At 35.1% G+C, this 72089-nt stretch overlaps 1 protein-coding gene and 1 long non-coding RNA gene across 5 annotated transcripts; both read left to right on the top strand.

Annotated features, from left to right (window-relative positions):
- Window positions 1-22234: 22234 nt before the first annotated feature.
- Window positions 22235-26385, top strand: LOC136033581 (uncharacterized). 2 transcript variants are annotated; one of them, XM_065714338.1, is made up of 2 exons: window positions 22235-23424; window positions 26148-26385. In XM_065714338.1, the coding sequence occupies exons 1-2, from the start codon at window positions 22818-22820 to the stop codon at window positions 26324-26326; spliced, it is 786 nt and encodes a 261-aa protein (XP_065570410.1). In that variant the 5' UTR covers window positions 22235-22817; the 3' UTR covers window positions 26327-26385. The 2 variants fall into 2 exon arrangements, with proteins under 2 accessions (XP_065570410.1, XP_065570409.1); XM_065714337.1 differs by having other exon boundaries at window positions 25329-26385.
- Window positions 26386-37407: 11022 nt separating this feature from the next.
- LOC136033583 (uncharacterized) lies at window positions 37408-68453 on the top strand. Of its 3 annotated transcripts, none has more exons than XR_010618958.1 (4): window positions 37408-37454; window positions 52113-52285; window positions 59376-59527; window positions 67465-68453. It is a non-coding gene; the product is annotated as an uncharacterized LOC136033583 (long non-coding RNA). The 3 variants fall into 3 exon arrangements; XR_010618957.1 differs by lacking the exon at window positions 67465-68453 and adding an exon at window positions 66213-67040; XR_010618959.1 differs by lacking the exons at window positions 37408-37454; window positions 67465-68453 and adding exons at window positions 50479-50755; window positions 66213-67046.
- The last annotated feature ends 3636 nt before the right edge of the window (window positions 68454-72089 follow it).

Genomic DNA, 72089 nt, shown 5'->3' with positions numbered 1-72089 from the left:
TTAAATTTGCTTAGTTCTATAAGTAAACCTTAAAAGTATATCATCTGGTAAAACGAAAAAATATGTTTTTTGTAAAAGAAAGGTGATTTTTTATAAATACAATTAGCAATATTGATCCTTTATGTAAACGTGGATTCAATTCCTACTGCATGTAATTTTAACACATTTGTCAATTTAAAGTCTAAACAACACTTTTAATAATGACTTATATGAAATCCACTTGAATGCTAGCTGGCACAGGTAATTTGAAACACGAGGTAGTTAAATTTGAACTAGAGCAGAACGTGGGAAAGTACTTACATTAAAATTAGTCTCATCAGAAGCACGATACGGTACGGACAAGGGGAAACTTAATGAAAAATAATACGTAATGCGATAAAACATGGACTAATCCTTAAATCATAACGTCATTTAATTGTAATAATCTTAAAGATTTGGAATTGGCAGCTCAGGAGGTCGAAAGTATATGTGACACAATACCTTTTGTCATAAAACACCAGAAACTATAATTCAAGAAACTAAAAACAAAAATCCGTAAACCTTCAAGATATCCTTCTCCGAGATTTTATTCAAGAGACCCCTCACCAAAACTCAATCTAAGTCAAAGTCAAGCCCTATCAAGACCAAGACTAGTACATTTCACATCCAATAGTCAATAAAGATCACAAACTAATGATCAACCCATAGGATGTTATGCATGTAACCGCTTGGGTCATATAGAAAGAAACTCTCACAAATAATGGTTACCCCCTCCCAGTTTTAAAGGAATGAACAATCGTTTGTCGAGAGGGACATAGTATAGAGAGCGCGCCAAGAGAGGTTACAGAGGGAACACCGCTTTAACAAGAGGTAACTACCAAAATACAAATTAAAATTTTCAGCACGAGATATCACGGGGAGAACAAATCACCCAATGAGAAGCTGGAATAACAGGGATAACTACGCAAATTGACGAGTAGAAAATAACAGTTCCAGCTGGAATATTAGTTCAACAAACGAAAGCAGAACGAACCAACACTTTACACTTGACAGCTGGGCATCACAAGGAAACAATACCACCCTCCAAAACGGGACGGTACTACTCTTAGAGATATTTCAGAAGGGCATAGACACTCAAAGTTTAGAATTTAACCTGTACTTTCTGTGAGTGATGAAATGGGTGTCCCATTCATCAGCAATTTGCTTCATGAGACTATTAAGCTTTTGTATCATGCACAAGTAAAGGACTCAGTTTTCTTCAAGGCATGAACCTGTGGAGGAATTGGCATTGAGGCTGGGAGTGAGGAATATAAAATCATATCCCTGCATCGTTACCATGCTAATTTTTAAGGAAACTAATAAGGAAACGTTGAAAATATTCTGGAACTGAAGCTGACGTAAATATAATAGGCAAAAATGGTTGTACACCACTTGGAGAATGTGATGCTGCAATGGGCTTTATTTTCAGTGGGCCATTGAAAAGATATGTTATCGATGAAAGTTATTCTTCAGCTATTTATTTAGCTTCTCTAGACCTCGTCGTGCACATTATTAAAATGAAAGCTGCAAATTCATTTATCAGTGCAAAATATTGTTATTACAAGGTATAATAACACCCTCAATTGATTTTTTGATGAGGATTTAAGTGAGCATAAAGAGCAATGTAAGACAGAAAATAAAAATGATGACAAAGAAGTCTCGTGAATCGAATATTTCGCTTTAAGCTGTTTTGACACAGGGGCCAGCTGGTTAACAGTACATATGAGGAATGAAACTATTTCAAAAGCTTCAAAATCGGAAACTTATGGAGTGGTACTTCTTATATGTTGAAGAGTTAGTTCAGAAATGCATGAAAATTAGATTAGATAGTTAGTTTTGATGAGGAAAGTTGTTTGTAATCTAGAAAAATTGAGTGTATGTGTTATTTTGTTCGTTTGCCTTTTATTAAATAAAATAAACTCATAAATTGTGTTTCTTTGATTTTGGATTAATGTTTTAGTTTGCTAATTTTTAATTGGGACCAGATATACAAAAATGGGGATACAACTGATGATACTACTAATGATATACAACCATTTTCTACTAAATGCAACTTCAACGCTATGAAGAACAAAACTTCAAGAAATACATATGAGAGCGTCTTTTTTTGAGGAAACGAAAAAATCAAGTGAAGAATTTGATGATTATTGTATATATATATATATACATATATATATATATATATATATATATATATATATATATATATATATATATATATATATATATATATATATATATATATATATATATATATATAGTTCACTCTTCTGATAAGGACATTTGCAGTCACGTCGCCAAGGGCTCATCGAGGAAAGCGATTTTTGTCTATGATGGAAAGAGAATTTAAGATGAACAAGATCATCTCTACCGCTGGTTTAATGTCTCGGCCTAGTTACCCCTCATATGTTTTTAAATGACTGAATTGAAGACAATTGGACCAGGAGGCCAGAAACCTTTGATAACCAATAAATATAGACAGAAATTAAGTGAAGTTGCCCATTTCTCAGATACAAATGTACAGAAAATGTTCGAAACGGTGATGGATAAAGAGATCACTTGGGAAAATTTGAGCATATATAAAGAGATCACTGTAAATGAGCATATGGAAGCCGTAAAAAACATTGAAAATAAATTACTTCAGGAAAGAAGTAAATATAAAAAATATAGTGGATGATTGAACAAAAAAAAATTCAGTATTGGCTTCCGATATTCAATCAAACTTCGGCTTTAAGAGATGTAGTTGCTTTGACTTGCAGCCATTTAATTTGAGAAGAGGGCTAGAGAAACGAAGATAAAAGGCGTAACTGTTTCAAAAGATAAAAAAAGACACAGGAGATATTTCCTTACGGCAAATTTACAACAACTTAATATTAAAAGAATCTACCAGTATTTTCGTCCAGTCAATTTTAAGACAACCTGTCCGCATATCTAATGAAAAGTGAAATTGCAGACAGGCAAAATCTATTGCAAGCCAAGGAATACTTGTACAATCTAATTGCTAAATTCTCTTTCATTGATCTCTGGCTGGTTTTTTGATTCAGTGTCTTTTCTTCTCTTATCCAATTAACTTCAAAAGGTTACATTCTATTGCTGTTTTTTGCTTCTTTTTTCTTTTTTTTAAGCACTAAGGACGACTTGGCAGAGGTACATGTAAAAATATTTGTTTGATTTTCATCTTCATATTTTAGTACTGGCTGACAAAATCCGCGTTTTCTCACCTATTCGATTTTATATTTCACTTACTACATCCTCTGCTTTCTTGGTTTCCAACATCACGTACAGCCAGTATGGTATTAGAATGGATTTACGTCAAGCTTACAGGGAGCCTTTCAACAATATTGTTTTTCATTTTTAAATTCTGTTAAAAAACACATAAATTTTATTTTTCAGTTAAATTTTTTAAGAAACTTGCAAAAGAAATCGAATTCTTCCTTCTTTACGTTTCAACGTACACTTAGAAACATAATCTGAAGATCCGTTTATCCAGAGAATGGGTTTCAAAACTCTAATCAACATTTTAAAAGACCATAGACTCATGAGATACATCCTTAGTAATAAGACATTTAATTTCGAAAATTTACTACATCAGCTTTTATCTGTTCCAGATTTTCACAAAATTTTATAAATCTCACGTTTTTCATTTAATAAAAACTTTCTGACACGTTTTTCATTTAATAAAAACTTGCTTATTAGAACAATTTTCAAAACTCGAATTTCAACAAACACGGATAATCCTGGCCCTCTTTTGGAAAATCTCTCCTCCAAGATTTTCACATCCAATGAGCTAAGACTTCTATCAAAACAACCTAAATTTGTAACTGTTCAGATACACGTAAATATATCAGAAATTATTACGGGTTTGGAGTCGAGTATTTTTAGCTCTCATGGTGAGGTTGAAAATATAGACCTACTCAGAGGAGAAATAGTAAAGAGTATTCTTGATTATAAGCCGTCATTGTCGCTTTCAAGTCAATCAAAAGAAGAAACTTATTCCTCCAAAATTTGAAATGAGATAAAAATACAGTAATTACAAGAGCGAACAAAGGAAACACAGTTGTGATTATGGATTATGCAGATTATCAAAATAAAATAAATACCCTTCTGATGGATAAAAATAATACAAAGAAATAAAACTGATCCCACAGACAAATACACACAGTAGTGAAGAAAAGACTTATAAATTTTAAAAGGAAATGGAATAATCATACCTCAAATGTACAGAAAATTCTATCTCGAAGGTTGTTCAGCCCCAAAAATTTATGGTCTACCTAAAAACAAGAAGAAGGATACTCCTTTATGTCCTATCGTAGGGTGTATTATTTTTCCAGCAACTGGTGTAGGAAAGTTCTTAGCCACAATTTCCAAGCTTCTTCTAACCAAACAGAAATCTTATATAAGAAATTCAATAGATCTTGTTGACATACTGAAAAATCAAAGTATACAGAAAAGACTGTCTAGTTTTGATGCAGTTCACATATGCACTTCATGCGATATCCGTAAATATCAGCAGGCCCTACAAAATAAATTAATGGAAAATTCGCTATGTAAGAAATCTTGGAAATTGACACAATAATGACACTTGTTCGTCTTTGCATTAAGTTTTCTTTGTATTTTATGTTCCGAGAAAAAATTTACCTTCAGATTAAGGGCAAATTTTCACATGGATTTCATAGAAACCCTCTCTCTCTCTCTGGTTTATGATATTCTTGCTGCTTGCGAAAATGGCCAAGACTCGAAAACACCTTTGTCACATTTGAACTCTTTTACTTCAGATCTTTAATTCACCATAGACCTGGAAGATTTGAGAACGCTCTCTTTCTTGGATTTTTAACTATAAGAAATACTCATTTTCTTGAAGTTTCTATATATAGAAAGCCGATCCACAATGATTGGTATCTACATATCTCGTCAAATCACCCTCCTTCTGTAAAAAGAGGCCTAGTAATTTCTTTCGTCGACAGGATTCTAAGAATATGTTAACGTGACCATATAAAATCTGAATTAAATTACGTTAAAGATATTGTATTATGCAATAGTTGCCTAATTAGCCTCATTGAAAATGTAATAGATAGATGATTAGTAAAGGTAATACAGAAAAATAGAGAAATCCTCCCCCTTTATTCAGTTACGGTGGCATTTGAGGACAAAACCTTCTCTACATTACTAAACGTCTCGAAACTCAGCGACAGACTTGAAAAAAAACATTATCCCTCTGTTTCTTTCGAAACCGAGCACAAAGTAGAACATTTTTTCAACTAGAGAAAGGATCAAACTGACCCTAAACTGGGTAGTGGTGTCTACAGTCCCGTGTTAATGTGAGAAACTATACAATGGTGAGACCCATCAACAGCTAGGAGAACGGTTTTATAAGCACAAGATTTCAATCAGTCCCAGATATTTGAAAATAAAAGTAAAAATGACAAACTAGATTCCGCTCTGGCTCAGCAAATATTCGGGAATCCTAAATATTTAGTTCTTTTGGGAATAGACAACTTTACTATTTACTCTAAATGGCTTACCACAATCTTTTAAGAGACAATTTAAAGACAATCTTTTAAGAGACAATATATATATATATATATATATATATATATATATATATATATATATATATATATATATAAACAGAAACTTGGTTATTGATAGAGAAACAGAGATATATCCGTAAGACTATTGGTTTTCCAGACAAAACTGCCAATGGATTGATCAGTTCTTAGCTAATATTCATTTAGTGAACATCTCTATTTGCACTATACAATTTTCAACCAGATTAAATCTGACAAGTAAATTCTTATATATTTTTTCAATGAATTGGGAGTAGTAGCATCATATTTGTTGGCGAAGTACAAAATTGGTTGTGAATTATCTTGGGCGTTCGTTTATCTATTTTCTTGAAAATTATAAACATTATTGAATATACCTGTGTTTAGGAAAAGTGGGGAACAATCAAGAAAAAGTGATTTAAAGGATTCAAGAGGATCCACAGAATCAACTAATAATATCTCAAAGTGAGATAAAATCCTCGCAAAAGTCAAAGCAACTAAAATTGGTGTTTCAGAAATAAAAATTGAAATTATTGACATTAAATCTTGTTTATAGTCCCTAGAATCTCGCTTGTAAAATCTTGAATTAGCGAAAACGACCCATGAAAATGAATTATCTAGTACCAAGCAGGAAATATCGGCATTACGAGACCAAATTGAAAAGGAGTCTGGTCTATATTAATTAGCATCTGGAGTCCTTGTGGTAAAAAATGAAGGAATGAACCTTACTAAAGGAATGAACCTTACTTTCACAAACTGATTTGAGGTAATTGAGTATACACACCGATTTATGAAAATCCAGCTTCAGGATGATAAGGACAATTTCTGTATGCTTCAGGGAAACAAGAATTTACATGAATACCCACTCGGAAGTGTATCAGGACGTGAATCTCCTTATATCTATATAATAGCTGATGTAACAAAAGAAGTTCGTGACATTCGCAATTCTGTCAGAATTAAACAAAAAGAATTTGGAGAAAAGGGAATTAGTGCTTGCATCCCTTCAGTGGTCCCAACTGTAATATGCTTAATTGATAAAGAAGAAAAAACAAAACTTAAGTAGTATAAAGGCCTGTAAGTGAGATACATGTATGAGAAATAAATTGAAGAAGTCGCTTAGTTTTTTTTTAGTGAATTTATAGCTCATCATAAGTGTTTGTGATTTATTTGTTGAATTTATGACTGTAGTTGGCTTATAATCTAGCTCATGTATCACTGTTGAATTGCGCTCGCCTTCATATGATGATACGAATAATGGCTGAAATAAATAAGAAGCCAAGAAGAGATTATTTTCTTATTTTTTGCTTTTCCTTTTTGCTGTTGTTGTTCTTATTTTTATTTTATTTTTCTTTGTTCTTATTTTAGAAATATTAGTCTTTGTTCTCTTTTTTTACTTTTCTCTCTTCTTATTGTATTTACATCGCCTCACTGAGGTGAGATGCAGAATTATCATTGAATTTGGCTTATCGATGATTTGTATATTCTATTAGTCCCAACTGGTAGGTTTGAGTTACTGGAAAAATATTCTCTTGATATTAAGAAATATTTTCAAAAATCTTTGTCACAAGATCAAGATCCTAATATTGCATCTAAAAATAAATAGTTTTATTTTTCCACCTTTAAATAATCAAATAAAACGAATCTTATTTTTGAACTGTTGAGGACTATCTACAATTGGCCATGACTTTGACTTTTCCCACAACTATTCCCTTTTTTTTAAATTAAAAAATCAACGGATCTCGGTCGAGGACTTCGGCCTCGACTTTGATCCGAAGCTAACAGCCAATGAATACGAACTTCTCACAAAAATGACTGAGAAAGTTGGCTGTGAATGGCAATGCATACTCTGCGAAGTTCGTGATTCAGACAGGTCTGCATCTACCTCAAGTGTTGAGAAGGTGATTCGCTACGTAAGCTACGTGAAGATTCAAAAGTGGACTTAAAATAGTCCATAGCGGAAATCTCTAACTTGGTGAAGGAGATTCAGTCTCAGCTATCCTCAAAATGCAGTACCCAAGATGCGTGTAATATTGTTCATGAAACTATATCAAGTACAAACCCCAATTTTGCCGCAGAAGTGAGGAAGGTAATCAGATCTGAACAGGACAGGGAGAAACGTAGATTGAATATCATAGAATATGGTATTGTTTCATCTGATGATGAAACTGGTGCAATTACCCATATTATTCGATCATCTTATGATTTTGACCCTGGACCAATCACGAACGTCAGAAGGCTAAATACTTCAACCATTAGACCGAGTACCACGTCTCGGCCTGCCACGCTCATTTTCTCGGTTTCTTCGTGGAATATCAAGAAGAAGATTCTTCAGATCTCTAGACAACGAAAGGAGAGTGTCTAGTTTCATAATGATTTTTCTAGAGATGATAGGGATCTTAGAAAAAGACTTGTTGAAAAAGTGGAGCGTAGAAGTGAGGCTAATGAGACTGGTTTGGTTATTCGTGACTTGTCGACCGTTTCAAAAAACGGTGTCCTGGGCGCTCGACGCCCATCCGAGGCTTCCCAAGACATGGAACAATAGCTTCGACCCCAGCCACTTTAAATAGTTCAAAGTCTTCATGTTCTAGTGTTGTTAGTGATGGAAGTTTATCTAGTTATTCATCTTGTGTCTCTCCTCCCAATAGTTGTTTGTTATCTGAATTAAGTTGCTCTTACCACACTGCAGTATCCATGAATGCAGATGCGGCACCACGCTCAGCGGAGCCACTGATTAAAGGAAGTGAAATGCACCCCCAATACGGTGATGCATTAAATAATCCAGGAAGAAATAGATGATTCTTGAGTGATTCATTCAAATCTGGACTGTATTACAAATAAACTGCCAGAGGTAAAGATGCTATTAGCTAATCAGGATATTGATATTTTTTGTGCTACAGAAGTTTGTCCCAAAAATTCTCTAATAATGCTTGAGGATTCCCATATTGCAGTTGATGGTTAGGAAGTGTTTTCTAACTTTTGTTCGAAAGGGTGCAGGAAAGGCACTGTTATTTATGTGAAGAATAATTTTTAAACTAAAATGCTGAGTTTATTCCCTTATGTTGATGCTTACCCATGGGTGGAATTTGAAGCTGTTGAGTGCCAGCTCCTTGAAGAGACATTAACTGTTGGAAATATTTATCGAAGCTTCTGTGCACCTAATGCTAATGACTCACACCAAGTCGTGGCTGATCTTGTGAGTAAAATAGCTTCATCTAGTTCAAATTCTGTTCTCAGCACCGGTGACTTTAATATGCCACATGTGATATGGTTTGACGGCTACGGATTCACAACTCCAAACAGCCATGCCCAAACAACTCTGAATTCTGTAGCGAATCTCGTCCTCACTCAACTGATTGATCAACCAACCCGTTATAGAGATGGTCAAAACCCAACTACACTTGACTTGGTATTTACAAATAACCCTGACACAGTCATGTCTATTAAATATTTACCTGCAATCGGCTCTAGTGACCACAATTGTGTGGTCACTCTAAGGACACCTCAGTGGTCACCTCAACTCTGAGGAGGTATCAACTCCGATTTATGTGATCAAGTCTCCAACCGAGGTCCCGGTTTTGCCCGCAGTTGCGTATTCTAGACTGTCAACAAAGGTGAATCGCGTGGAACAACTACTCAAGGTTGTTGCCACCAAGCTGGATGCTTATGAACTGAATTACCCGCAACTGCCGAAACCTGCAATTCCCGACTCGCATGCTACTATTGTTGTGTCGAACCTTCCATCTACCCTTTCGGACCCAATTAAACGAAAAGATCTGATAGATCAGATCGATGGACACGAATCAATCACTAGCATTCGCCCTGTTCGTGACAAACTGTTTATCAATATAGATAAGTCAGTTGCTGAAGATTTCCGCTTATCGGTGACTATTGCGTTTACTGGCTCTTCTGCGAAAGTTCTAACCAAGAAGTTTTACGGACTCCTGAAGGGAATCCCGCATGATTTTGAACTGTCCCACCTGATATCGTGCCCTGGTGTTTCTTGTGCCTCTAGGCTAGGGAAATCGCTTGCAGTAAAACTTGAATTCTCTGATGCAACATCAAGAGTCGAAGCATTTAGATATGGTCTCAAAGTTGGATACGAAATCCTAAGTGTTTATGAGTTCAAAGCGATTCCCCGGTGCTGTAACAATTGCCGATCCCCTGACCATCTCCAGTCGTCTTGTCCCAGTGTTACACCAAAATGTGCGCGATGTGCCGGTCCTCATGTTTCAGATAGAGACTCGCCTTGCAATTTGTCACCTAAGTGCGCAAACTGTGGAGGTGATCATGTTTCGTTTAGCCTCACTTGCCCTAAATTGAAAGCAATTGTCAGTCGCAAGTTACCGAAAACAAACTAATGTCTGAATCAGTATCACTCGTGTCCTTCAATATTAATGGGACAAAAAACAAGGACCTGACCATTGATGAACTGTACAGTAAGTTTGACATTGTATGCTTTCAGGAACATCTTTTGACCGCAACGAGTGTTAATTTCCTGCGCCGCAGTTCCGCCCACTTTGTTTTCACAACAAATGCTAAATCTACTTTTGGAAGGCCTTCAGGGGGTTTAGCATGTATTATAAAACAAAAGCTCAGCTTTCTGTCCCCGTCATGCTATTTCTCTGATGAACATTTATTGGCTATAAGACTTGGTAAAACCGTATTGATAAACACTTACCTGCCTCACGATGGGAAGAATATGACATCGCTTAATAAATTCTCCAAAGCATGCTCTAGTTTGAAAACTCTCCTTCAAAGTATAAGCAAAAATGGGTACGAATTTATTATTATTGGAGATATGAACACTGATGTAAAACGTGATTCTGCTCGTACTGTGAACCTACTTGATTGTCTCCCTGATTACAGAATAATTGCGAAGGATCTACCCTTCTCGTATGTGCATAATTCCGGCAGCTTATCGGATATTGATCACGTGATTTGTTCCCCGTTCATTACATCTTCAACAGTGCATGTCCACGAAGATGAGCAAGATATTGATCACCTTCCTTTATCGCTATGCTTTTCGATTAGAAAAGATAGTACTGACCAGGCTTGTGCTCCTGCCTCTAAATGGTTTGTGCGGAGTAATTGGAAAAATGTTAATATGCCATTATATATTTCAACCCTGGCCATTCTCCTTGGTTCTTTACGTGTACCTTTTCATCTACACCAGCTGAGTGTTAGTCCTACTAAAAGTAATTACGATCTGGATCATTATTACAACCAAATCGTGTGGTGTTTAAAACGCGCTGAGGAGGTTGCTGTCCCTCAAGAGCGAGTGAGGAAAAGTACAAGGAAACCATTCTGGTCGTGTGACCCTGAGCTGAAAAGTGTGAAAAATAAAGCCAAATTGTGGCTGCGTATATGGGTTGCTAACGGTCGACCATTAGCTGGGAATGTGTTTGAAATAAAACAAAAAACTAAGCGTGAGTTTAAGAAATGTCTGCGATCGAGCCGTTACAAAGGGTTAGAATATCCTACCAATAAGAAAGAATGGGACAAAGTGATTAATTCAGCTAATTTAAATAACTCGGCAAATCCTAATTTCCCCATTACGCCTTCTGCATGGTCTGACCACTATTCAGTTATATTTTCCAAATTGAATTATGCAGTGCACGCGCTTTATTCGAAACTGCTTGATTCGGTTCTCCCGCCTTCCCTGACTCAGGCACAAGTTATTCCCGTTTCAGTTGACGCTGTAATTGCATCTGTTAAGAAATTGAAATCAAGTTCTCTTGATATTGACGGTATCAGTGCTTGTCATCTAAAAATAAATTGCCCGTCTTTGTTTTTCCATTTACAGTTGTTTTTCCAAATGTGCCTTTGTTGTTCCCTCGTTCCTGATAGCTTTTTGTGTGGAACTGTCACTTCTGTACTTAAACGAGGTAAGACTCCTTTGGATTGTTCTTCTTACAGGCCTATCACGGTTGCTTGTAATTTTAGTAAAATCCTTGAACACATCCTACTTCCTTTCATTAGTATGAATGCTAATTTCGGGGAAAATCAGTTTGGTTTTCGGTCTGGCATCGGGTGCCAGCACGCTCACCGTGCTCTTGCTTTCCTTCTTAAAGATGCTTCGGCTAAAGGGTATGGTCTTCATATTTGTGCTCTTGATCTTTCTAAGGCTTTTGATAGTGTTGTACATTGTCAGGCTCTTTACTCTCTTTATAGTCACGGTATTAACCTTTCAGTTATTTTTCTTCTAAAGTTTTGGTATAGTAATTCTTATCTTCGAATTAAAACTAATGGTGCCCTTTCATCTTCTAATGTTCTTGTTCGTCGGGGCGTACGGCAGGGTGGAGTGTTATCTCCTAGTATTTTCAAATTTTGTATCTCTGGCATTCTTGAGAATATTTCTTCTATGTGTTTTGTTGGTTTGAGTGATATTTCTTACCTTGCTTATGCTGATGACATTCTTCTAATTAGCCGGTCTAAACTCAGTCTATCGCAGATGGTTCATAAAGTTTCTTCTTCTTTTACTAAAATCGGTCTTTCGCTTAATGTTGATAAATGTGAGTATCTTTCTTTCAATGTTCCCTCTTCTCCTAGGCCTCTAATTTTTCAAAATTTTTCTATCCCTCATGTAGATTCGATCCGGTGATTGGGTATTACACTTACAAAAAATCTTAAAACTCTTCGGGAGCGTGCTGTCTGGGATGCTAGAGTGAAAATTCAGATTGGTTACTCTAAAATTGTAGCCAATCGAGGGAAATACAATCGTATTGCCCTTGGTAAGCTTTATTCTACTTTTTCCGATCATTCTGTTCTTTACCTTTCTGGGCTTTACCCTATATTTAACAAAAAAGACATTAGCGATATTCGATCCTCTTATTTCCGTTTCTGTAAATTTCTTCTCTATCTTCCTCTGTGGTATAAGAATCGAAAGATAATCAAAAAGTTCCATCTTCCGAACATTACTGAGAAGCTGACTGATCTACACAAAAAGCTCTCAGAAACGGCGTATCGGTGTTTGTCGCCTCACCACGGTCTGATCCGTTTGTATGATTAATGTCTATTGTTGACTCTCGTTTTTTTGTTATTTGTTTTTTTATTTGTTATTTGTTTTCCGTTGTTCTTCAAGTTTTTACTCCACTATTTATCTTTTTGATGTAAGTGGGTTAGAAATAAATATTATTATTATTATTATTACAAGAAATCAAAACAGGAGAATCATCTTGCTGATTTTAAGAAATGCCGTAACAAGCTGAGAAATCTCACGCGTAAAATCATAAGTGATTATGAAGTAAATATAGCCCTTAGTGCAAAAACAAACCCTAAAAAGTTTTGGAAGTATGTTTCCAGCTCTAATCCTAATAGACGTAGAATATACCACAGACATCCACAGACATACCCCCACAGACATCACAAATTGTTAAAATGCCGTATTTGCCACTAATTTCTCTCATTCAGTTTTAGTATCTCCTCCTCCTCCTTTCCCAAAAAGAAACCATGTCCACGAAATGCCATCTGTTGTGATTGATGCGGATGATGTTCTCAAGCACCTGAATAAGTTGGATCCGAACAAGACCCGGGGCCCCGATGGCATTCATCCACGTTTGCAGAAGGAAGCTGCAGCTCTTATTGCCAAGCTACTGGCTGATATTTTTAAGATGTCCATAAGGATGATGATGGTACCAGCTGATTGGAAATCAGCCAATATAGTGTCAACTTTAAAGAAGGGAGATAAAAATAACCCTGAAAATTACCGGCCTATTAGTCTCACATCAGTCATTTCTAAACTGTTCGAAAGTATTTTCAATGACGCTATTATTAACCACCTTGAAATAAATGGCTTACTGTCGAAATCTCAACATGGTTTCAGAAGGAGTCGTTCCATTGAGACGAACCAGATCCACTCTTATGATATAGTCACTAAATTAATTGTGGAAGGTAAAGCCGTTGATGTCCTGTTACTCGACCAAGCCAAGGCCTTCGATAAAGTTGTCCACGAATATCTTTTACATAAGCTCCAGGCATATGGAGTCCATGCTGACACCGTGGAGTGGATAAGATTGTTTCTGATTGGCCGAATCCAGAAGGTCATGGACTTCTGTTAAGAGTACACTGTATAATAAAAATTTTGCCTGCAAGTTACGTGGTAATGTTAATTGTAAAACAACCGATGTAATTTACCTATTAGAATCTAGTAAATGCTGCATTTAATATGTGGGGGAAACAATTAATAATATATATAAAAGATTTTCTGGACACAAGACAACAGTCAATAAAGAAAAAACTAATAACTGTCTAGTTCAACATTGTAATAATGGTACGTGTTCCATATCAGATATAACTGTCACAATTTTAGAAAATTTAGAGTTAGAAAATTTAAATAAAGAAGAGAAGAATAATAGACTACGTAAACAGGAGGATTTCTGGATCCTTACTCTTGGTACAGCTTATGCTTTTGGGCTAAATGATCGTGTAGCACAACATGGCAACATGTCTCATGTTATTGTTAAATGTATTGATGGTTTTAAGGACCATCCTTCTTTTACTTGTCCAACTAAGCGTAAAAAACGATCAAGAGGACATAGGAAAAATAATAAAAAAATGAATTATATTTACCAATGCTTTCTATAGATCTATGCCAGCTACCTGAATCTAGGGATTCATTTCTCTTGAATTTAATCAAACTTTTCTGGATTGTTAAGAATAATACAGCTCTTGAATATAATTTTAAAGTAATATACGATACAATTTGCATTCTAACTAAAACGAAATTTATTTCAAAAAAGAAAAAGATTGGTAATAAGAACAACAGATTATATTTACCTATAAATTTTACTTGTAAGCAGATTGAAGATATTAATTTACCAAAAATTTTAAATCAGCAGGATGTGAAACAGGCCCTTCCTAGTAATTTGAATTACAATTATAGTCCAGTTTTAACTTATAAATTTTCAAAAACTATTGGGCAAATGATTTTTAATTATAATTTAATACTTAAAAGATTAGATAGTGATATAAATTGGAAACCGGTTTGTAACTTTTATCCGGTTTATTTATTTTTTTTTTTTGGGGGGGGTTGTTGTTTTGTTGGTGTTGTATCCTCGATGACGTGAGAATTTTGATTTGTATTTTATTGTCGGGTGATGAGAGGGTTGCTGTTTCGTGGGGACTGCCGGTGAGTTGATTTCTTTTCCTTACATATTTATATTTAGATGTTGGTTAGTATGTTTATGACGAGTTTTATGATTCTTTATTTATTGTATGCCGTTTCCCAAATAATGGGCCACTGAGCCCTTTGGGATATTGTTTTTGTTATTATTTTATGAAAATAAATAGAACTTGAACTGTAAGCAGCTTGGCCCATTTGTAAATCCCACGTACAAATATGTTATAACAGGGGACTTGTCAATAATAAAACAAGATGATCTTCAAATTATAATGAATAAAGGGGCTAATTTCCGTCTTTCTTATCATCTGAAACCATCGAGTGTTCTTGATAGCTTGGAAAATGATTTTGATTTATTGATAAGTGGTGTAAGAAAGAGAATAAAAATAAAGAGACTTTTCAAAGTTGGAAGAATTTAATTATTAGTAAAATATGAAATGAAATATATTCTAACTTAAAAATAGTAACACTAAATCACTATTTTATAATGCTAAGATAAAACAAGCAATTGCTAATCTACAGAATGAATTTGTAATTGTGCCGGTGGATAAAGCTAATAATAATTTTGCCATAATTTGTCAGAAGCTGTATTGTGATATCTTAAAAAGGGAGTTATGCACAACTAATGTTTACGAAAAGAAAATTTAGAGCATGAGAATGAAATTGAAAAGACTGGAGAAATACTTTTTAAAAATTTTAATATTAAAATAAATGACAATGATAAACAGTTCCCTTTCCTCTATTGGACTGTAAAATTTCATAAGAATCCCCCTAAACTATGGTTTATTGCTGGAGCAGCTAAATGTCCAACCGGCATTGCTGCTACTGACCCCTCTTTAATTTTAAAGGAAATTATAAATAAACTTAAAACCTATTGTTCTGGTATTAAATATTTTCGAACTTTAATCCATATTGGAGTATTAATAATTCACTGCAGGTGATAGATTCTTTCACAATGGTTTCAGCTAAAAGAATTGAGTCTTTCGATTTTGCGACAATGTATACTAATTTATCACTTAAAGTAGTATTAGATAATTTAAAAACGGTTATCAAGAAATCTTTCCTCTTATCTAGTAAGAGGTTCTTAAAAATAGACACTTATAATAAAAAAGCTATATGGACAAATTGCTTTAAGACTACAGTTAACTTGAGATGTTACAGCTTGGATATGATTTTTGATTTTTTAGAATTTGTTTTATATAATATTTATATAAGATTTGGTGGTGATTTGTACAAGTAGATCGTGGGAATTCCCATGGGGGGGGGATGCCAGCACATTTATAGCTGACTTGTTTTTAAGTCAACTAGAATATAATTATATGATGGATAAGAATAATCCAAATAATTTCAAACATGTTTTGTCAAATAATAAAAGATATTTAGATGATATTTACTTACTCTTGAACCTAATCATGGCACTGGTCGTGAAGATCATTTCTTAGATTTAAATATTAATATTTCTGATAATAATAAATTAAGTTTTAAAATGTATATTAAAACGGATGATTTCAATTTTGAAGTGATTAGTTTCCCATTCCCTGAAAGTAATATACACTCAAATATCACATATTCGACGCTTTTCTCACAGTTACTTCGATATGCAAGGATTTGTAGTAATTATATTGATTTTAAAATAGATGTAAAATCTTAAGCCAAAAATTGATATTAAGAGGTTTTCCTGCAAACAAATTAACTTGGCAATTTAAAAAATTTAGTTTTCATTATAACAATCTTTTAAATAAATACCAAAAGAATTATCTGGAAATACTTAGAGAAATTTTCGGTTAATTTCGTAGGTTCGCGAAAAGTTGATGCAGTGTCATCTATTTTGTGAATTGTGTATCTAAAAGAGCGGATGTTTCAAAAATAGCCTCATGGTAATGATGAAATCTGTAATTATTTCAGTTCATTCAGGTTTTTTCGCAAAGGGTTATTATTTGTAATTTGGTAAAATTTATCACATTTAGTTTACCTACTGCTGCTAAACAGAGGAATATATTAACAGGATAAGCTTGTTTTGGTGTTACTTGGTTGTTTTACATTTGCTGGTTTGTTTTTTTCATAGGCATATATTTTGGGGGTGATACCTGACACGGGGATACCATGGGTAATCTGTGGTAAGCATAACACTGGACTGGGTAGAGAATTGAAAGTGCCGAAACCCTATAGGCAAGTGTATTCTCCTGATGATCCCTTGTGTTGGGTTGTTGCCTCTGAATTATTTGTCTTTACTGTTTTTATTGTTTGGTAAATGACGACTTATACTTATTGACGACATGACTGCCTGTCCACGGATTATTCTTTATGGTTGATTGTGTATGGCTATGCTGTTTGTCATATGTGATTGTATGGATGAGTAGGGTTAAGGCCTCATTCAAGTGCTGGTCTATATTTTTTTTTAATGTGTTTGTGCTGTTGCATTGGTGATTTCTTTTTTCGTTATATTAATGATTGTCGGGATGTTCTACAAAACCCCATCATTATCTACGCTGATGACAGCAAACTAAGTGGAATTGCCGATGGAAACCTGCAAAATGACTTGAATAGTCTCTCCTTATGGGCTTCCACCTGGATGATGGAGTTCAACCCATCAAAATGCAAAATCCTTCATATGGGTCTCCACAACAATCAAATTTCATATTTTATGCTGGATAAATCTAGCACACGTATCCAAGTTGAGGCTGTTGAGAGTGAACGAGACTTAGGGGTGATTGTTGACAGGAAGTTTAAAATCCATGAGCACACTATGCAACAAGTTGCTAAGGCCAACAGAGCCCTGGGACTAATTCAACGAACCATATCATCACAACATCCTCTGATAATAAGAAAATTATATAATGCTCTTGTAAGACCACATTTGGAGTTTGGCTGCCCCATTACAAATCCTCAATATTAGGGAGATGTGGCAGCCCTAGAGAGCGTACAGAGAAGAGCAACTAAGCTTTGTGACCCACACCAACAGCTTCCCTACCCTGAACGTCAGCATCGCCTGAAGATACCAGCATTGGTTTACCGGCGGCCCAGAGGAGATGTCATTTTTGTCAAGAAAATGTACCAAAGCAACATGGTTAATTCTATTTTTACTCCCTCCCTTACCACTATGACACGAGGCCACTCAATGTAGCTGCAACAGGAGCACTCCGGACGCATAGAGAGGACAAACTTTTTCCCAGTACGTGCTGTCTCAACTTGAAACAGTCTTTCCAATGAGACTATCTCTGGTGAATCGATTAATTCTTACAAAAATGCAGTTGATTTGGCGTGAGTAACGTAGAATGGAAGTACCAGTGGGAGGCCACACCTCATCACACCCACTAATTGTGTCACCTCATCAATTCAACAGCGAGATGTTTTACAGGAGGATGCAGTCCACCTTATCTCGCTGTAAATGCGATTGAAGGTAATTTAAGGTAATGCTATTGACCATAGTTATTTGGCGGCAACTCTATTTTTTACACTAAAACACCTTTTGATACAATAGAGCATGCAATTCTTTTTGATAAGTTGTAAATAATAGGAATTCGTCAAATAGCTCTTGATTTAGTGAGATCTTTTTTATTATAAAGAAGTTTTACCGCCAAAGTTGATGGGAAATAATCTCATATTTTTCCTTTAGAAAATTTAGAGCTCTACAACGGTCTGTATTGGGACCGTTATTTTTTTTATTTACATAAATGTCCTTCCAAACTGCAGGCCTTCGGACGATGAATTACCAAAGTTGTTTGAAAATAACAGAGCAGTTAATTTGAAGTCGAGCAACGAAGAGGACCTACGAGCAGCCCTCAAAACTGTTGCTTTTTATGATAATTCTTGGTTTCATGCTAATCGACTAAAACCTAAGCTAAAGAAGTCAGAATTCGTGATATTTGGGAGAGGTTTGAGAGCAGCAAAGCTTCTGTCATTTAAAAATATTAGTATTGGAACTTCCTCTATATAAAGAGTGGATGTATTTAGATATTAAATAAAAAAAAAACAAGTTTTTTTAACTGAAAGTAAGGAGTGACATTAAAACTTAAAACGACCAGAAATTACTTCGTATATGAAAGAGGCTGCTTCCTCATCAACGCCCCGCTCTTTACGCTAAAGTTTGACTCTTTCTCTCAATTCTTCTTTCTAAAACAGTAAAAAAACTTTAGCGTAAAGAGTGGGGCGTTGATGAGGAAGCAGCCTCTTTCATATACGAAGTAATTTCTGGTCGTTTTAAGTTTTAATGTCACTCCTTACTTTCAGTTAAAAAACTTGTTTTTTTTTATTTAATTTCTGGACGTTTTTGAATCAATGCATGTTTTGATTTTGGCTCTCCGCAGAGGAATAATTAAAACAAAATTTGCATTTTTTTTTGGCTAAATGGCTTTCTCATAATTTTGATCGAATGGTTTTGAGAAAGAAAGAGCGGGGGAGGAAGCCTAGTTGCCCTCCGAGTTTTTGGTTAATTAAAAAGGCAACTAGAATTTTTAATTTTTTACGAATATTTTTATTAGTAAAAGATTTACGTAACTTGTAAATTAGCTTACGTAAAGAACTTTTGTATTCTCATATTTTTATTACATATGTGAGGGGGTTCGCCCCCTTGTCAGATCCTCGCTCTTTACACTAAAGATTACATTTTGTCCCAATTCATTAAGAATGACCTCAGAATCACAAAAGCCGTAGAATAAATAGTTGAAATTTCAAAAAATACTTTAGCGTAAAGAACGAGGTATTAGGAGGAGGTGAGCACCTCAAATGGGTAATAATTTCTGTTTATTTTAAGTTTTAATGCTGCTCCTTACTTCCAGCTGAAAGAAATTTTTCATATTTATTTTTTCATTGTTTTTTTTTTTTAAATAATGCTAGTAAATCCTGCGCTCCCTTCATGGAGATTTTCTTCCCCCATGACAAACTATCGATGGAAAGCTCCCCCAGCATATCCCCCTCTTCTCAACCCCTCCCCCAACCAAAAAAATCCTCCTGAAAACTCCTGTACACTTCCCAATAACCATTACTATATGTAAGCACTGGTCAAAGTTTGTAACTTGTTGCCTCTCCCATGGGGACTGTGGGGGAGTAAGTCGTCCCCAAAGACATAGTTATAAGGTTTTTCGACTACGCTGAATAAAATGGCTATCTCAGAATTTTGATCTGTTGACTTTGGTAAAATAATTAGCGTGGGAGGGGGCCTAGGTGCCCTCCAATTTTTTTGGTCACTTAAAAAGGGCACTAGAACTTTTCATTTCCGTTAGAATGATTCCTCTTGCAATATTCTAGGACAACTCGGTAGATACGATCACCCCTGGGAAAAAAAAAACAAAAAACAAATAAACACGCATCCGTGATCTGCCTTCTGGCAAAAAATACAAAATTCCACATTTTTGTAGATAGGAGCTTGAAACTTCTACAGTAGGGTTCTCTGATACGCTGAATCTGATGGTGTGATTTTGTCAAGATTCTATGACTTCTAGGGGCGTTTCCCCCTATTTTCTAAAATAACGCAAATTTTCTCAGGCTCGTAACTTTTGATGGGTAAGACTAAACTTGATGAAATTTATATATTTAAAATCAGCATTAAAATGCGATTCTTTTGATGTATGTATTGGTATCAAAATTCCATTTTTTAGAGTTTTGGTTACTATTGAGCCGGGTCGCTCCTTACTACAGTTCGTTACCACGAACTGTTTGATTTAGGCATCTAAATTGACTCAACTCTGTCTTTTAAGGCGCATGTTAATAAACTTGAGGTATTAATTTAAACCTTTGATAACCTATCAATATAGACAGAAATTAAATGATTGAAATTAAATGTTTTTAAATGCCTGAATTTAAGACAGTTGGACCAAGAGCCAGAGACAGAGGACAGAAACCTTTAATAACCTATCAATATAGACAGAAATTAAATGAAGTAGGACATTGCTCAGATACAAATGTACAGAAAATGTTTGACACGGTGATGGATGAATATATCACTTGGGAAAGTATGAGCATATCTGAATAGATCACTGTAAATGAGCATATGGAAGCCGTAAAAAACATTGTAAATAAATTAATTAAGGAAATAAGTAAATTTAAAAAAGAAAAAAAAGGGCGTAGTGTGTGACTGAACCAGATAAAAAAAAAATGAAGTATTGGCTTCCGATATCCAATCAAACTTTGGCTTTAAGAGACGTAGTTGCTTTGAGTTGCAACCAATTAATTTGAGAAGAGGGCTGGAGAAACGAAGATAAAAGGAATACATATGAGAGAGCGTCTTTTTTTGAGGAAATGAAAAAAATCAAGGGAAAAAATTTGATGAATATTGTGCCTGTGACTACTCGTGACTGCAACTGTCTCAAATGGCAAATAATTCCAGGGAATATTTTGGGGAATGTTGAACAAAATCAACTGGTTGCGAAAGGGAAAGGGTAGATAAGCATATATATATATATATATATATATATATATATATATATATATATATATATATATATATATATATATAATGTTGAACAAAATCAACTGGTTGCGAAGCCCTTATGTTGGGTGTTGCCTCTGAATTATTTGTCTATATTATTTTTTCTATTGTTCGGTAAATGACGACTTATACTTATTGACGACATGACTGCCTGTCCATGGATTATTCTTTATGGTTGATTGTGTGTGGCTATGCTGTTTGACCTATGTGATTGTATGGATGAGTAGGGTTAAGGCCTCATTCAAGTGCTGGTCTATATTAATCACTAATTTAGGAAAACAGTCTTCCGTTTCTCCTTCTGTCTCTTTTTTTTTTTTTTTTTTTTTTTTTTTTTTTGTGCTGTAGCATTGGTGATTTCTCTTCATGATATATATATATATATATATATATATATATATATATATATATATATATATATATATATATATATATATATATATATATATATATATATTTATATATATATAATGAGAAGAGAAATAACTGGTTAAGGTTAATAGCTAAGGTTAATAAGGTTAAGTTAAGGTTAATAACTGGCTTTGTATTAAATCAGGAGCTGATCAAGGTTTTGTTCTATCACAATTAATACGGATCATTGTAATGGATTGTGTCGTAAGGAATATGTCCTAAGGCGTATAATGTAAGGGTATAGAATCAAACCGGGAATAAAAAATCCCCAAGGGGACTTAAATTATGATGATGATTTAAGCATCCTCGATGCAAATGACGGTAAAATGAGTAAGCAGTAGCCTCTCCGAAAAGTGTGGCTCCAACCCCTCTTCTAGGGTAAACGGAAGGCAGTTCGTCCGCGGTTGAGATGGGAGGATTTTGTAAAAAGATTAAGGGAAAAGGGAACTTCCTGGGAGGTTGTAAAGAGGGCGGCTTTGAATAGATTTGGATCCAGGAGGAGAGTGCGCAGCTGTGTTGGACTCAGGTGGTTTAGTACTGCAGTAGGCTTTTAGTGGTTCTTCAAAAAAGAAGAACCACTTGAAATTAAAGATTGGATTAAAGCGTGACGGTGTATGTCCACTGGACTTGTATGCAAAATTTAGGACTGAATTTCCCTTCAGGATAGCTAATATGCACTTATAAATCTCTGTGTATAATTTAATGAAATATAATTCTACTCCAATAGGAGCGCCTTAGCTTCGCCTCGAGTTAAACTGAGATAGACGGGTGCAATCGCCTCAATTGACTGAACCAAACCAGTTGACGTTTGCATTCGCTTTGATTCAGACCAAATTAAATAATGAGTGACAGTGAAATAGTGATTGGACTGTTGGACAGTTTAGTTGATGAAGATTATGAACGTGGAAGGCAAAATAAAGCTCATTCGCGTCGCAGAATACTCTCAAGTGAGAGTGATAGTGATCATAGAACAAATAGTGGCTCTCGGAGCCTAGAGTTTCAAACTCATGCTCGATATGGCTCTCGGAGCCCTCAAATTAGTTCTAGGAACGACAAATCTAGCTCTCGGAGCCCACAAACAGGTTCTAGAACCATAAGAACTGGCTCTGTGAGCCCCGTAAAAATCCATGACAAAAAGCGGAAGGCTTCTCCGGAAAAGCGAAAAGGTAAAAGATTAAAAGAAAACACGTCAAATGACTCTCTATTCAAAAAGATTTCTGAGGAACGTTCTGGTAACAAAGAGGGTCCCAAGATCCATATAAAACTTGCCAAAGTTGCAAATAGAGCTTTCTCATAGCCTATGGAAATAGGGAAGCTAAAAGATTTATTTGAGCGCCACCCTAGGCCTGCGAATACAGATAAAATTGTTGTTCCCAAGGTGAATAGTGAAATTTGGGCCACTCTCTCAGCACGTGCTAAGCAGAGGGATGCTAAGGCACTTCAAGTGCAGCGGACAATTGTTCACTCAACCTTTTGTGTTTTAGAGGCAGTAAATGATATTCTTGAGCTCGAAAATGAGCATATCAAAGAAAAGGTTGTAAAAAACCTAACAGATGCAGTTCACATGCTTGGCCTCACCAATTATGATTTAAGTCTAAAAAGACGCCATGCGATGAAATTCAAGTTGAGCCCAGATCCCATGGTGGCATCCGCTTTATGCGCTCCCGAAGTCAAAGTCACGGAGTTTCTTTTTGGCAAAGATGTTGCCAAAACAACGTCCAAAGCCAAATCCGTGGCGGATTTGAAAAAATCATTTGGAAGACCAAAAAAACGTGCAAGGGGGGGCCTACCGTTATCGCCGATGGCAGAACGAGGCTCCCCGTCCATTTTATCGAAAAAAGCAGAACCAGGACCGTCAGGAGAGGCCGAAATTCCAGAACTTTCAGAAAAGGGATCGCAAATAGGTGGTATGTACCATTTAACATACCCTGACCTTGAGTTTTATGATTTTGTTGTAAATTTTAATAGGCAGTCAAAACATTTGGTTGATAATTTTAAAGCAGGAAGAATTAGTAAGTTTATCTCAAAATGGCAGTCAATAACAAGTGATTTGAATATTTTGAATATTGTGGCTTCAGGCTATAAGATTGAATTCGAGAAAAGACCACTAAAAGCTTTGGTAACAAAAAACAAAAGTTTTACGCCTGAAGAAATGCATGCTATACGAAAAGAAGTTTATATTTTATTGCATAAAGGAGTTATTATTAAAGTACCCGAGTTCAGAATAAAAGAAATACTTTGAGTTTCTCCCGTTTTTACGGTCCCAAAGAAAGATGGGTCTTCTCGGTTTATTTTGAATCTTAAAAAACTAAACGAAAGTATTAAATATTACCATTTTAAAATGGAAAGTGTTCAGTCTGCGGTTCTTTTAATGACAAAAAATTGTTATATGGCCTCTGTTGACCTTGTTGACTTTTATTATTCATGCCCTGTTGATTTTGAGTATCAAATATAGCTTTGTTTTGAAGTAGATTGTTGTTATGCTTTCAAATGTATGCCAAACGGCTTATCATCTGCCCCAAGGGTTCTCACGAAACTTATGAAACCCGTTTTCTCCCTTCTTCGACGAAAAGGTTATTTGTCAATTGTTTATATAGACGATACCCTTCTTCTGGGAAGGTCAGTTTTAGAATGTCAAAACAATGTCTATGAAACAGTGAAATTACTGTCAGAGCTGGGGTTTGTAATTCACCTGGGGAAGTCAGTTCTCATTCCAAGTTAAAGATTAGAATTTCTGGGTTTTTTACTAGATTCGCGATTAATGCGTATTTCCCTGCCAGAAAGAAAAATTAAAAAGGTTCTAGATTTAGTTTCAAAAGTTCTCCGTCAAGAATCGACTACGATTCAACATTTGGCCGAAACTCTAGGTGTTCTTGTTTCAACCTTCCCAGCAGTGGAATTAGGGCCTTTATATTACCGGAAAGCGGAATCATTGAAAACTCAAGCACTAAAGCACGCGAAGGGTGATTTTGCGGCTAGGCTAACTTTAACATCCGATGTAATTTCCGAATTGCATTGGTGGTTGAACATTGCCAATCATGCTTCTAAAGCAATTGAACCTAGGCCAATTGACAAATATTTGTGTAGTGATACATCCAAATTAGGCTGGGCACTCGTGGATGAATATTCCATGAAAACAGCCACAGGCGAATGGTCCTCAGAAGAGAAGGGATTTGACATCAATGTTTTAGAAACGAAGGCCGTTTATCTGGGATTAAAGTGTTTTGCTCAGGATATTAAGGGCATTCATGTCCGGCTGCGTTCAGATAATATAACCACAGTAGCTTATATAAATAAAATGGGAGGAACAAAATCTCAATTTTGTATCTATTTCGCAAATAGGATCTGGCAGCTAGTATTGCAGGATAAAGGGTGGATATCTGCAGAGCATGTGCCAGGAGTTGCTAATATCGCGGACAAAGCATCTCGAAAATTTGATAATGAAAAAGAATGGAAATTGGATTCTAGAATATTCATTATTTTGAATTTGTTGGTATGTCAGTCGATAGATATTGATCTGTTTGCAACCAGATTAAATTTTCAGATTAAACCATTTGTTTCTTGGAAACCAGGTCCAGAATGTTTTTTCGTAGATGCATTTGCAATGAGTTGGGAGCTTCATTTCTTTTATGCCTTTCCCCCATTTAGCTTACTTCTGAGGACCCTTCAGAAGGTAGAGACAGATCAGGCAACTGGTATTTTGATTTTCCCAAACTGGACCACACAAGTTTGGTATCCCTTACTATTAAAGCTCTTAATAGGAAGTCCTATACTTTTATCAAATGATACTTTTACTTTGTCTCTTCCACAGAAACCGACCTTACACCATCCATTGTCCAAAACGTTACGCCTAGCGGCTTGTGTCGTCTCCGGCAAGGGCTTCACCACCAAGGATATTCTCCTTCCACAGTCGATATTATCATGGATGGATGGCGGGATTCAACTAAGCGTCAGTACAGGGTTTACATTGAAAAATGGATCGACTTTTGTGGAAGAAACACAATCCAGGCCTTGGAGGCAACTGTACCGGAGACTTTGACCTTTCTTACGGAACTATTTCACTCAGGTGTTGAATACAGTGCTATTAATACTGCGAAGAGTGCTTTATCCGCAATTTTACCAAGCCTTCAGTTTGGCAGTAATTACATCACTAAGAAATTCATGAGAGGTGTCTTTAATAGAAGGCCTAGCCTACCCAAGATTTCTAGTATTTGGGATGTAAAATGTGTATTCGATCTATTTAGATTGCCAGTTTGGGATATCGAAAACCTTAAATTAAAGACACTAACACAAAAATTAGCGGTTTTATTGATTCTATCGGCTTGTGAAAGAGTTCAGTTGTTGGCCAGTTTGTCACTTAATAATATGATAAATAATGACGATGGAAGTTTTGATTTTCAAATTAATGTGTTATTAAAAACAACGAAACCGGGAAACCGCAAATCAGTAGTTAAATTTTGACCTTTTCAAGAGCCGTCCCTTTGTCCGGTGACGCACCTAGCTAGGTATATTAAAATGACGTCATACCTGAATAGAGACGACGCACTTTTTCTTACATATCGTAAGCCTTATACTGCTGCGTCCAAGTCATCTATTTCTAGATGGATAAAAGAAGTATTATTTCTTACAGGTATAGATACCAGTGTTTACGGTGCTCATAGCACACGGTCTGCCTCAATGTCCCACCTTAAAGCAAGAAGAGTTGATGTTGACCAAATCATAAGATATGTAGGCTGGACAAATGCTAAAACGTTTGCAAGGTTTTATAATAAACCAATTGAAAGTGGAAAACAGTTATCTGTCTTTTGAAGTCACTCATCGCATTCTGTTATATTTGAATTATTTTACTAAAAATGAAATTTTGTACAGCGGCCTCTTTTTTTTTTTTTTTTTTTTTTTTTTTTTATTGAATAGGGTTATTATTGGTCATTAGTGCTGGTTTAGCTCATGCTGAACTTTAAAATCTCAGTTTAACTCGAGGCGAAGCTAAGGCGCTCCTATTGGAGTAGAATTTATAAATTAAACGAAAACTTACCAAGTTTGAAGTTTGATTGTAATTCTACTCCAAAGAAGGAGCGCCAGCGTAGCTGAGAGTTCAACTGCCCTCCCAATTTCCCTTCCCGTTGAACTCTCAGCGTTTCATCATGAGCTTAACCACCGCATACTACAACGACTTTAAAATACTGGTTTGGTTCAGTCAATTGAGGCGATTGCACCCGTCTATCTCAGTTGAACTCTCAGCTACGCTGGCGCTCCTTCTTTGGAGTAGAATTACAATCAAACTTCAAACTTGGTAAGTTTTCGTTTAATTTATAAAGTAAATCAGTTTATTTAAAAAAATAGAAGAATTTCATTAAATTTTTTCTGCAATAAGAAGGAAGATATAATTCCCCCCCCCCACCTCAACTATTATGGCTGAGTCTTAATGAGAGCAGAGATTAAACGCATTGATCACTTTTTCAGGAAAAGTTTGCTGACATTTGTTTCATTTTGCATGTCAAATTACTTTGTCTTTCTATTTGGAATTTTGCTTCTAAATCAATTAAAAAATAATCCTTGAGAAAATGCATCCTAAAATATTTTCACATGGCCCCATTCGTAACTACTATTCTTTTGAGCCCCCTCCCCCCATCCCTGGAAAATTTCATCTGGGCACCCATTCTGTCAATGTGACTGAGGTTTGAAAGTAAATAAATGTAAAAATTGGCCTGTAATGAATATTTATTGTTCTAGCTTAAGCTACCGTTAACTTGAAAACCAGTTTCACCTTCCTAATCGTGTTTCTCCAATACCTGTTTTTCCAAAATTCCCTTCTGCTAGTTATCATGGTAATGAGAATGCTTCTACTGGGGTTGGTTCTTCCGCTGCACCCTTTGTTCTTTAGTGTCCAAAACCAATTAAGGGTCAAGCTTCCCAAATCGTTTAAAATTTACTAAAATCCTTGTTACTAACCCTGATTGTACAAATTTCTACAAGCTAACTGAATCTGAGGTGAAGCTAGGCATTAAGTTCCATGGCTCCCGATAGCAGAAATGTAAAAAATTCCGAAAGCTACCAACACTTCAGCCGCACAACTTGTTTTTGACAGCTTTGTTTTCAGCAAAAAGTATTTTTACATGTAAGATATATAGAGCAGTAGCAAATGCAACTTAGTATAACTTGCTGTTAGAAACATAAATAGTTTTCTGAATTAACATTAAAACGTAAATTGATTCATTGGCAAGGCATATACTAGCTAAAAATATCATACATAATTTTACATGTACCATTTTATCAGAAGCAAAATAATGTATACCTAAACGCATACTCGATACTCATTGATCATTATAACTATAAAAAGTACCATATTCTCATTAGCTACTTTAACTTTATGAACACCATGATAGCTACCACCCCTTTTTAGATTCTTTCTATATGACGAATAAAACAGTTTTGAGAGCATTTGGCTATTTTCCCAAGACTTGGACAAATATTCTCTTTCAGTTGAAGAGAAGTCAAAAGTAAAACCCAGTTCACAAAAATAACATATAATGACGACTAAAAAGAATAATTTCAGGTAGCGGCATTAAAACTCAATGAACTTTTAGTCCAAATATTTTATTTAAGTAGTAGCATGAGAGCTTCTGTTCTATATTTTGAGTTACTTTTTCCAACCCTACAGCAGTCATTTTAAGTTCCCAAGTATTTCAAACAGAACCTTTCGAACATTTATTTCGGAGACGAGTAGCTTCTTACTTACAATTCATTATCACGAGCAGCTTAATCAATCTTTAAACAGAGAATTCAAGTATCAGGGTACGAAATAAAAATCAACAATTCGTAAAAAATAAGAAATATTTTTTCTTATTTACAAGAAATTTCTTATTTCTTATTACAAGAAATAACATTTCTTGGAAGTTTAAACGCCTATTACCCTCGGTCACTCCTTAGATGTTGCTGATATTGTCTTTTCACAACCAAAAAACACATGCTTTGTTTTAATCGTACTCAACATCCATTTCAACATCTCCTTAAAGTTTTACCTTATTACTCTAAGCTTTTTTTTCCGGATCTAATAAGCCTTCTTATATAAGAGTGAAAAGTTAAATTGGTAATGATTCAGAAAAGCTATTAAAACAAAAAATCGTGAAACTAACTTTCTGAATTTAATGAAGCAACAATTTTATTAGTATGATGTTTGTAGTCAAAAGGAAACAAACATTTTGTAACCTAAGTAGCAACGCATTACCTATTTTGTAACCTCATACTTGAAAAAATATTTTCTAACAATGTTTATTAACGTGTTTTTTATATCTTTTACGCAATTTTAATTCCTTCCTGAGTTATAGTTGAATAAGTTATGATCAAACAAAAATATAAATACTTCAAGATCTATTTATTAACTAGCCATTCCAAAGGAAATACTATCCTCACCTGAATAAAAAGATACAAAAATACATTACAGAGGAAATCTTTCCACCTATATCCCCCTTTAGATTTTAACGAATACCTTTTCCGGAGGTACTTTCTTTAGTCTTTTTTATGGTTCCATTGAAGAAAAAATAAAAAAAAAGACGAATTTTCTGCACAATGTGTTAGTTTATGTTCCTAAAAAGGTCTTATTCAGGCATCAATAAAATAAATAGGGAAAGAGACTGCCCCCCCCCCAGATATTTTGCTCTCTTATATATTGAAAAAAAAACTTTTTGAGGAGAAGGGGTGTTTTGAAGAAAAAATTTAGTCATAATTGGAGATTCTGTGAATATTAGCCTGTTAACCAATGACGATTTAATAAAGTCCCCCAATGAATCTAAACCATAAAGAGTTTACCTTCTCATAATAATGGAAACATACATTGCAAACGAGGTAGTTTTTTTTTTACCAGCACAATTGAGAGTTAGTGAATGAATCAAAAGTGCAAACTATGGTAATTAAATTCAATGGGAAATGACCTTTGATGTAAACTCTGCTAAAACTGCTAATATAGTTTTAGAAAACACGCAGGGGGTATTTTCAGAGGGGCGGCGAAAACACACAGAACCAAAGGAGTCATAACCATATAGTTAGAATCCTTTGTCTGAAAGACTGGGGTTTGGTTCCTGGTGTCACCGGTTACATGATTTTGGGAAAGGGGTCAGTGACTTGTCTCTGTAAGCTCAGCCAGAGTCGACCAAGCTCTGAATGGATACCTGGAGAAATACGGGGAAAATTTGCCCGAAGGGTTTGCAACAGATCAGGATGGCTGACCCCAAATGCGCCCCCCCCCCGTTGCACTTCCTGGCTGAATATTTTATTTGGCAATTATATAGAGAAAGATTTTTGTAAACACTGAATTGACCGAAATTAAGTATTAAGAAGTTAATTATTTAATGATGAAATTTAAAATAATTGTTCATAGATTTTATTTTGAGAATGAATAGTTAATTGTTATTCCTCCACTAACAACGCTGACATTATGCAATTTTTACGGCTTGTTAATTTGTGCAAATTTTGTGAAACGGGATTTATATAATAGAAAGTAAATGTATGAGAAGTGCAAACATTATTAATTTACGTTTTGGATTTTGGTGAGCAAAATGGTGCTCAATTTACTGCCTATTTTCATCAAATTAAAGCTCTACATTATATGACATTTCACCTTCTCTGTCCTCTCTAAAATAAAGGGTAAACTCATTTGAACTTTAATAAAGGTTCGTATAAGTATATGCTTAAAACTAAGTATATAAGTCGAAATGCTCTTTCAAAGGTTGAATATTTAGTTTAAGAAAAATAGATTTTTGAAAAACTGTTTGCAAAAGAAGGCAAAATTTTTTTTTTAATCTAATTAGTATAGATGGGTCTCTAAATTTTCGGTTTGAATCAGTGCAATGGCGTCAATTTTTTTTCTAACATTTACTAATATAATGTAGAAAAAGAGTGGAAACTCACACCACTTGATTTAACTACGGAAACGAAATCATCTGCAATGTTACTTCAGAATTTCTCACCCTCTCAATACCAACCAGTCACAAAATATAGTTATATTTTTGTGTAGGGGTTGCATATATTTGTCCATAATATTGTATAAACTGCTGTATATACCGCTGGGGATTTTTATACTTATGTTGCCACAAAGCTAGGCGACATACTAAAGGGTTTGGCCTATGAAAGTTTTCGCAAAGAGTGTATGACCCCAGAAGATGGTTCAAGACCAATTAATTTTTGACAGCGGAAAGGAAAATTCACTCGCTATAATGGTCAGAAGTGCAAAGGCAAAAAATTATGCAGAAAATATTAAATCTTTTTTTCTATAGACAGTGCACAGCTTTTGATTTTCTTTATGTCGGGATGGTTTTGATATTTTAATATCGATATTTTTATATTATTTTCATTTTATCAGATTGATTAGGACCTCGCCAGGTTTTAGATTAAATTTACCATCAGCTCCACTACCTATGTAGGACACACAATTGTCTAAGTTCCCTTTAAATTGCTGGTTGTTCTTTGTTCGCTAGTTTATCGAAGAAATCTATTATGTTCCCCCCCCCAAAAAAAAAAAAATTCTGGATCCGCCCGGAATGAAAGCTATGAAATTCTTGATAAATACAAAAAAAATTGCGCAAGATCTACCTGCAGTAATTTATGATTACTAACAACGAAAAAACGAACTTATTCTTGATTCCTATTCCCAAGCCTTAATAACTAAAAAATGGCAACACAGCAATTACTTGAGAAACAATTTCAGCTAAAGAGAATAAACATAGCTATTAAAAACAAAAAATTGAAACTGATTGGCTGTATCGAATTTTCTACGCCCAAAAACGGTCCTAAAGTTTTTTTTTTCATTTCTAATAGGCTTGAAACTTACAGAGCGAGATTGTATGAAAGGCTATATGTATATGTGACATTTGGAACTGATCCTAAAGAATTTGTTTTTATGATTGGTTTAAACTTACAGGGTATGCAGACAGAGAAAATGAAGTCAAAAATACAAAAAAAAACTTATTGCATTGATTTGCGACTTCTGAAATGTGCCTAAGTTTGCTTTGTCTGATTGGCTTGTAAGTTGCTGGGTATTTCAATTGGGCAAAATAACTGTAAAACAAGAAAATATTAAAATATAATTAGTTTGTATTGATCCATGGTAACCAACACGGGTTTGTTTTATCAGATTACCATGAAATTGTCAGTTGACTGGATTAAGGGGACTTTAATGGGAACAGCAATCTTGGGAAAAAAAATTCTGGTTGCATTGCTTCATAGTGTGAAAACTTTTATAGCATTTCGCTGGTCCGCTTAAAAATTTTAGGGTATGTTGACAGGGTCTAGAAAACTTTCATTAACACAAAAATGAAGAGAAAAAGTCTGGCTACATTGGTTTCAGGCATTTTTATTTATTTATTTTTTCAATTTGTGACTCCTTCTTTTCAAGGCAATAAATCATAACTCTAACTTTTAAATACCCTTGACAGGTATTTATTTAAAAATAAAGAAAGTCATAGCAAAATCGAACACCTAAAAAATATTTAATTAAAGTAATAGATTCATATACGATTATATTCAAAGGTTTCTACTGGATAGTGGATAAGATTACTTTAGGCCTATAGAAGCGAAAATAGTGTAGATTCTCAATCCACATAAATAAAGATCCTCCTCCTTATCCACCTAGAATTTGGGGTGGATCGGCTTCTTGTGGATAAAAAATAATTCATCCACATGTTGGGTGTATTTTAACACTTTTTCATCAGTTATGATAAAAGGTGGAAGTTTGAGAAATGCCAATTTTCCCGAGATCCATCTAGTGCAGTATATGTTTCCTCAGCAATTTTCAGAAACCTTTCATGAACTTTTGAAATGACAAGGCTAAAATAATCAATCAAGGTCATCATTATTATGATCTTTATTAATGGTGATAATAACATGATCTTTTCACAGCATAGGGTACTCAACACTTTTGATTATTGAATGAAAGTAACAGCTAAGAAGGTTCATGATTGGATAAATAAAAGAATGTTTGCAGAGTCCCCATCTTAGAAACATGAAAACACATCATTGGTGAAAACATATAGTATTGTTTGCAGCTAATGGGATAAATGAATATAAAAAAAAGTTTAATTACTTAAATCAAGTCCGATCCGTCCATAGAAGTCTTTTTGGTGCCTCTTTTTTCACCATTCTATTGGTGCAACTCCCACGTGCACTTCTGTCAAAAAATGCACTTCTGTTGGTCGGAGAAGAAAAAGTAGGCTAAGCGGTGAGGAGTTGTTCATCCATCTCTTTGGGAGGCACCCTTTAGGTTGAGAACCATGTACTCAGCCTTCAAAGGCTTTCTTCGGGAGACGACTACTATCTATACGTTTTATGTCCCCTAGCTATCTAAACTGCTGCGGTTTTATTCTGTCGAGGATAGTTAGTTTGACCTCGAGCTTACGGGAAAACTTGATGTTGGATTACGATCTATCGTGATAAGTGATACTGGCAATACGTCACAATGATTTTGTTTCGAAGGCAGTAAGACGATACCTATCATCTGTTCTTAGCGTCCAGGGCTGACAAGCATAAATGGCAATAGGAATGATAACCGAGTTAAATAGCCTCACTTTAAGCGTTGTTGAATAATTCTTGTTCCTCTAGATGGATATAAGACTTTTAAAGTTGGAATTAGCAAGTACCAGAGATCTCTTAATGTCTTTGGAGTGATATCAGAGGTGAGTAAGCTACCAAGGTAAATAAATTATTTGACCTACTATATGCTATAATATTCAAGTTGGAGGCAGGAGTTTACCTGAAAATCAAGTTGACGTAAGCAGTGCATGGTCATCGTTTTCGAAGTGTTGATGGTAATCTCCAAAGGGCTGGTCGTCATCTAGACAATTTCATTCCAGGACTGAAGATCACGGAGAGGCTCAAAACTAGAGCTATTTCGTCACCATAAGTAATTTTGTGTATTATTACCACTCATATGAGGGTACCAGATGGGATATCAGTTACTCGAAGTACTGCAGTTAAAAATAGATTGAAGAACTCCGGTAACAGCAAGAAACTTTATAGAACGCCAATTGACGTTGTAAAACTTTTGGTAAGGCCTTCTCCAGTCATGACACTACTTCTGAACTTTGTGTACATGTCCTTTATGAAGAAGACTAAATTATGTGGAATTCTAAAGTGAAGAAGATAGTCCCATAGCCCTTCTCTCCAAACGAGGTCTTTTTAAAATCTATGAAGAGCTGGTAGATACTGTGGTGTCGTTCAAGATATTTTTCCACGGCCTGACGGACTGTGAAAATCTGATCGAGCGTTGACTTATTTGGTTTAAACCCACTTGGTATTCTGGGATGACGGCTGAACCTATTACTCAGATTCGCCCTAGCATGACATTTATTATTATTTTAGCAGCATGACTAGTCAGTCTGATGTGTTGGTAGTTGTAGCAGACTGACTACCGTGGTTTCACACCATAGTTTAGGGTAGTGACTGACTTCCCAGGAAGCTATGGCGATTTTATGATACAGATCAAATTCATAATTCACTTTCAGACATTAAGGCTGTATTCTATCACGGTCAGCAGCTTTTTTGATCTTCATATCTCTGATAGTTTCTTAAATTTCATAGTGAAGGGAGAGGGGGCTTGGGTCAGTAGCGATAACGGGGAAACGGGATAGCATAGATAGGTCAGGGGTAATGGTTGAATTTAGTTTTTTTTCAAACTACTCTTTCCATCTAGATTAGATTCTATTTTAAATTATATATTCCTTGAAGGGCTAGCTCCTTAAAGGAGGGAGCAAGCACTATGGTCCTTCTTTTTAGCCAGTTCCCATACTCTTCTGTTCATTAAGTGTGGGTCTTCATTCTTAAAAGCCGTTTCATGCTGCTCACATTTTTCTATAACAAAGACACGGCGAGCACTGTGTATTGCTTTCTCTATAGTTCTTTTTAGTTGCTTGTATCGCTCTTTGTTTTCTTTTTCAAGCTTGTTGGTGTTGTTGACGTTAGTTTGTTGTTGGTGCTGGTGGCTTTTCGTCACAGAGGTGAATGATCTCTTCTGTGATCCAAGGCTTCTGGTTATCTTTCTGGACACTTAGCGTGGAGATAGTGACATCACGGACCATTTGCGTGATGCTAGTTACCAGGTTTTCAATGTCACTCTTATGCAGAGGTAGCAGGGAGTTTGAATTGAGATCCGAGATCTTTTCCGATAGAGCAGCTATGTAGGCTCTTTGAGTTGCATTGTCATTCAGGAGATCTAATCAAAATTTGGGGAACTTCCTAGACAGTTTTCAGGCTGTTTTAGTGTCATTCTGAAGTGGGACATTGCAAGAGTGTGGTTACTGTCAAAGTCAAAGCCAGTATATTATAGTATCTTTGAGCCCTAGTGCTGTAAAAATTCAATGTTTTACTGTCCTGTATCATTTTTTAGGTCTACAAAGTATAAAATTGCTTTAATAGGGTTTTTGGAAATACAATTTAATAAAAACTTTGCAATGTAACTTGATGCTATTATCCCGTGAAAATCTAGATGGAAGTGGATTTTTTTTTAAATAGGATCCACTTATGTTCCGTGTTATTTTATATTAGAGAGCTCTTCAATACCAAAATAGTTTATTGTAACCTTTGTTCTTCAAGACTATGTTGATGACGTGGACAAAAAGAAAGCAGACTTTTTAAAGTATAAAAACAAGATTTTTGCACCATACGTTATTTTTAACATTACCAATTTCTTTCAGCGGCTGTAGTTATAACGGACAAACACACTACCAGATTTATCATGTGTTCTGTGATGGTGCAGAGGGTTTAGGGGCGGATCCAGGATTTTGTTTATGGGGGGGAGGGTGCATAACAGGTTGATTTGATAAACTTTGCGAACAAAGAAATACCCGTAATTTAAAGGGAACCTCGATAATTATGTGTTGTAGGTAGGTAGTGGAAATGGTCGTAAATTTAATATAAAATCTGGCAAGGGTTAAGTTTTAATAAATCCGTTGAAATTAAAATATTATACAAACATTGATAAAAAAATAGTAATTTATAAAAACCACCCCGCCGTAAAAAAAATAAAAAGTGGTTCACCATCTATGAAAAAAATATAAAGTTTAATATTTTCTGCATAATTTTTTGCCTTTGCATTTTTGACCACTATAGCGAGTGAGTTAAGCTTTTTATTGTTCTTGTTACATACAGCTGTGGTATATATAGCAGTTTAGACAATTTTATGGATAAATATATGCAACCTCTATACAAAAACATAACTATATTTTGTGACTGGTTGGTCTTGGGAAGGTGAAAAATTCTCAATTAAAATTGCAGTTGCATTCTGTTTCCGTGGTTAACTCAAGTTGTGTGAATTTCCCCTTATCATGATTTATTTTTATTTTTAAATGTTTGAAAAAAATCAATGCCATTCCACTGATTCAAACTGAGAATTTGCCTTCTCTTATAAACAATTTTTTGAAAATCTATTCTTCTTAAATGATTAATCCATCCTTTGAAGGAGATTTTGCCTCATATACTAAGTTTTAAGTATACACTCATACGAGCCTTTATTAAAATTTAAAGAGTATGGCCTTTATTTTAATGTTTCAGGATCAACAGAGGAGATTTGTCATATAATATACAGCTATATTTAGATAAAAATAAGCAGTAAAGTGGCCACCATTTTCTCATCAAAATCCAAAATTTAAATTGATAATTCTTGCACTTCTCATGCATTTACTTCCTATTATACAAATCCCCTAAAAAAACGAAGTTGTAAAAACCATCCTGCTTCGCAAAAAAGCAAACCCAAAAAACCAAAACAGACAGCCAAACTAAGAAATGATATCAACTTTTTTCCCTCAGTGCTATAGCAAGACTCGAAAACAAATGTTTGGTAGTGAAGAGAATTAAATATTTTGCTTTTCAGCCCAGTTATTACAGCACAATCCTGAAATATCATTTTGACAGTCAAAAGAAGTTAGGATTTTAAATTTTCCCTCTTTGTTATTAAGAAATGATGAAAATTTTTGCCTTCCAGTTGGCTTTTGTGGTAAAACGGACAGATTCCCTTGATAAACTTAAATTTAAGAGTATGTATCACTAGTAAAATCTAACAGAGACCACACAAAGTAGCTAAAAAAATTTTTCAAACTTGTCTGCGAAAAGAAACAGTCTTAATAATTAAAAACTTATTAAAAACTAACCCATTCAAAACCAAATACAAAAAAACTAAGTTTCTTCCAAACCTAAACCAGAGTAAACTGACCCAACCGAAATTCCACCACTACGTCAGGGGGGCTCCCCCCTTCCCCTCTGGATCCTCCACTGAGTGGGTTTAACTTTAGACTGGTAATATGGGACCCAGAGATCGCATACGACTCTAACAACTACGAGGTCGACACAGAGAATTCATTTGTCAAGAAACGTTGTTATACCAATTACATGCTTACTGAGATCTATAGCGACTTTGTCATTTACATAAAAGAACTATTAGTTTAATATAACCTGTGAGGAACCTGAAATCATTTCAACAGTGCTTTCCACTATGGCTCTAAAGTCAGAAGGGAAACTTGACTTGTTTTTTTTTCTTCAAAACTGCTCTTTAACCGGTACAACACAAGGTGGGGGCTGAATGGCTTGGCTTGGCACTCAACTGGGCTGTTGATTATTATGCTGGTTATGCTCCCGGAATAAACTCCAGAAAGATGGGCAATAATTTTGCCCAATTGGGGCCTTTGATTAAAAAAGCCAAATATTTTGATTCATCAAGATAAAGAAGATGAACTGAAACATAATAACTCATTGGAAATCTAAAGCAAGCTGTTCCGGATTGATATTATTTAGCCTACTTTTTTTCTGATCTTAATCCTTGGTTGGCTATACTTTCGTGCCAAATTTCGGCGTATTCGAAACATTACTACCTATCATTTTATGTTTTTAGGTGGCAGCAAAAGCTTCGAGTTTTACTTCAAATTAATGAAACACGGGTCTGAAGGAAGGAACCAAAGTAAAAATTTAATATAGTCCTTGCATTATTGTGGGTTATACATTGACTTTTGGGTATCTAAGAATTTGTTCACTACTTTTATAAAAAATTGGTTCTGGTTTTCTCGGACTATAGGCAATGTAGTTCTTGGGATTGCAAGTAGATTCTTGGCAAAGATTGTAATTCCATTTAAAATTTTCTTTCCGATTTCTAAGGCTTAGAAAATTGTCCTGTCTATAAAATAAGTTTGATTCTGCTTTTATTTGATTTTAAGTTTACAAAATTTGTTTTACTGGTTTGATTAGGAGTTCCAGGAAAATTAGGGTAAAATTCTAGTTTAGCTACTTTTTGTTATCTTGGAAAGGGTTTTGTTTTTAGAAAAGGAACCCTACAAGAATGAATCTATGGCAAAAAATAGGCCTACTCTGGGAAGGTATTGCTAAGCTTCCATGTTAGCCCTCTTCTGATTTCTAAGTAACCTATTAGAAAGTTGCCTACTTGACATGTCTATATCTATTGAAATTTTGACAAAACAACATTTTACTTTAACTTTTGGTTATCAATTTCTTTTTCTCTGGTTTTAGCCTTGTTCGGAAGATACAATGCCTATTATTTGAGTAGAATTTTAAGGTGTAGCATTAGTTTTTTTTTCAAAATTTAGGAAATGTATTTGCAGGTCTTTGAAACCCTGTAAATTGGGATTGAGCAAAGTTCTGAAGGTGAAAACAGTTTTTTTATACTTCATTTAAGCAGAAGATCTGTTTTGAAAGGTTTATTTTTATAAAACAAGGATTTATATAGGTGATAAAAGGTCACTGTCCTCTAAAGGACAGGAATTTTTTATCCTTTACTATTTTTTTCCATAATATGTTTAATCTATTATACTAATCTGACTTGTAGACAAAGACCAGACTACACTTTTCTTCCACTATAGGATAACTTTAACAGTGTTTGACTTACCCCAACACACAAATTTTATAAATAATGTAATCTCAGTGCATAAACCATTGGATGTAAATGATCGGCTATATTGAAATAACCAGAGCTAAGAGCTCTAGCAAAATTCTAAGAATCAACAGATTGATTTAAAAGGAAAATCAGAGGCCTAATGCTGGTTGGGATTTAAAATTAGAGCTCTTAGACACAAGGTCCTTCTAAATATCAAAATTTGTTAAGATCTGATCACCCACTTGTAAGTTAAAAATGCAAATTTTTTTCTAATTTTTCCTCTCTTTTCACCCCCTAGATGGTTGATTGTGGAAAACAACTTTATCAAGTCAATTTGTGCAGGTCCCTAACACACCTACCAATTTTCATTGTCCTAGCATATCCAGAAGCACCAAATTCACCAAAACACTGGACCCTCCCCCCCCCATAACTCCCCCAAAGAGAGCAGATCCAGTCTGGTTATGACAATCATGTATCTACAACATTTGCTTATTCTAACCACCAAGTTTCATTCCAATCTCCACTCTAAACAATTTCCAAGATTTCCAGCTTTCCCCTCCAACTCCCTCCCCCCAATGTCACCATGTTTGGTCAGGATTCAAAATAAGAGCTCTTAGATATGAGCTCCTTCTAAATATCCAGTCACCCATTCTTAAGTTAAAAATACCTCAATTTTTCCAAATTAACACCACCGCCCCCCCTCAACTCCCAGCTTCAGTCTGGTTGTGCTAATTATTTATCTTGTGCATGCTTGTGCTTATTTTTCTCACCAAGTTTTATCCCAATCTCTCCACTCTAAGCATTTTCCAAAATTTCATGTTTCCCCCTCCAACTCCCCCAATATCACTGGATACAGTTGGAATTTAAAATAAGAGCTCTGAGACACAAGGTCCTTCTAAATATCAAATAGCTTTAAGATACAATCACCCATTTGTAAGTTGACAAGGCTCAGGCAATGAAGAACATAGGCTTAACCTTTCCTTGTCTTTAAAATCTAGATGCCTTCCTATGTACCAACCCTTTTTGTCAGGTCACTCAAATCTCTATTTGCTCTTATTGTGAGGAATAATTTTGTTCAATTTTGCTTTGGAACTTTTTTTCTCCTTTGCAGAGGAATTATTTTGCTTCTTTTGTGGGAATGTATTTTTCAATATCTAAGGAGGGGTGGTCATGGCAAATTTATTCTTTGTTAGTTTTTCAATGAAAATAAAAAGGCATTTTTCAATGAAGATACCCAAATCATGTGTTTCTAAAATGTAGGTGTGCACAGGTCCCTTCAGCCCTATTAAATTGATGCCAATGTCCCTTTGTGTTTTTCTTTCAATATTTTCTTCCATCTCCAGCAATTTCCTTTCAATATTATCACTTCTTCCTCTTTTGCATTTTCTTTCAATTTTTTTTTATTCCTGAAGCTGATAGCAGACCAGCTTACATGATTAATTCAAGAAGAACCACTTTGGAAAATTTTGATTGGTTGTCAAATAACACCTACTATTTAAAACATTTACATATAAAAAAAATAGACAGAAGAAGAGTGTGACTGGAATGTAGACATCCATGTGGTATGACAACATGAAACATATGATCAAGCTGAAGAAAAGGAGTTTCAAGATAAGTTTGAGGGATGTGTTCTTCAGCTTAAATAGGTTGTTTAGATTCCTGGCAGTTTTAACTTTTAGCGTATTAATGTTCAATTGTTAAGAAAAATTCTCATCAAGAGGAATTCCAAGGAATCATAAATAACCTCTTTCAGGCCAAAGAGAGAATCCCATGTGACAAATATACCACACAAAAACCTACAAGAGCTGTAGAAATTCTTAAAAAAAAAAAACAAAAAAAACACAAACTCTCTGAAGTAAAAAAAAAAATTTCTTTAGTGAAACTTGATCAAATGCTACCATAGATAATGTACTGTTGTCATCTAATATAACTAAGTCATCATTGGATTTTGACTTGAACCTGGGTTTACCAACCAAAGTGGGGTACAAAAACAATAGCATAATTTTGGAAGGGTTCTTGCCAATAAAAATCCTTATTTTCAAGGATACAAATGGAACTAAGAGTTGATAATCGCTGATAATCCAAGATGGAAAAGATTTCCTAGAATGATGTCATATATATTAAGGACTCAAAATGTATGCTCAATCATGTGACCAACACAAAACACAAACTAGAATTCATGAAGGAACTGTTGTGCATCAAGTTAGTTTTGAGTCTTTATAGTATGGCCTTTTCAAAATCTCCATGAGTACTGGCAGGGGAGGGGTCAGCCTACAAATTGAAGGTTTGCTTCTGGAGCCACCTTTCAAAGAACTGTTACCCTTGTACTTTTAGGAGTTTCCAAAAAATTCCAAGATCAAAAGAAGCACAAAGAAGCTCAGTTAAGAGTAAAAGAATTGCACTGAATCGTAAAACAAATTAAAACATGTGTTAAAATCTGACGCAGAGTCAATCAAATCCTGCACTTATTCAGTCAAAGGCAATTCTAACTGTAGCAGATTCGTTTTAGAAAAATGATAAGAAGTCTTCTTTTGCCATGGAGTTCTTCCTGAAAAAGGTTCAAAAAAGGCTATTTCCAAAAAAATTGGATAGTGATTTGAAATTTCACTTAGCAGATGCTTAGTAAAGAAGACAGAATATTGTAAATTAGAGTGTCTGTTCTCCTAATTACTCTAGAAGCTTTAAACATCACTGACAGCATAACATAAAGAAGCATTACAGCAAGAAATCTATTAACAAAAAAAAATTACCCAAAAGATTTAAATTGCCATTACCAATGACAACCATGTCACATGGCTAGTTTTTGACCAAGTCCATTATTTTGCTGAGATTATTTAAGAAATTGGAAATAGAACTAAGCATGGCAAACTTCTCCAATAGCCTAACTAACTTCTGTCCTGGGATTAAAGTTTCAATATACAGTGACTCAAAAACTCCTTCCACATCCCACAAAATGACTCCACAAATGGAATATAGAAAATTTTCAGACACCTTAAAAGCAAGATTTCCCTTTCATATTTGAGCCTAGTATGTTCTATATAACCAGACATTTACAGATTTTAAGGTACTTATATTGAGAAAGCTCAAAAGTTATATAAAAGGCGTTATTTTAGCATAAGCAGTACCATTTTTAGGCCAAAATATGGCCCTGAAGTATGAATAGATTCACAGACCCTGAAAAATGTCAAAATGACACCAAAAGTACTATTCTGGCGGCTCTTTGCTGTCTGTTGAAGACCAGGTATTTAGGATATTTTTCTTTTACTGACCTTTTATAAGTCTGACCTTTATAATATCCTTTTATAAGGATGACCTTTAATAAGTCTGTCTTATAAAAGTGAAATCTTTGCAAAATGGATCTTTTTCTCAAATGATGTACAACAAAATTTTTTTCAGCTTCATATCTTTGATCAATCCCAATTTATGAGGTTTTAAAGATATGCAGACATTTCCTAAATTTAGAAAAAAAAATAGTTGATATGGATTATAATACTAGGCTAGCCTACTAGAGTATCAGGAATTGCATTTTCAAAACTAAAGCCAGAGAAAAAGAAACTGAAGATCTAGGAAAATGTTTTGTCAATATTTCAATAGGTATAGACCTGTCATGTTGGCAAATTTCAGGACCCTGTAGAGGGAGAAGGAGTGGTGGTAGGCACTTTAAGCTACCTTGCTGCAACATACTTCAATACTTCTTACACATGAGAAATTGTATTGCAAACAATAGAAAAGAAACTGCAGTAAAATTCTTGTTTAGTGACTTCTTGATATCTCAGAAAGGGGTTAGGTTAGGAAAATGAAACTTTCAGGGATGGGTCTACAGGCTAAAGTATGGCCTAGTAAGGTATTTTGAGGTACCCACCTCCACTCCCTCTAGAGGGTCCTGACCTGTGATGACCTTTAAGAATATGTGTAATATAAAAGTGAAACCTTGCAAAATAGATCTTCTGCTTGTATGAAGCAGGCTACAACAAAATTGTTTTTAGCTTCACAACTTGGCTCAATCCCAGATTATAAGGTTTTAGAGATACACAAATACATTTTCTAAATTTAAGAAAAAAAAACATTGAAATGGCTCAGAATGCTACTCAAATCCCAGGAATTGCATTTTCAGAACTGAAGGCAGAGAAAAAGCAACATAACTGAAAAATTAGGTAAAATTATGTTTTGTCTAAATTTCAATAGGTATAGACATGTCATGTTGGAAAAGTTCTGGGCCCTCTAGAGGGAGAAGGAGTGGAGGTGGGTACTTTAAAATACTTTCCAGGGATATACTTTAGCCTGTAGACCCATCACTCAAAATTTCACATAACCTAACACTTTTCAAAGATAGCAAGAAGTCCGTAAACTAGAATTTTACTGAAACAGCTATAACAACCTCTTGATACCAGACAATTAGCTTTGGCTTGTTTGGAAAATATATTTTAGCTATATTTTATTTATATATTTAGTTGGTATTTTGGTTAAGTTGGTTAGAATAGTTTTTTTTAGGTTATGTATTTGATATATGCTATGCTTTACCCCTCCCCCCTTTAATGTGCAAATTTATTGCAAAAATTAGTTTCTAAACTATTATATTTTTTTCATGCTTAGGTATATTTCGTTATGATTAACCTAATTTCAATTCTCAAGTTTGTTCTAGCTACCAAGGAAGTTTCCATAATTTAGCCCATAGATCCATCCCTGAAGCTTCATTTTCCTTACCCAACCCCTTCCCATGATAGCCATAGTAGCTTAAGTAGAAACTAAATTCTTCCAAATAGCCTACCCTATCAATTATTTAGCCTACAAAATTTTCTAACATTATCAAAAGTCAATTAAAGCTCAAGAGCAAAAGTAGCCTTAGTTTTAAATAGTTCAGGGTTGTAATATCGTTGATGTAATCAACCAAGCAGAGTGATTTGTAATATTCTAATTTAGTCACCTTTTGCTTTCTTGGAAAGGGATTAGATTAGGAAAATGAAACTCTCAGTAATGAATCTAGGGCCCAAAACATAATCTGAGAAGGTAATACCAAGCTTCCATGTTAACCCTCTTCTGATTTCAAAGTCTAAGAAATTTGCCTGCTTGATAGAAATTTTGAACTATTAAAATTTTGACAAAACAACAAACTACCTTAATTTTTAGTTTTCAGCTCCTTTGTTTTATGTTTCAGTTCTGAAAATGTAATTCCTGTAATTTGAGTAGAATTTTAAGCCATATCTATGTTTTTTTCTAAATTAAAGAAATGTAACCTATTTGCACATCTTTGAAACCTTATCAATTAGAATTTTGCAAAGATGTGAAGCTGAAAACAGTTCCTGTATCTCATTTGTTACTGGTCTTATAACAACATTATTGAAATATCTAGCTCATATTCATAACAGGCCATAGATGATCATTTGTTAAACTACATATATATGAAACAAATGGCATTTGGCTGTAATCATACCACATATTGACATGCAAACAAGCTTGTTTCTGACATGCCTTTCTCATACAGCTCCAGCAAGGCTTTTTATCAAAAAGTATAAAATAATTTTGGGTCCATTGACAAACTGTTTTGTTTTGGGCATCAGCCCCTTAACTTGGAAAAATCTAATTGCCTCTTCTTCAGCCTCTGACAAAGACAAAGTTTTCATTTTAACATCTGTGGTCAGACACTATTCTAATGCAGACTGCAAAGAAAAAAAAATTATACATGGTAAAAAAAAATAATTCCACATAGAATGTACTTAGATGAAGAATTTGAGGCTGGCACTATAACAGACAAGCATCATTCATTCAAGCAGATGATAAATTTTGCAAGGTTTCACTTTCATAGCATGGTCATCAAAGGTCACTGCCCTCTTTACAGACTTTACTCTGTAGACCTATCCCTGAAAGTTTCATTTTCATGACAATCCCTTTCCATTATAGCAAAAAGTAGCTAAACTAGAATTTTTCCAAGATATTCCCAGAATAATTGGTTGGCAAAATATCTGATTGAAGGTAACAAATTTGTTTTGTGGTGAATTAAGGGGTAAATTATGAAGGAAATTGTAGACAAGCTACTTTTTGTTATCCTATCTATATTAGGAAAATGGAGCTTTCAAGGATGGATCTACTGGCTAAAATGTGTCCCAGGAAAGTATTTTAAAGTGCCTACCTCTACTCCTTCTGCCTCATGAGGACACTTCAATAAAGAAGCATGGATGCTCTGAAAAGCAGATGAACATTTACTAGATGTTTTCCAGAGAAATTGCCTATGGATTGTTCTGGATACCCTGTCTACTGACCCTATTTCAAACAGTAGGCTGTAAAAAAAATGTAGTTCAAACTGCTTTTTAGGGCTATAGTGAAAAAGAGGTTGAGATGGCTAGGCCAGGTTCTGCCTATGAAGGGTGACATATTGCCAAAGATTGTCCTTGTCAGTCAACTTTTTTAGGGCTAAACAGAAAGCAGTTTGTCCTTGCCACGAGTGGTAGGGTGTCATAAATAAAGATTTAATGGAAATGGGAACTTTGTGGGAAGGTGTAAAGATGGAGGCTTTGAATAGATTGGGTTGGAGGAGGAGCATGCATAGCTGTGTTGGCCCCAGGCAGGTTGGTGCTTTAGTGAGTTATTAGTAGTAGTAGTAAATAAAGAACAAGAAACTGGTTACAGCTTCTGACTTTTGATTAATCCCAATTTATGAGGTTTGAAATTTCTGCAAACAGAATTTCAAAATTTCATATTAAGATGTAAGAATTGTTTTCTTAATATGTTTCCTTATGTGGAGGTAGATATCTAGGCAATTATCATAATTCTATTTTCAAAACTAAAACCTGAAAAAAAGAAACTGAAAACTAAAAAAATAGGGTTTAATATTGTTTTGGCAAAATGTCAATAGGTATTACACTTGTTAAGTAGACAAATTTACAAAACTTATAAGTAAAAAGATGGTTAACATAATAGCTCAGCAATACCTTCCCAGAGTATTTTTTGCACTGTGTTCAATGCTTAAAGTTTAATTTTCCTAACCTAATCACTTTCCAAAATAGTAAAAAGTTGCTTGTCTAGAATTGTATAATTTAATAACTTGTCGGAACAGCTGTTTAAAAGGTTTCAGCTATTTGTGCTAGACCAATGTAGTTTTTTTTCATGTAGCCTTCTAGTTTTTCAATAGGGCTGTATTTTAGCTTTGGATAATGTATCTTTAATTTCTGTAGGATATTTCTCTAGCCTTAGTTCCTAACATCTATGTCCAAGAATAAGCTTGAGTTAGGACTAATTGTTTTTTCTATACACCAGGGTTCCTAGTTATTTTAGGCTTAGTCTTCTTGACATATTCCACTCTATGTCTTATATTGACAGATTTTCACTCCCCTCCCCTATTCTCACTGATGCCAACATCCCTAGCAGTCTGGTTAAATTTAAAGGTCTTGTTAGTTTGGGTGACCTAGGTTTCTACTTTTGATGTTCTCTAAGTATTAGAGCACAATTGGAGTAAATTTGGAGTTGTTTCTATGGTAAGCTCTAGGTTTTCTGTTATTGAGAAGAAAACTTGTTAAGAAAACAATTCATAGGCTACTTGATAATATGCAGAGTAATTTTAGCTACCACATTGTGAAACCAGCTCCACAAAAATTTACCACACCCTTCTTCCCTGATGTGAAATTATAAAGACGAAATTGTGTATTTCCAATGGGTACCCACAAGAGGGGGGAGGAATGCACCCCTAGAAATCTTGTAATTTGAAGTATAAAAAAATCAATGTAAATAGAAAAGAGTAGCAAAAACTCATGGAATAAAGTGTGTTTGCTCATGGTCTGATGCCTTCCTATAGGCTTTAAACCTTAATAGGAGTAATACAAATTCTAATTAGTTTTCCCTGAGACACTGAAAGTTCCCATCAATGCAAGTATCTTCTCTTGTGGTTTCCAAGATCTGTAGTAAGTCTCCAATTTCTTCGAAAATAGTAATGCACAATAAATCGTCGGATTTGATGCAAAAATCTTCAAATGCTTCCCAGTATAGAATAGATATAGCCTCAGGAACTAAAGTACAAGCAGCAATGGCTTTATAATATGGTTTTCCACACATCACTTTGTTTGCAGTTACTTCTAGTAGAATTCCAGCCTCATAAATCAGCTCCTCTAAGCCAGAGCCCTTCATTATATTACCAATTGTAATCATAAAATTCATTAAAATATGAAGACCACCTATTCTGAGGACAATGACAGAATATACAGCCAGATTTTTCACTCTTAAGGCATGTACAATTCTATATATATAGCCTGGTTGCATGTGACAATGGTATAATTCAATCCTGGTTCTTTGAAATTTTCTGGAAAGTCTTACTGACTTCTTCCACAACTGCTGGGCAGAGAGAGAATGGGGAACCACTGGAATATACCAAATCTTGGAAATATGAATATCAACTTTATTGTCATATGCAGTTGAGAAACATTTGAAATCAAAATAAGGTGGACATTCTGCTGAATCACTTGACACATTCATGAGCTTTATTTTTAACGCTATACAAGCAATCCATATTGTAAAACAAGTCTGAAATGGAAACCTTCTGATGAGCTGGTAAAGCAATGAGATCTCTACATTTTGCAGTCACCTTTATTTTTCGCTTTAGGTACAACTTGCCAAACTTTCCTGGCTGACAAGAAGTTAAGTTGAACTAATTACAGCTGACATTACAAATTAACCGTTTAGATGAAACAACTGTAGTAGATGTTGCTCTAAATTGACACCCGGAGTTCTATCAGAGGGAAAGAAGCCCTCTGGCAGGTTGTCAAAGGTTTTAAAAGCCAATAGCACAACTTTCCCTAAAAATGGATGAGGAAGGGCTTTCAGATAAACTCCTCTACACTCCATTGAGTTTATAAAAGTTCTGATAAAAGGCAACAACACACTTGCTGTCAGAAGGGGGATGGGCCTCCACACCCTCTTTATGAAGTAGATTGGGTATATTATTATTTTTCTCCCCAAAATAATCTTTCACCTCCCCACTATCTGCAGCCCTTCCAACCTTCACTCGATTAGTATAATTGTAATAAAACCTACTGCTCACATTCTCTCAGAAATGGGGAGGGTAGGGCCTCCAAATTTATCTGCCTTTCCAACCATCTTCAAGTTGGTAAAAACTTTGATAAAAGCATATGGTACTTATGCTCTCAGAAACTGGTTAGCTTTTCTCATTATTCTCTGTTTCTTGGTGACTATGAGAAAGTAAATACAATAAAGAATGTTTCAGCTGTCTGCGAAAAAGTTAATTTGTAGTAGCCTTTTGACCATTCCAGGTACCTACTGTAGTTACTTTTGAACAAGCTGGAGCAGGACAAGTTACAAAAATAACTTTTTTATCACTTTTTGTGTGACTTGGAACAAACCTTGGAAAAAAACGTAAATCTGCTTAGGCACATAATATAACTATGAAAATGAAATTGAATAAATTTAATCAGCAATCAAGGTTGTCTAATGCAAAGTGTGTAAGTTGGCGTTTCTTGAATCCATTCGGAATGTAGACACAAGCTTGGTTTATTGTCTTCAATGGAAACAGCTTCACTAATCAGTCTCCTCTGTAAGGTTGTAAAGCTTACTGCAATGCCCAGCATGTTTAAAAGAAGAAAGAAAGCTTTGCTTCTGGTCTTGTAGTGCAAATGGACATAGAATGCAATATGTTTGGGAGTTGCAAGCCCCTTGGACTGGAAAAAATGTCCCGAGTTAAATTTAGAACCTTCTCTCTTGTACATTAATCCAAACTGTACTGAGTTTTGCTGTCTACAGGGAGATCTGAGAGGTCCCTGACCAAAAACACAATTTTGTTATAGAGCAAAGGTGGAACTATACAATCTGCTGTATTGTAAGTCAAATCAATGCTACCTTTGCTTTCTTTGAATTTCTTCACACTTTCAATTAATTCAGTCTTGTCCTGTCATTAAATAAAAGAAGCATTTTCCTTCCTCCATGTCAAATATATTACTTACTCCACTAGGACCAGAATTTTTTGACCCTGACAACTGCAATAATCTTTGCTAAGTTCTATGTTCATTTTTTTTATCATCGTTTTTTATGCCAATATACTAACTACCATTTTCAAAACCATTACTAACTACCATTTTAAAGAGAAATTGAAATTTCTCTTTAAGCCAACGCTTCTACCAAACAAGTCTATTTTCTATTAAAACCTTGCTGAGCTTTTCTTTCAGACCTGAAAAGTGGTATATTCTCCCTTCCTTGAACTTAGATTCAATCCCTTCTTTTTGTTGCTTTTTTTTGTTTATCTATTGAAGATAAACACTGTTGTTTTTTTGTTTAGGTTGTGAAGCTCCAAGAAGTGCAAATGTTTACCAATTCTGTTATTAAGATTAAATAAAAAAACAAGTTTTTTTTTAACTGAAAGTAAGGAGCGACATTAAAACTTAAAACGCACAGAAATTACTTCGTATATGAAAGAGACTGCTTCCTCATCAGCGCCCCGTTCTTTACGCTAAAGTTTGACTCTTTCTCTCAATTCTTCTTTTTAAAACAGTAAAAAACTTTAGCGTAAAGAGCGGGGCGTTGATGAGGAAGCAGCCTCTTTCATATACGAAGTAATTTCTGTGCGTTTTAAGTTTTAATGTCGCTCCTTACTTTCAGTTAAAAAAACTTGTTTTTTTTATTTAATTTCTGAACGTTTTTGAATCAATGCATGTTTTGATTTTGGCTCTCCGCAGAGGAATAATCAAAACGAAATTTGCATTTTTTTTTTTGGCTAAATGGCTTTCTCATAATTTTGATCGAATGATTTTGAGAAAAAAAGAGCGGGGGACGAAGCCTAGTTGCCCTCCGATTTTTTGGTTAATTAAAAAGGCAACTAGAACATTTAATTTTTTACGAATGTTTTTATTGGTAAAAGATTTACGTAACTTATAAATTAGCTTACGTAAAGAACTTTTGTATTCCCATGTTTTTAATATATATATGAGGGGATTCGCCCCATCGTCAGTACCTCCCTCTTTACACTAAAGCTTAAATTTTATCCCAATTCATTAAGAATGACCCCTGAATCACAAAAGCCGTAGAATAAATAGTTGAAATTACTAAAAATACTTCAGCGTAAAGAGCGAGGTATTAGAAGGAGGTGAGCCCCTCATATGGGTAATAATTTCTGTTTTTTTTAAGTTTTATTGCTGCTCCTTACTTCCAGCTGAAAAATCTTTTTCACATTTTTTTTAATTGTTTTTTTTTTAAATAATGCTAGTAAATCCTGCTCTCCCTTCATGGAAATTTCCTTCTCTCATGACAAATTCTCGATGGAAAGTTTCCCCCAGCATATCCCCCTCTTCTCAACCCCTCCCCAACCAAAAAAATCCTCCTGAAAACGCCTGTATACTTCCCAATAACCATTACTATATGTAAGCACAGGTCAAAGTTTGTAACTTGTTGCCCCTCCCACGGGCACTGTGGGGGAGTAAGTCGTCCTCAAAGACATAGTTATAAGGTTTTTCGACTACGCTGAATAAAATGGCTACCTCAGAATTTTGATCCGTTGACTTTGGGAAAATAATTAGCATGGGAGGGGGCCTAGGTGCCCTACAATTTTTTTGGTCACTTAAAAAGGGCACTAGAACTTTTCATTTCCGTTAGAATGAGCCCTCTTGCAACATTCTAGGACAACTGGGTCGATACGATCACCCCTTGGAAAAAAAAACAAATAAACACGCATCCGTGATCTGCCTTCTGGCAAAAAATGCAAAATTTCACATTTTTATAGATAGGAGCTCGAAACTTCTACAGTAGGGTTCTCTGATACGCTGAATCTGATGGTGTGATTTTCGTTAAGATTCTATGACTTTTAGGGGGTGTTTCCCCCTATTTTCTAAAATAACGCAAATTTTCTCAGGCTCATAGCTTTTGATGAGTAAGACTAAACTTGATGAAACTTATATATTTAAAACCAGCATTAAAATGCGATTCTTTTGATGTAGCTATTGGTATCAATATCCAATATATATCCATTTTTTAGAGTTTAAAAAAAAATCCATTTTTTAGAGTTTTGGTTACTATTGAGCCGGGTCGCTCCTTACTACAGTTCGTTACCACGAACTGTTTGATAAAAAATACGTCAATTGTTTGTTTTTAGAAATTGGTATCAAAATTCCATTTTGGTATCAAAATTCTATTGGTATCAAGATTCCATTTTTTAGAGTTTTGGTTACTATTGAGCCGGGTCGCTCCTTACTACAGTTAGTTACCACGACCTGTTTGATATAAAATACGTCAATTGTTTGTTTTTAGACATGACAATCCCGAAAGTGCAATTGTCCATGCAAAGCTTTTATTTTGAAGGTGATAGGAAGCACTACTCAGTCAGTATGAAGTGGCATCCCTACTTGCCCCCTTTTGGTTTTGATAAGTGTGCCCTCTGTAGCTGTAATGTAAGTATAAAGGTAAACCTTCTACAAATAAAGCATACTATAGTAACTTATCTCTTTTTGAACTGGTAAATTTTTCCCCTTTTCAGAAATACTATCAAAAAGCATTTTGCACCTATCCAGCTGTCTGATGATTTAATCTGCTCCTGTGAAGTTCTTTGCTAAATCAGGGTTATTTTATTTTATAAATTTATGCCACTTATACTTGGGTATCAACAAAATAGACTGTTCTTCAAAAAAAGAATCCAGATATTCTATGCTTCGTAAAATTAAGAGCATGTAACCCAGCCTGGCAACGACTACCAGGCATCTACTAAGAGACCCTGGCATCTGTAAACACTGTCCCTGTTTGGCAGTTGTGGAGATCAGGAATGACGATTTCCTAAGAAATAAATTAGACAAAAACAACCCACCAAATTTTGATACCTTTTCAAAGATCACTTTTGCAAAAATTCATGCTGACATGTTGGGTCAGAGAGCGAGATCTCTTTTCTTAGCATAAGGAAATTAATATTGCAATGGATTTATAGATATTAACCTTAAAAGTGATAAAAGTGATTAAGATGATTTGATATCTTCAAGGATCAACTCATTTCATCCAAACTTTGTACCCAAACTATTTAGAATTGATTGGGCGGTCTTGCCATAACTTGTTGAGGTTAGGTTAACCTAACTTGTAGAGCTTGGATTGGAGATCAGAAAGAAAACCATAGTTGGAAATGAAAAGTTTTGTTATACCTTGGATTTGAAGGAAGATTTATTCTTTGAGGAAGAATTAGCGACAGTACTAAAAGGATTAAAAAATAACAAGGCTCCAGTTGCTGATAGTGTGCGAAATGAGTTTCTTAAATATAGTGGCCCTGAGGTTAGAAATAAGCTACTGAACATTATGAAAATGATTTTTGAAAAATGGGATATACCTAGCGATTTTAGAAAAATCCTAATTTCACCACTGGATAAGAAAGGTGATAAGAGCGAGTGGTAATTATAATTTCTGTCCCGGCACTCTAGGACCTTTTTTTTATAGATCCTGCTTTTTCTCAACTAGTCTTTGTTCAAAAAATCTGCCTGTTTCGTTGAATTTGTCTTCCCCCTTCTCCCAAATATGAATTCCTGTGTTTCAAATACTTAATGAACCATAGAAAAGGTTATAATAATTTTTAGGTTTTCGTCCAGTCTGACTAACTTTGCGATGATAATATATAAATAAAAACACTTAAATTCAAATTACTAAGAGACAAAAGGGAAAATTTGTTTTCCTTTCTCTTGTATTCAGCCACACTAAAGGCTGATTTGGTCGACTAACCTCTATAAAAAAATACCTGAGATCTAAAAGAATTCATTGTATCTATTTTCATAGACTGGAACACTTGTAGATTGACTTCAATGGATTGGCATGCCTCAAGCCCCAATATCCCAAGAGTTATTGGTACCAACCGAACCCAAAACCATGTTGCCAAGAATGTAAAATTCCTGAACCTACCCAGTCGACTAAGAATTATGAAAAAGACAGAACAGGACGAAGAGACACAGGTTTGTTTTTCAAATAAACAATGCTACCTGTAATTATTGTAATCATTATTACCTGTAATCACCGTATTATACAATATTTTAATTATTGTTATTTATCTTGTGAAAATCGTCCCACTGGAAGATCTACAGAGTTGAAACAAAAAAGTAAAAAAAAAAGTAAACAGATTCAGAAGAACGGAAGAGATTCGGGGAAGATAGTAAATAAAAGTATACAATAAATAAACTAATATAATAGTATAGAAAGGAACATAGAGCAAAAATCCAAATGAATGTGGTGCGTATTGTAAAGCGAAAATGTCAAAGCGACGTCGTTATGTTAATCTGATTGAATAATTTCTTAGACCCCATAGCCTTTTTATATTTATAATTAGAATTAAATAAAACACTGGAAAACTGTGAAAATTTTAATAAGATACTGAGTTTTCAAAGAAAACAACAAAACTTTTTTACTTTCTGTTTTTCATGAACAATTACTTTTTAAAGGTTTCCACACGTGATCGTAGAAAACCTGCTATCAGCCAGCGCCATCTATCAGCAGTAAGCAGCACATGGTCCTCGTAACCAGAATTTTCTTTTTTACTTAATTAGTTCATTTAAAAATTATAAATTCATTTTATTTATAATGGATATTTTCATCATTGGAATATCATTATTAATGTTATTTTGTCATGATTTATTCAGTTTGCTTAACTTATTATTTAATTTTATTAAATTAATTTAGTTAACTCTTATAATGTTAAAACAAATATAGTTCAGGCAAGGCACATATCCAAGACAGGTATATATATATATTTGCACACTAGGGTGGGAGGGGGGGGGGAGGCGAAGTTGTTAAGTCATTTTTGTGGTTAATGAATCACTTAGTGCATGCTCGTTTTCAAAATAAAACTTCTTACCCTAACAGTGTTTTTCCTTCTTCTGATAAACCCATTTATTGCTTTAATAATATATTTCTGTTATTTTTTCCTATTGTTTAATCCGTTCTGGTACCGATTGTGTTAATTAGCCTCGAATATATCCATTTTCAAATGAGTGACTGTGATGAATATTCGCAAAAAACACTCTTTCAAATCTGTTACAAATCTGAATAATAATCCTACGTGGAGAGTAGCTCTTGTATATGTATAACTTCTTATTCGATTCATTTTTCAGGGTAAAGATTTTAACAATGATAAACTTGAATTTCCACTTCTTGCTGTGTCTGATTTTTGCAAGAAGAAACCCGTATACTCCACAGACAAAAGATAGATCGATGATAAGTTTTGCTAAAATGATCTATAATTGGAACAGGAGGTTGAGGCGTACCATCGTTTAGCAACTTCCACACTTTTTTCTTTTATATTGCATTTGATTTCTCATTTTTGTCTTAAAAATCAGAAAATATATAGAATTATAAAGGAAAGAAAATTGCACAACATATGAAGAAGGCTGCAACTTTTGATTGTTTTGCTTTTCGTCTGATCCCTTGTAAAAAAAGGATTTTGAAATGTTTTAGATTTAAGCTAAATTTAGTTTTGATTATTCCAGTTAAAATTTTTAGTTAAAATTAATTTGAGGGTCACAGGCACCCTTGCCCTCCTTCCCGCAAATAGTCAATGTGTCATATAAACATGCCTCTTGTGCTAACAGCCCTCCCAGAGCCGGGGAGATAGGGTTGCCAGTTGTAGCCTGGGGGCCTATAGAGTTATTATAGAAGAGGTGGTCATGTCAACTTTGGAGGACGCTCATTAAACTGATAATTTAAAATTCTAGTTTTCTTTTAAGAGCCAAAAGTGATTGGGGGCAATAGGCCCCTGGAGCTTGGGGACTATGGTTGTAAGTTTTGTCCCGGAGGTATATAAGATTATTCTGGAAGGGGGGGTCATATATAATTTGGAAGAGTCTGATTTGATATTAAAAGTTTTCTTTTAAAATTTATTAAAGGGGAACTAGCCCCCATAACATCCTTTCCCCCCAAGTATATTTGATAGTCCACTTGTCATATAACAATGCCTCTGCGGTGAACACTGGCCCCCAGAGCGTACGGGGAAGGGCTGTAAATTTTGTCAGGGGTATATTAGGTTATTTTAGAAGGGTTGGTCGTATCAACTATGGAGGAGGCTCATTTCATAAGAAATCGAAAGTTCTAGTTCCCTATCTTATGAGTCAATAGTGATCGGAGAGCAATATCCCCTCCATGCCCTCTTTTTGTCAAGTATATCCAAAAGACATTTTGCGATAGCAACTTTGCTCAAAATGATTCCTGTCATATAGAAATGCCTTTGGGGCTCACATGGCTCCCGAAAGTTAGAGGGCAAGAGTTGTAAGTTGTGACCTAGGGGCATATAAAGTTATTTTTGATAGGGTGGAAATATCAGCTTCGATAGAGGCTCACTTGATTGGAATTTTCTAGTTGTATAAAAGTGATCAGAAAGCAACTAGCCCCCCTAACGGCCTTTCCTCTGAAATGTATCTGGCAAAATTTTGAGATAGCCCTTTTGTTAAATGAAATCTACGTCTTATATAACAATGTCTCTGGGGTTGACACAGTCCCTTAAGCCTTGGGAAAGGGTTGTAAGTTGTGTCCTGGGGCATATAAGGCTATTGTGGGGTTGTCATATTAGTTTAGGAGGAGGCTCATTTGATCGGAAATTCTAAGCTCTATTCTTTTAGAGTTCAAATTTATTGGAGTTTTACAGACCTCCTGCGCCTCTTTCCCCCAGCTAGTCTATGTGTTTTATGACAATGACTCTTGGATTGACAGAGCCCCCCTCCTCCGAGCTCGGGGGAGAGTTTTAAGTTGTGCCCTTGGGGTATGTAAGATTATTTTGGATGGGGTGGTCATATTGACATAGTAGTCTGATTTGACATAGAAAATTCTAGATTTCTTTTGAAGACTCAAAAGTGATCAGAGGGCAACATACCTATGGAGTTTGGGGGCAAGGGTCGTAAGTTGTGTCCTGAGGGTATATAAGGTTACTTTTGAAGGGGTAGTTATATCAACTTAGGAAGAGTGAGGATTTGATATTAAAGGTTCTATCTTAAAGGTTTTCTTAAAGGCATCTAAGCTTTCCACCCTGACGCATTAACCCCTCAAAATTTAACTGATCCAAACTACGAGATAGCCCTTTTGTGCAAACTTTGCTTCTGGAGTTGACACTCCTCCCTCGCCCCCTAGATCTTAGGGGAAAGGTGTGTAAATTATGTCCTGGGGGAATGTAAGGTTATTTTGGATTTCATTATTGTCAAACAATGTGAAAATCTAACATTGGTGACACATTTTAATTCTTTAAAAATGTATAATTCTATCTATTTTTTTTCTTTTTTTTTAAAATAGTAATGTCTACAAAAACCAACATTTTATGTGTCAAATTTTTTATACTATATTGGATTTTCTTTTGATTCATGCAACTTTAATCCAAGGAAAAGAGAAACATATTGTGAAAAATATAATTCGGTAGATAGACTATTGATTATAGGGTTAATGTAAGAGATAGAATATTAGATATTCGAGATTATTTGGACCTTGCTTTTGCAAAATATTCCTTTAGCATTCTAGTGCAATTTTCTAATTAGTTTATTTATCAGAAAGGAAAGCATACCATTAATTTACTATATTTTAGAAAAAAAGTGTTTGGTATATCTCGGGAACTTCTAAGAGTATTAAGTAGAAACTTTCCGGTAATAACGAGGATGTTCCTGGACATCATTAAAGTTACTATGTATATCAAGTAAAAAAAAGATACATTGGTAAAATTTGCAATTTACAAAAAATTGGATATATATTAAATGTTTTTCCTTTTATACGGCTCATAAATCCAAAATTGCCCTAGCTTTCAAGAACAGATATCAATATATAATAAACTATTAATCTACATAGCTTATTATTCCCAGTAATTTTGCTTAATGTGATGATTTTAATTTAATTTTCATGTTATGACAAATAAAAACATACGAATCGAAATAAAAATTGAGTGCATGGTTTATTTTGGTGTAAAACTTAAATTGTTATTGAACTTTATTTATGCACTGTTTGTATTTAATGTAGCTGTACTTTACTGTAAAAGTTTCTTTGTTGGTAGAATTTTAAAAAACTAATTTGCCAAGAACTAAATGGATGCTGCCTTGTCACTGCAAATGTTTTAGCGTTCATCCCCAGGTTTTTCTTTAATATCTTTTTCGTAAAATCAATTTCCCCCCTTATGACTAAACGCTAAACATGAGAGCAGAGTAAAATTTTTTATGTGTTTGTTTGTTACAGCTTTTGTAATTTTTTCTTTTAAAAATGAACACAAAGGCTGCCTCATATGCCCTCCTCCTTTGTACAGAAGACACATGGACAAGCCGAACACACTACTTGATTACTTTTGTAATCAAGATTGATTAGACTTGATTACAGTAGAAGGAAGCATCATAAAATACCGTATGTCCCTTTGTCTTCCTGTTGGTGTTGCTCTCCATGTGTCTATATTGTATAACCAGCTTGTGTATTTAACTCATATTTGTTTGATGGGTATGGTTTGGAGTGTTGAACCCCAGGTTTTTTCCAAGCCTTTATTCTCCCAAAAGGAAAATTTAGAATTTTATGAATATGAAGTAAAATGAAGTAAAGCTCTACCATTATATTCCACATTTTAAGCCATTTTTGAATGTAGCATTTTGGTTTCTGACTATCCCCTACCCCAGCACAAGTAAGATATTTCTTTATTGGGTAAATATTTTTACCCGTGTTTTAAAGAGAAACCACGAAACCGTGGTAGAAAAAATACACCAATATGTCGATGGGTTACCGAAAGCTTACTCATGTGCATAAATAAGAAAAACAATTATGGGCAAATTACAGAAACCACCCAAACTGAGAAAACCTAGAGAGATATGAGATGTTTAAGAAATGCCTTTATTCACTTTTGAGGAAAGTAAAAAGAGATTGTGTGAATAACAAAATATCGGAAAGTGGGAAAGATGGACGAAAAATCTGGAAGGTCATTAATTCGATTTTGCGACCAAATGATAAGAGAGCAGAATTGCCTTTCAGACTTTTTGTCAACGGGGAGGCTGTTTTGGAACCCACTCAGGTCGCAAAAGAACTCAGTACATTTTTTGCATGGATAGGATGAAATACATCTAATTCTGCGAGAAGTCACCAAAAACCCACACGCATTACCGTGGCTCAGCATGCACCAAATCAATGGCAATAATTCCTGTGACATCAACTGAAGTAGAGCTAATTGTGAAGACCTTGAAAGGCACATCAATATTTGGATTTGACTAGATACACACAAAAGCCCTGAAAGCAGTCCTCCCTTCTATCCTAGAGCCATTAACTTATTTGATAAACTTGTCTCTAAGAAGTGGTGTTTTTCCTTCTATAATAAAAAAAAGTAAGACTAATCCTTCTGCATAAAGGTGGCCCTCAGGACTATTCATCGATCTTCCAACCCATATCAATATTATCTGCTTTTCAAAAGTTTTTGAAAAACCCTTGCAAATACTACTTTACCAGTTTCTAAAAAAAGGATTTTTTAATAATTGTCAGTTCGGCTTCAGACCTGGTCATTGAACAGAAGATTTTCTGGCATCCTTAAGCTTATTCATCAATAAGGCACCTGACTCAGGTCTTCTGCCAGCTGCTCTATTGATTGACATCAAGAAAACTTAACTGTATATCATACATTCTTACCGTGAAAGCTGGCACTTATTAGAGCGAGAGGGATAGCCCTGCAATGGTTTGAATCTTACCTTTTAAATAGGGGCATCTATATTGATGACGACCGTAAGAGCGACACTACTGTGAAACTTGGTGTGCCCCAAGGATCGATCTTCGGTCCTCTTTTGTTTTTAGTCCATGTAAATGACTTAACTATTATCCTTAAACCAAACCATGACGTTCCAAAATGCTGTGACCTATGCTTTGATCAAACATCTGAGGACATTACTAACAAGCAAGATGAACTTATAGCATTCGCTGACGACACTACAATGACCTGTTGCGGACTCGTCATGCCTTCACTCCAGTGGAAGCTTGAAAACATCATAGAAGAGACCTGTCTATGGATGGATGCCAACAAACTTGTCATCAATGTCGAAAAATCTTACATCCTATTATTCTCTAGAGTAGGAACTCTTCACCCGGAAATAACAGGAATTGTGACGTCTCGTGGAAAGGTTCACCGACCAGCAAATGGATGTGCAAAATATTTAGGAGCAATAGTGGATGAAAAACTTTTTCTCCTTCCTCACATCCATGCTATAAAATTAAAGCTTTCAAGTAATCTGGGTACCATGAAGAAACTGAAGCACACATTCCCACGTAAAACCCTTACCCTTCTCTACAATGCGCTTAATAAACCCCACTTACAGTATTGCGCAATGGTATGGTAGTCGACGTTCAAATCACATCTGAAAGAACTGGATTCTATCCACAAGAATGTCTTGAAGATCATCAAACGCACAGACGATTATCTCTCGCTGAAATCGCTGTTTGAGCCTTCCTGTTTTGTTTCGCCTTAAGATTTCTCTCCGGCTTGCTTCCACCGCCTTTTAGGAATCTATTCCATTTGGTAGCCGAACAGAATCTTCCAACTACAAGACTATCTGCACAGATCCATATTCGACATAAGCCAAAAGTGAGGTCGGATTTTTCGACTGACATCGTCTGCGCTAAGGCTTACAATGCCCTACCGCTTGAACTGAGAGATAGGAGCTCCCATGGTTCTTTCAAAAAGAGAATAAAAATCATCTTGTTTTGAATTAGTTTAAATTGATTAAAAATATAGATATTTAAGTGATTTTAGCCATTATTGTATATTTTTTTTGTGTATGGGGATTGGAGTGGTTTGTTCCTGGATGAAAAGGTGGGGACTTGTAAGGGTTTTTTTTTTTGCTGGTAGGTCCATGGTCGTGCCGAGAAGTGGAGGGAGAGCAATAGTGCGTATTTAGTTTTGAGGCGGTAAGAGACTCGGAATGCATTTTTGGCAAAGAAATGAGGAATTATGTATGTTATGACTGTTATATTTTTTTTTTAAATAACCCCGAGCAAACTAAACTGAACTGATTTAACGCTTTACCTCTTATAAAGGACAGACGCTAAACATATGTTATTATTTTACAGGGACGTAATGTTATCGAGTCGCCGAGTTCTATCGCAATCTCCTTGAAGAAGATTGCATGCTGGCAGCATGCTGGCATAACTGATCTGTTGTATTTCCAATCCCAATGTGCCATCACAACTTTATGTTAGTATTGTTTGGATAAAACTAACGAGTGAGTATGATGGCTGAGCACAAAATATCTATTATTTTGTTGCTTCAACTCAAAATATAATAATTAAAATCAGTTATTGCTAGGCCCAATGTTATTTTATTAACATTTTCCTGTGATTTCATTTATATTATAAATATTTCAATAGCATTTACCCTTATTCATCTTTCAAATAAATAGATGTCATTTGTTTAAAAGAAAAGTAAAAGTTCCACACCTACTATAATTTTTTTTAAATCCTCGATCACTCTTTATCTTAGTGTTATATACTTTCCAAGTTTGATCCATAATCTCTATAAATTGTTGCATACACTACTTGTTTTCTTGCTGCGTTAGTTATACCGTTTTCTTAAATCAGTAAATGTATATAGTCAAGGAGGCACACTCGTGCCTCTATAAAGAGGCGACCCACGACAATGTTAAGCGATCTTCGGTTCCAGTGGTCGCAGAGGGATGGGGAGGGATGCATTTTGTAGCCCGAGCTCCAACTAAGAAACCTGCCAAATTTCATTCCCCTCCAACTTTTCCTTAATGGGGAAAATCTGGCCGAAAGTTTCGACCCGTCAACCCCAGCCCCCCTTTAACGTTGTCAGATCGGGCTGAAATTCACAAGTTAAGGTCCCCTAGGGCCCAGGAGCTCATCCGCGAAACTTCAGCTGGATCTGATAACTCCTTCCCTGTTTTCCAGAAACCACGCATAGCCACTTAAAATTCATTTTCTTTTTTTTTCTAGACGCCTACAGGTCACAGCCGACATCGGATCTGGGTGTACGAAGACTCATTCGATGCGGAATTCTCCGAGTAATTTTCCTGGAAAGTTTCGTAGGAAAATCTTAACCCCCCGAAAGTTTCGACCCCCCAACCTCACCCCTTCCCGCCTTTTAACGTTGTCTGATCGGGCTGAAATTCACAAGTTAAGGTCCCTTACGGCCCAGGAGCTTATCCGCGAAATTTCAGCTCGATCCGATAACTCCTTCCCTGTTTTCCAGAAACCACGCATTAGCTACTTAATTAACGCATTTCTCTCCATAAGAGCCCATGTTAATTTGAAATTTTTTAAAGTTATTGAGAAGTTATATTTACACACATGCAAGTGATTAGCTCGGTCGGTAGAGCGTGGGACTTTTAATCCTCGGGTCTAGGGTTCAAGTCCCTTACGGGCGGTTTTTTTTCACAACATCAAAATAAAAGTGTATAATTTTGATAACACCTGGACAGCTTATCAATTGAGAGGAAACAGAATATTAGCTTCTTATGAGCAAAAGAAACATTTCGGTCATTCTATCTATTTTTTTTTCTATTTTATACAATGATTTAAAAGCGGGGGGGGGGGCGGCAGCCACCCAAGTTCCTCTCCTAATTCCTGTACGAGGAGTATAGGAATTATTAAATTACATCCACCATGGATTGTAGAAAAACGTACAGAAATAATATGAAAAAAACTTCGTTTTCTTAAAGAGTTAAAGAGGCTGCGTCCCAAAGTCGAACCTTAAAACGTACAGGATTTAGAAGAGGCAGTTGGGGGGCTGCCGCCCCCCAAACCCCCAGCTTTTAAAGACTCTTTTGTACAGGTTTTTTGTTTTTTTGCTAACCCCCCGCTCTTGGCTTCGGAATGGCCCTCTTTTAATTAACAAAAAATTGAAATGAATGAATAATGGAATAACTTCGAAAAATGTTAAACACAAGAGGACAGGAGAACCATTGCGCCGAAACTAGTAATTAGTAACAATGAAGTCCCCCCACAAAAAAAAACCTGTACAAAAGAGTCTTTAAAAGCTGGGGGTTTGGGGGGCGGCAGCCCCCCAACTGCCTCTTCTAATTCCTGTACGTTTTAAGGTTCGACTTTGGGACGCAGCCTCTTTAACTCTTTAAGAAAACGAAGTTTTTTTCATATTATTTTTTTTGTTAAAGTTCACTTTTTGTTGTTTATTTTTTAATAAGAATTTTGCAAACTTCAACTTTGAACGGTCACATTAAATTCTCAAAACTGTCTACTGTAGATTCTTTGTTGCTTTTGTCACATTATATTTCACAATTTAGGATCTGTTTTCTTTCTGCAAAAACTATAGTCAAACAGTTCCAAAATTGTTCAATAGCCCCCTACCCCCCAATTCTTTCGGTATGTCACACATGAGAAATAACCTTGTGCCTGAAGGCACAGCTCTCTACAGAATTGACATATTTCATAAACTATAATTTCTCTTTCTTATTCCTATAGACTTCACGTAGTGGCAGTAAAATGATATAGCTTGTTTCGAGAATTACTCCTTTTTTTATAAGCATGAAAAAAATAATCTAAATTTTCAGTGGTTTTTACCTTGTAAAATGCTATTTCAAAGCCAGGTAAAAAGTGAACTTTAAATATAATTGAGAATATTGCATTTTTCAGTAAGACAACAAGACGGTTTTAGCTTCTATTTCTCCTTCGAGGGGGTTGATCATGGATAATAAGAGTTTGAGTCTGTTGAAACTATAGATGATGAGTATCGTCTTATGTTCGGGGTAAGGTACGAGGTTTTTCTTGAAAATCCATAAAAACTCTCATTACCCTGATGCTTAAAAAGAAAAAGGCTTTTGCCAGCTTTGCCTCTTACTCAGACTATCAGTTTTCGTTTTTATGGCACTTGATATTAACCGAGTGACATATAGCAATCGCAAATTCTGTCTGTCTGTCTGTCTGTCGGTCCCGGTTTTGCTACTTTAGGTACTTCCATGTAAGCTAGGAAGATGAAATTTGGCAGGCATATCAGGGACTGGACCAGATTAAATTATAAACAGTCATTTTCCCGATTTGACCATCTGGGGGGGGGGGGGGAGTTGGGGGCCCATTAATTCGGAAAAAATAGAAAAAATGAAGTATTTTTAACTTACGAACGGTTGATCAGATCTTAATGAAATTTGATATTTGGAAGGATATCGTATCTCAGAGCTGTTATTTTAAATCCCGACCGGATCTGGTGACATTGGGGGGGGGGGAGTGGGGACGGGGAAACCTAAAATCTTGGAAAACACTTAGAGTGGAGGGATCGGGATGAAACTTGGTGGGAAAAATAAGCACAAGTCCTAGATGCCTGAAGGACATAATCGGAACGGATCCGCTCTCTTTGGTGTAGCTGGGAAGGGGGGGGGGGGTTTAATTAAAAAAATTAGAAAAAATTAGGTATTTTTAACTTAAGAACGGGTGATCGGATCTCAATGAAATTTGATATTTAGAAGGATATTGTATCTCAAAGCTCTTATTTTAAATCCCGACCTGATCTGGTGACATTGGGAGGGGGGATTTTTGGGGGGGGGAACCTAAAATCATGGAAATCGCTTTGATTGGAGGGATCGGGATGAAACTAGGTGGAAAAAATAACCAGAAGTCTTAGATACGTGATTTACATAATTGGAACGGATCCGCTCTATGGGGGGGTGTTATTTCTGAAAAATTAAAAAAAATAACGTATTTTTAACTTACGAAGGATTGATCGGATCTTAATGAAACTTCATATTTAGAAGGACCTCGTAACTCAGATCTCTTATTTTAAATCTCAACCGGATCCAGTGTCATTGGGGGGGGGCAGTTGGAAGGGGGGGGGACCGGAAATCTTAGAAAATACTTAAAGCGGAGAGATCAGGATGAAACTTGATGGGAAGAATAAAAACCTGTCCAAGATACGTGACTGACATAACCGGACTGGATCTGCTCTCTTTGGTGGAGTTGTGGGGGAGGGGGTAATTTAGAAAAATGAGGTATTTGTAACTTACGAAAGGTTGACCAGATCTTAATGAAATTTGATATTTAAAGGATCTTGTGCTGTAAAGCTCTAATTTTAATTATTTCGACCAGATCCTGTGACATTGGGGGAAGTTTGGGGGGGGGGACCGGAATTCTTGGAAAACGTGAAAATTGGGTTATTTTTTTTCTTACGACTAGGTGATCGGATCTTAATGAAATTTGATATTTAGAAGGAATTCACGTCTCAGAGCTCTTATTTCAAATCCCGACCAATCTTTTGACTTTTGGGGGAGTTGGAGTGGGAAATCTTGGAAAACACTTGGAGTGGAGGTATCGGGATGAAGCTTGGGGGATAGAATAAGCAAATGACCGTGATACGTGATTGACGTAACCGTACTGGATTCGCTCTCTTTGGGGGAGTTGAGGGGAGGTGTTCAGTGACTTGGCGAGTTTGGTGCTTCTGGACGTGCTAGGACGATGAAAATTGGTAGGTGTGTCAGGGAGCTGCACAAATTGACTTGATAAAGTCGTTTTCCCAGATTCGACAATCTGGGGGGCTAAAGGGAGAGAAAAAATTAGAAAAAATGAGGTATTCATAACTTACGAGTGGGTGATCGGATCATGAATTTTGATATTTAGAAGGACATCGAGACTCAGAGCTCTTATTTTAAATCCTGACCGGTATTAAGCCTCTGATTTTCCTTTTAATTCCATCTATTGATTCTTAGAATTTTGTTAGAGCTCATACCATATGGGCTCTTGGCTCTTAGCTCTTCTTGCCTCGTCACAAGTGCCATATGAGCTCTTAGCTCTTTTTTTTTCAATTAGCCAGGGCTCTTAATTCTTTTATTCTAAGGCCACCAACTTGATTTTAATTCTAAAATCTATCTGTTTTAAATTAGCCTAAAGATGTAAATCTATTACAGGTGAGAAAGAAAATTGACAACAAATAGATGGGTTTGTTAATGGACTTCTGTCAAATAAATGAAGGATAATTACTTAATTCAGGAAGGTTTAGATTTCATAGTTTAAATTATGTTATGAAAGAGAGGGAAGAAAAAGAGGTTTTAAAGTTAGACAACCGATAGAAACAAATCAATTAAATTATATTTAAGACATAATTTAAACTTAAAAATAACTTTTTGAACAAAATTGAATATTTAAATATAATTTTAAATGAAACTAAAATTTATACCTGAAATTAAATTCAAAAACATTAATTTTTTCTTGATTCAAGTATGAGGCAATAAAACTTTGAAAATAGAATCCTTTTTTATAATTTAAAAGTTTTAAGTATTTATTTACGAACATTAACGGGCTATAGGAAAAATGTAACTAAAATCATAGATATTGTTTTTATTTGAGAAATTTTAAATTTTAACAAATCACTCACCCCAAATTCATCTGTCTAAAATGTCCATGAGACAAATAACAGACATACCACCCAGAAGGAAATGTCTTTTCCATACAGTGATGTTGATTAGCTGACAAGCGATCTAGATTTGCGTTTTCCCAGTTTAGAGTAACTGTCAAAAGTTGCCATGAGAGCCTACCTGGTGTTGGTTATGACCCAGAGAAAAATTTTACCAAGAGATTGGTAAAATCTATTGTCAGTGTTCTTGCTTTACGTAACCGGTGTAATTGAAGCTGAAACCGGAGCTAATGAAAGGTATAAATCCTTTCGGGAAAGCTTAGCTTTAGGTAGTTTGGCCGTTTGGGGGAGTGGAGGGGTGAGGCTTGAGAGTTGAACATTAAATGATGAAAGGTAAAAACACGTCTGAAATGTATAAAAGTAGTACCAAAAAGTAAAAATTTGAATGAACAAAGTACGGTAGCAATTTAAGGAGTAAGGTCAGAAAGCTACTCTGAGCTGGACGCTTGGGGATTTAGATTGTAAAAATAAGTTATGATATTGAAAATCAAACATTAATTGGTACAAAGGAACGATAAAATTTACCGAGGGAGACGGGGGAATTTTTAGCTGAAGGGGAAGGGACCCAAAATAAGTAAGAAAAGAAGCAGTGTCAAGATCTAAGAGGGGTATAAGAAAGTCCTGATAAATTTGATGCAAAAATATGCAGGTAAAAGAGATGGCAATTTTAATATGATTTAGAAAAGACTAGACCGGGGAGTGGGGGGGGGGTTGCTTTAGAAAATGTATAAATATCAAACCAAAATGCTCAGAATTTTGAAGTTTTTACGTATTTTAAAAACATCTGGAAGGGTTAGTTCTATTCTAGGAAATAACTCATTAGACAGACCCAGAACCCTTTTCAGGTATTTCACTTAGGGTAATTTAAAACCAACATTTTTGAACCATAGTAACAATTCCGTGTTGTAAGTAAAGTAGGCTACATAAGAGGAAATATTGGTAGATGGATAAGAAAGTCCTTCCAGTCAAGAGGGACATGGACAGGAATATGTTAGTCTAAGAATATGCAAGCGCCTCACATTTTGGACCCCTAATTGCTTTTTATTTGGTGGTTATAGATTTCATATTTTTTATCTTATCCGGATCTTGTCTAATACCTCTGACATGCGGTTTTTTTTTCATGTGACGTAAAAAAATCAATAAAGTTCTATTTATTTCAATTTCACTTTCAAATTATGGCTCCGAAGATGTTAAACACTCTTGGTCACGGACCTTTTTAAAGCCCCCTCTCCAAATTGATATTTTAAAGCTTGCACCTAGAGCTGCTTATTCCCCAACAAACGTTTTGCTGTCCAACCTCAGTGAAGTTTCAAAACCGCCCCATACGATTTAGTACTGCTGCTCTTAATTTAAAAAAAAATGGTTGGATCCACTAACAAAGAAGTCAGAGGTGGCTCAACCACCAAATTCAAAAATAAATGCTTGGAAATGGATAAGTAATAATATTTTAGATGGGTAGCAAAGGAAATTGAAACTTTTGAGATAATAAATGATGCCCAAAAGCTGTACCAATTGCTCACTGAGACCATTTCTAGAAAGCAAGAAGAGCGCCCCACTCCAAAAGAAACAGATTGGAAATTCATTACTGATAAGATGTTGAGAACTGAAAGATGTCGAACAGACTTTAACTCTCTTCGGTCTTCAAACACTACCAACGAATCGTTCCTGGCCTCCAGCATCACCTACTTCTCCCCTTCCTCTAAGCGCCCAGGACCTTCAAGAACATATGGGGTAATGAATGTGAATCACATGACTCGTAAAGAGTAGCAAATTACCTAGCAAAGATTCAGTACTACCTGAAGAGTTGCCTATGCCTTTTGGATTTGATCTTAAAATTCGATAAAACAGTGAACGAGATCCACTTTTTAATACAGTGCTATTTTTTCAATTTTAAAACAATTTGGAGGCTGGTGGGGGGAGGTAAATTTTAAAACTCGTCTCCATTTCTTTTCAAAACTGAGCTGTTTTTTACTTTCATTTGACGCGTTTTCTCTATAGGTTCAGTGTATACTTTCCCAACATATTCAAAAGGCGAGGCTGCTATAAAGATATTGTAATAAAAATTTATTGGTGTTTTTTTTTTGTCTTCTCAGGATAGTTTGATTTTTTCTTTAGTTGTTTTTAAAGCGTCTTTATATACTCTGTATGTCTGCGTATATTCTAATATAATTTTAATGACCCGTAATTACCGTTTTATTTTTCTTTAATATTTAGGCACTGATTGATTACTGTCTTCTTTGAAGTGATTGACCTAACGAGTCAGTTTTGTTAATAATCAATAGCCTATAATCTATTTATAAGTCGACGTCTTATATAAAAATGCCTCTGGGGTTGACACAGTCCCCTAAGCTTTGGGAAAGGGTTTTAAGATGTGTCCTGGGGCATATAAGGTTATTGTGGATGGGGTTGTCATCAATTTAGAAGGAGGCTTATTTGATCGAAAATTTCAAGTTCTATTTTTTTTTCTCCGACGAGTTTAGTATCCACACAAAAACTATTAAACAAGATTTCCCTTTTTGTCACTATTAAAGAAAAAAATTATAATTCTTTATTTCGTTCCCTACAAATAATCCATATTTATCACATATTTATCACTATATTTATCACAAATAATCCATATCCACTTTTCTTATTCTGTCAGTCCATGACGGTTAGACTCTTCTTAAAGGATTTAATTGATACATGTCCTGGAGTATAGAATACTGTTTATAATACTGTTATAGAGAACTGTTTTGTAAATGTGAGCATTAATTTCTGAAATGAAATTCATTTGAATATCAATTGCAGGAAAACAAGATTCTAACGAGGATTCAAACAACTTAAAAATTGACGAAAGGAAAGAAGAAAAGGAAACAGCAAGCTCTTTTAGCTCTTTTTATTTACTATCGGTCTGACCAGACCGAGAACACTAATTACCCTAAAGCTAATCTTCTTTTTGAAGTAGGTTTGTAAAGCCAGTTCTATTGATTGACATGAATAAAAAATTGATATAAATCGACATAATTTGAGGTTCCATCCTGGGACTATTCAGTCCACATGGACAGTGAAATAAGAAAAATGGTTCTAAGGCAAAAATTTAAAGAGTATGTTAAAGTTAAATTAGGATTATAAGGGAAAGAATTAGGATTGGACCGTAAATATATTTGAAACAGAAACCAAAAGCTAAAGAAATAGAACGAATTCCAATACATTAATAGAATTCCAACTACATTAGAAAGCAAAAATGAAAGTAGGAAATTCTTACCCATTTCTCTTGGTTTTCTTTGGAGCTCTTATGAGCCTTTGACGAAACTCAGAAACTAAGAAGAGGTTAAATAAAATATCCCTCCCACTAGTTTACATGAGTTGTTCAGAAGTCAGATCGATTCAAAGGAACTTGTCAGATTTTCTAGTTTGAGGCTTCTGTGTTAAAGGACTTAATTGAATAAAGTCAGTATCCTATTCCCTTATTAAAGAAATCTGTTCAAAAAGCCGCTGATTAATTGTTCAAGTTTTTGACACGTTTTGAGTAAGGGACCTTAGAAGCAGTGATGGATCCAGGCAGGAAAGAGAGCGAGGGGTGTACGCCTCTCCCCTTGAAAAGGTGGTAGATTTTTGGTTGGGACCGTTTGCTCTGATTTGGGTTGGGATGAAAGTCATTTTTTTTATTGGTTTTTATGGCACTTGGTATTAACCAAGTGACTTATAGCGAGCGCAAATTCTGTCGGTCGGTCTGTCTGTCTGTTCTGGTTTTGCTGGTTTAAGCAATTCCAGATGAGCTAGGACGATGAAATTTGAAGGATGATTTATTTTGTGAGGAACAATTAGTGACAGTACTAAAATGATTAAAACATGATAATGCCCCATGTGCTGATAATTGGTAAAAGGGGTTCTTAAATATGGTGGTTATGGGCTTAGAAATAAGTCACTAAAGATTATGAATGTGATTTATGAAAAAGGGTAGCACCTAGGAATTTAAAGAAAATCCTAATTGAAACCTCTGTAGAACAAAAGTGATGTAAGCAAATTGTTTATTTTTAGGTATCAGCCACAGCCTTTCTAATTAAAAAGTTTCCACAGTCTAGCTAATTAATTATTATGATGGTAATCATAGTAAGAACACAGGATTTGTCCTATTGCTAGTGACTGCAATCCAGGGTATAATTTGTAGACTAGGAAATACAGTAGACAAAACTTTAAGAGAAGAACAGTGTGCTTTTAGGAAGCATAGAGAATGTACACAGTTTTACTAGGACATTAATAATTAAGAAGTGCCTGAGTTATCAATTACCTTTAGTCGTCATTTCTATAGATTATGAGCAATGGTTTGATTCAGCTTATTGAAGACCTTTATCAAAGGTATTTTCTTTTTATGGTGTAGCCCAACAAACAAATACATCAAAGTAATCAGTGCTATGTACATAAATAACAAAGCTAAAGTCAAGGTAGTAATAGAGGTTAGTAGCTGGTTTTGTTCAAAATCAAGAGTTAAGCAGTTTTGTGTTCTCTGCCTATTTGCATAGATTATTTTGATGGACTTGGGCCTAAGGAGATAAGCAAAGGCTAATGTAAAACATGGAACCAATGGGGGAAGTAAATATTTCTTGGAGTTAGATTTTGTGGATGATTTCAGCATCCTAGATGAAAGTATGAGGACAATGAATGAGCTTCTAGACGTTTTGCAAGTTCAGGATGCTACAATAGGTTTGAAAATTAATGTTTAGTAGACTAGGTTGCTAAGGCTAGGAGTAAGTCAAAATGAACAGGTGACACTGGGTAACGAAACATTGATCAAGCAGACAGCTTAATTGACCTAACTGAATACCTAATACCTACAATTAATACCTAACCGAATACCCGACACCTGAACACCTAAGTCCCAGGATATTTTTCCACTGTTGAAAAAAGTTTGACAGGATATGAAGAAAAGTCTTCAAGCCCAGATTAGAATATTGGAAGCTAAATTGATGATAGAGTTAAGTATGGTTCTGAAGTATAGGGGCTTCAAAAGAAGAGGAAGATTTTAAGATGTTTTTTTGAGAAAATGCCAATAGATTGTTTTGGGTACCCAACTGACTGACCATATTTCAAACAGTAGGCTATACAAAAATGTGGTTCTAGTTTGCGTACCTATTATTTGTTTCCTGTGTATTTGATGGTAAGACCAATTTCTCAGTGGTAAGAAATGTAAGGGATTTAACAGCTTCACAACTTAACAACTTCAGCGTTTAATCGAAGCGAGGGAAAAAAACCAAAGTGTTGCGAGTGTTCTCGCAACACTACTTGGCGAAGCCGAACAAAGGTTGCCGCATCACCTCACGTTGGCCTTGCTACGTAGATCTAGTTTTTTTTCTTACTCTTAATTGTTGCATTCTTTATAGTATATTCAGAATGTGTGCATTATATTCGATGTTAAGTACATATAAATTGAAATTGAAATATTCAACTAGTATTTACTGACGATTTTGTAAATTTTTTTTGGTTGCCACAATAGACTATTAATTTTTTTTTTGCCAAGTCTGTATAAAACATTGTGGGTACAACGAATCAGATATACAAAATTTTCGAAACAAAACTGAATATTTCGCATTAAATTCTGAACTATAAAATTTAAGGATAAATTATATGATTTTATCAGCAATTATCTCATAGTCAACGCTACCTATGTTTCAGATGTATGGTTTTTTTCAAAGAATATAGATGGCAATATCAACTTGTCATAAATGACTGATCTGTTGTATTTCCAATCCCAATGTGCCATCACAGCTATATGCTAGTATTGTTTGGATAAAACTAACGAGTGAGTATGATGTCTGAATACAAAATACATATTTCTTGTTGCTTCAACTCAAAACATTATAATTAAAATCAGTTGTTGCTAGAACCAATGTTATTCTATCAACATTTTCCTTTTCTCTGTGATTTCATTTATATTATAAATATTTCAATAGCATTTACCCTAATTCAACTTTTCAAGTAAGAAGATGTCACTTCGTTTGAAAGGAAAGTAAAAATTCCACACCTACTATAATTTTTTTAATCCTCGATCACTCTTTATCTGGGTGATATATGCTTTCAAAATTCGATCTTTAATCTCTATAGTTTGTTGCATATACTACTTATTTTCTTGCTGTGTTTGTTTCATAGTTTTCTTAAAGCAGTAAATGTATATAGTTTTTTGTTAATATTCACTTTTTGCTGTTCAACTTTTAATAAAAATTTTGTGAACTTCAAATTTGAAGGGCCATGTTAAATTTGCAAAATTAACTGTCGATTCTTTGTTTTTTTTTTCTCATTATATTACAAAATTTTTAATTTTTTTCTGCAAAAGCTATAGTCTAACATTTCCCAAATTGTTCAATAGCCCCCCCTCCGCCAATTCTTTCGGTAACACACTCTTGAGACATATCCTTGTGCCTGAAGGCATAGGTCTGTACAAAAGACATATTTTCATAAATTATAATTTCTCTTTCTTATTCCTAGAGACTTCACGTAGTTGCAGTTAAATGATATAGCTTGTCTTGAGAATTGCTCCTTTTATATAAGCATAAACAAATTAGTGAAATCTCTAATGATTATTACCTTCTAAAATGTTCTATCAATGCCTGGTAAAAAGTGAACTTCATTGAAGTGAACTTCAGTGAATTCAAAAACATTAATTTTTTCTTAATTCCAGTGTTAGGCACTAAAGCTTTGAAAACACAAGCCTTATTTTTAATCCAAAAGTTTGAAGGGCCATAAGCAAAAGTTTATGTACTAATGTCAATGATATCGTTTTACGTGAAAAATTTTCAAGATCTGCGTTTTCCCAGTTTAGAGCAACTGTCAAAAGTTGCCATGAGAGCCTACCTGGTGTTGGTTATGACCCGAAGAAAACATAGAGGCTGGTAAAAATCTGCTATCAGTATTCTTGGTATTACCTAAACGGTGTAATTGAAGCTGAAATACGCCCTAATTAAAGGTATAAATTCGTCTGGGAAAGCTTAGCTCTAAATAAAGGAGAAATAAGGTAGTTCGGCCATTGGGTGGGAGGGAGGTTTGAGCAGTGAACATCAAATGATGAAAGGTAAAAACACGCGTGGAATGTATAAAAGCAGTACCAAAAAGTAAAAATTTGAATGAACAATGTATGGTAGCAATTTAAGGAGGAAGGTGAGAAAGCTTCCCCGAGCTGGAGGCATGGGGATTTAGATTGTAAAAATAAGTTATGATATTGAAAAGCAAACATTAGCTGGTACAAAGGAACGATAAAATTTATTGAGAGAGACGGGGTTATTTTTAGCTGAAGGGAAAGGAACCAAAAATAAGAAACAAAAGAAGCAGATCTAAGATCTAAGAGGGACCTAAGAGAGTCCCCCTGATAAGATTGATGCAAAAACATGCATGGAAAAGGGATGTCAATTTTAATAAGATTAAGAAAAACCTGAAGACTG

The sequence above is a fragment of the Artemia franciscana genome, chromosome 12, assembly GCF_032884065.1.
Source record: "Artemia franciscana chromosome 12, ASM3288406v1, whole genome shotgun sequence".
NCBI classification, from domain to species: domain Eukaryota; kingdom Metazoa; phylum Arthropoda; class Branchiopoda; order Anostraca; family Artemiidae; genus Artemia; species Artemia franciscana.
This window is presented reverse-complemented; position numbering and strand designations above follow the sequence as displayed.

What these genes read in the sequence shown, in the direction of transcription:
- LOC136033581 (XM_065714337.1), top strand. Translation starts at nt 22,818, where the DNA reads ATGGAAATAGGGAAGCTAAAAGATTTATTTGAGCGCCACCCTAGGCCT. An exon ending in AAAGGGATCGCAAATAGGTG is followed by an intron (nt 23,425 to 25,328) that starts GTATGTACCATT and finishes TCTCTTCCACAG; the next exon opens with AAACCGACCTTACACCATCC.